Genomic DNA, 51957 nt, shown 5'->3' on the forward strand with positions numbered 1-51957 from the left:
CACTGGTTTCTTATGAGAACTACTGGTTTCACATCTTATCTTTAGTGCGCAGCAGTTGTCAGGCCTGCATTACATATTAAGAAGAGGAAATGTCAGTTATTAACGTACTGTGTGGCCTAGCTGGGAATACAAAATGACCTTTAAACTAAAAACTGTTAAAAAGGGGAGGGGAAATAAAATATAGATTTAATTTATAATTGGCTTTAGTATTTTTATTGAGAGTGTTTGGCATTTGGATTTTACATCTTGTTTATGCTGTTAAACTCAGCTACTAATAAAAACGATGATGATGACAAAACCAATACTTGTCCTTAAAGTTCTACTGCGCTGTGGCTGTATATGGGGGGGTATGTGCGCAGTGTGTTTTCCGTGCGCACCCACATCGCTCAGTCATTACCTCTAAAGCCCTGACTGAAAACCACTGTTTCTAACAAGCCACAGTGTGCTGAAGTGTAAGTCACCCGTTAATTGACAGGTTGTGGGACAGATTCTGAATGTGCAGAAAGTTGTGCATGAAGAACTCTGCAGTACTCACTTGAGTCATGTTATTTATGGCTTTTTTAAGAAAATAAATCTTAGAGCAAATTGTGTGTTTTTAAAATTGGATTGTCTAATTATTGTTGTTACTCAAGAAGGCAACAGGCTGTGGAAATATTTATACCTGTAAATATCCAGGTGTTTTGTTCTTTTGAAGTAAGCAGCAGTCAGAGTTGATAAATGTCTTGGCTGGAATTTAGCAACACAATGAACCTCTGTATAGATATCCCACATGGTACCAATTGAAGCTCCATTTAAGACCTAATTGTTGGCCCATACAAGCAGAGGAAAGCTTGGCTAGACAGATGGAAAGAGCTGCTTTAAGAAGGGATCAGAAAAGGCATTGCTCCTCGGCTGGCCTAAATCCACTAATCTGATGTTATTATTAGCGATAAGGAGCAGCGACTAGGATAAAATCTCATTCTCTGCAAATGTCATTTAAATAGGACTCTGATATTTTCCAGTCAAGTAGACAGGCTTTAGTCAAATAGTGAGCACTTTATTTGTAAATGCGGGAGGAAAAGAAAAGCTTTAGTTCAGCAAGTTCTTAAGATGTCAGCTTACCAGTATTGATTAATCGTTCAGCAGTGGCAGCTGCTTCTTTATTAAAAGCGTAGCTCTCCATACAAAAGATATCAGATGTAGGAAATGTTTGTTGACAATTTACCTTTTCTCACAATGTGGCAAGAGCTCAGTCTGTTACACATTCCCCGGCTTTCTGGCCCTGCAACTCAGATAATACCCGTGAAGGAATGTATTAGTCCATCTGCACGAGGTAGATTGTGGCAGCTGGACTCCGCTGGAAACATCGCTCTGTTTGAAACAGACCTGCAGCACCTGTTCCCAACGTGGGAATTAATTCATGTAGAGCCAGTGTTGCTTAGGAAAAACCTTTGATTTGACTGTGCATGGATGCATTTGGAGTATAGACAAAAACATGGCCTGATAAAGCCAGAGCGAAGAATGAGACGAATGCCTGAATCTCACACAATGAGGGATGTGACCTAAGGTACATAGTTGCCCATTTACGTGTTGAATGTTTTAAAACCTTTGATTCAACCCACTGCTGAATGAAATGGTTGGTCTGGTAATTAGTCACGCCATACAGGCACCTGGAGGTGTGTATGGACATGGGGACTTATGCATCTGTGCACAGAAAGGCGTTCCAAGATGAGTATTTTCTTCTGTCTCTTTGAACACATTTCTCTTTAGACTTAGGGCATGGCTCCTCTTGCTGAATTTTGAATGTCTGACCATGTGGACTCCATCCATGGAAATAGGTGGGCAATTAGATGCATTTCAGGCTGAAACGATTCACCTTTGGAGAGTCCCCCCTTTGCTGTTTAGTACAGGGGAAGCCGATGGGTTTAGTGCAGACTGCTGTCACCTTATTTCTTGAGTGTATTTCTAGAACTAATAAAATTGAATCCCACTGTTAACTGATTGTGGAACAGTGGAAGAAAACATTGCACAGTGTACTAGGAGCACGTGCCAGGCTTATCCTATTGCTTATATCTTCTTTTCTTGCCAAATGCATAGCTGAAGAAAGAGAGAGTTGCTTTTCCAAGGGATTAGAAGGGATCTTAAGTCCCATCAGCATACATAATGTCTTTTCTTATAATGTAAGTACAGTTAATAACCAAATATTATTCTGAAAATTTTAATAGTTTCTTTGCTGTATACCACCACTGAATCTCCTGTCTCCTGTTTCCTCTTTTGGCTTCCTCTTTCAGTCTGAGCTCTCCCACTGTGTTCTTCAGAAATAAAGCAGTTTGACTGATACCCTCTGAATTTGGCCTCAGCTTTCATGGAGGCAAGGGAATTAAAATGAATTGAAACCTACAAAGTCTTGTCTCACCTTCAGGAAGTACATAGCTATAGCAAGAGAAAAGAAAGATGCTTTAAAATCCTTGTAGTTATTGAATGCTGAGCACTACTGTTCTTGGGCTACTATACAGTTTTTTTTATATGTCAAATACATCTTACGCGAGTGCATGCTTGGTGAGAGCGTGTCCAGCAGATCTGGTCATATTAAGTGGAGTTGAAACTATTCAGTGCTTGAGCTATGGCAGAATAAACCAATTAAGGACTTATCCAACTCTTCACTGTCATGTCCAAGTCCTTGGGACACAATGGATTATTTGATACCTTGTCCTTGTCCTTTTCATTTATATGATTTTGCTTTATACAGCAAGCCAGCTTCTAGTAGGTATTAGATGTGTGAGTTTACTCCTTGAAATCTCAATTTGTAGTTTCTAAGAGCTTCTGTTCAGAAGAAAACTCAAATTAATTTTGGAGCTCTCTGAGGTGTTTAGCTGTGACTAATTGTCCTGAACAGTTTTGCAGTAGGTTGTGAAATATTTGTTATTAGTCCCTGATCCAATAACTCAAAATTTTCATAAAGATTCTCTGATAGTATTTATATTTTGAAGCTTTCAAAAATGAAGTGTTTGTGTCAAACCCTCAAGCAGACCAAATTTCACTTGTCGTCTCTTGTTACTGAGACTGTGACATTGTTTGTCTCCAATGCCTGTAGGTATAGTTTGGGTTTTAGGTGTTCTGAATTAGTAATTTATAGAGTCATCCAGCAGTAAATTCACCCATTGACCTTTGTTCGTGCTGCCCGACTATTTATGGTTAAGAACCCAACTGGGGCGATCTGGTGGATAATGGATGTTACTGTGGTGTGTCAGGCATTTCTTTTCATTTAGAAATCAAGATTCATTTGTAAGTGGTGTTTGGAAAATGGCATCTTCTCCACTTACTAACTCCATTTACTTGCTAACCTGTTGTATAGAGATCATATATTTTTGTCCAAGTTTTATATTTTTAAAAGAAAAAGAATATTAATTGTCAATAAAACTGTTCACTGTTGATATTATGTTAAATGGGATAAGCAGTTCCCTAGAATTGACATTTCTTTACTTCTTACAGTAACTCTTTGAAAGCATATGTAGACTTATGGAAGCTAGGGTTTGATATAACTTGCTTACAGATATGGCTCAACATTGGCCATATAAATTTCATATTTGTCTTGCAAATACTGTTGCTGCTCTGCTGTTAGCTGCTTTGTGAAGAAACTGATATTAAACTTCTGTAGTTGATGTACAGTACTGCCAGCGGTAGTGGGGCAGCCTGATCCCAGTGAGTAGAGTGTATTTTCACTTGTGATTTGCCATCTCCAGCCAGGGTAAAGCTCCAGACTCCCCAGCTAAAAACCATATTTCACTTAGCTCTATTATACTGTTTGTACATACTGTTCCCTATTTAACAAACAAAAAGAACCCACAAAACCCCCCAAAAAACCAAACCCAAACAGACAAACCCAAACCTTCCACAAAAAACCCCAACAAAACAAATACCTCCCCCAACAACCCTCCCAAAGCCCCCAACCAAACTAAAACCAAACACCATCACTGTCCCCAAAAAGACAAACCTGCAATGACTTATTTAAAATGCCAAATTTGGAAGAATCAAAGTTGCTGTAAGCTCCTATCTGTAAATCCTGATGATATAGAAGATGTAATTGTGGCTTTATAGGGAAGTCAGTAGGATTTGAGGGCATTTGGTTGTATTTGAATGGCATAATGTAGGAAATGAACTAATCATTTGATCAGGACAGTAGTGTTTAGGCCAAGGTTTTGTTCTCTGATGCAGATGAAAGTCCTCTGTTGTGAGCAATGCCTGCCCATAGCTGAGTGAGGGCAGGACTTGGTCTACTGGTTTGGCAAGAGTTAGGTCTGTCAGCTTGATATCCATCCCGCCCTCCAAATTTCACTCCTAATACAAACTGAGAGTTTTAAACTGTTAAGAACAGCCATTACTGACACCTGTTATCTGTTTTTAAAAATCCAAGTTGTAAGTACTAAGAAATATTGAAACCGAGGTGGAGTTAAATGTGACAACAGAATATTTGTCCATAATTTTTATGTGGCAGCCCCAAATACCATGCGTGAGCTCAGCTTCAGTAACTTTCTGCAGAGTCAAGAATTACTGAAGTTTAGGGAACCTTTTTTTTTTTTTTTTTTTAAATCAAGAAACAGTGTGTAAAATATACGATGTGAGGGCCTGTGTTTTATTGGCTTGGGCAAAATCCGGCAAATACCTTCTGCCAGCAATGCCACTTTCTAATGGGAGGTGCTTCACAGTGTCCAGTAGGAAGTGACTGCGGGCTTGGACTGATGTGAGAACACAGAAGGGCCCTTTGCAACCTGTGCTGATGGTTTTTAAACACAATTGTGTATTATTTTCTAAAACACATATAGAACATCAGATGGTTTTGGTGTTAGCTCCTAGGGACTACAGGAATGCAAATAGAGAGCGCTGTATTTATAAAATAAAAATAGGTGCTAGTCTGAAGCTGTCTGCTAGAGTAAAAATGAATTTTAAATTACATGTGCCTGAGGCTTTACCTTAGTTGCCGTGGGCAAGGCAGATCCTCTAGCCATGGCACTGTGTGCACAACTATGCTACTAACAAAACACTGCTTTGGGAATAACTGAACCTATACATTTTGTAAAGCTTTTCCTTCTGCTGAAAAAAATTACCAGATGATTTTTTTTTTTGCCATCCTTCCTTCATTTTTATTCTGTCATGCTTAAGTTAATGCAGAGTTAAACACAAGGCTGAACTTCCTCTCTGGCTGAAAGCAGTGCTCTGCTAATGCCATCTATGAATCTGAAGCTATGAGCCAGATTAATGGAAATGAGATGTTCCACTTTTCCACCAGCCCTAAAAGTGATTCCCTGCCTGGCGGGGTGAGTGCAGAGGAGACTTGCTTTCTGCTTAGTGTAATTACAAAATCCAACCAGACCAGCAGTGCTTGAAAATATCAGCTTCCAGAATCAGCAGAATCAAAATATCAGCCCAGTCTTGCACATCCTGCTTTTTATTTTTCTTGGAGCTCTTTGGTGATGCTTGTATTTTTGAGACGAGGATTAAAAAGAAATTTTCATATGCTAATTACATAGATTTTTAATCAGTAATTGTATACTGGTTTTCACATCTTATCTTACATAGATTTTTAATCAGTAATTGTATGTGGAAGCATATACGCAGGAAAAAAAATACAGTTCTTTTTTTGCTTACATGCTTTTCAATGCCTGGTAAGAAGTATCTCTACTAAGTTGAAAAGATGCGTCAACTGCCAACTCGAGCTGTTGGCTTGAGTGGGATTTCTCATGGGAGTAAGGGCAAGTGAGTAAGGGCAAGTTCAGGCCTTTTTGGTGTTACTTGTGTCTCTGCTTCCTAGGAATATAAAATGTATTTTGGCAATGGTAATATCAAATAATGAAACTAACATTGGAGAGTTTAGTATTTGCAAAAACTCAGTAAAATAAAGAGCTCTAGAGATTTGATTCCTAAGTCCTGAAAGCAAGTATAAAAAACACCCACATCTATGAATATATGTTGAGCAGAAATGAAACATTTAGATTTTGCTTCTCTTTTTCTATTCGTGCCTTTAGGGGGCTGTAGTAGAAATGGAATACATAATGTATTGACAGGAGATATATATTCCACTTGCGAGTAAGTCTCTGAATCCTCTTGGCTTCACTGTTTCTGAATCATCATGTCTTTCCTCAGTGGAGAGATAAATATGGCATTCACTTCAACTCATTTAGCCCATTATTCATTTATAGAAAGCAGGGCCAATTAAGATATTCTTTTGTGTATTTGCACATTCTACATATGGAGCAAAAGGGAGTTAAAAATATCTGTTGCAGCAAATGTGACAGGATGCTCTCTGAATACTGAACGTGTTACTCCTGCAACTCCTCTGAGCAGGAAACTGATATTCGGGAACTGCCGAAATATCCAAATAGACACTTGTTTTGTGTTTGCTCCGTTTCTGGTGTATAAGGTTCATAGTCACCCGCTCACTTATCTAAAAAAGTGCATTGCTTTCACAGCTGCCTGCTACTGAGTAGACAGCGCATAGGCACAGCTCTTCAGCCATGGACAGAGGCAGAAGTGACCAAATATTTTCTGAGGCAGATGTCTGTATTCCAGGAGGGATCCATATTAGGTAGCACTGGTGTATTGGAATGAATTATTTTATTGGTATTGCTGTTTTCTTTCAGAACATGTGTTTTGACTTTTTGCTCAATCTCTGAGACTTTGAGAAGAGAATGAAGTTAAAAATAAAAGTAACAAAAACCCCATAAGAAATTCCTGCTATTGCAAGCTTGAGGAAATAAGCCAAAATATACATTTTCAGTTCCAACAACATTTCAGAATGGTATAAGTCTCTGTTGGCTTAAGTGTTTCTTGGCACAAAATGCTGATTGTATTTGTCTCAAGGAGACAATCAGCGTGTTCATACAAAAGTCTCAATCCCTAAAACACAATAACATGTGGTTGCCACTAAAGATTTGCTGTCGAAATAGATAAGGAAAGTTCTTCTGGAGTACGATATGGGGCTTTACATTGAAAAGCTTTGTTTTGCGTTAGAAGGTAGTTTGTGGCATTGTGAAGTGATGAAATGGTACGCAGCATAATACACTTTGAATGGAAAGGAAATACAGTAAGATATAAATTGGTTTGATGGTATTTTTCCTAGCAACTCAGTAATATTTAACTATTGCAGTGCTGCCTGAAACAACTAGGTCCAGTCCTTACTGGGGAGGATGTGGTGGAGTGCAAAGCTTTTGCGCAGGGCCTTGTACTGGCACCGTGGCCCAGTTGCAGGTGGGCAGCTGCTGCTTGTGCAGAAGAGGCTGCCTGGGGAGGGCAGTGGAATGGCCCAGCTTCTTTTGGTGGCTGAGAATGTATATGACTAACTCCTATCTTGTGGACCAGTATAACAGTGATGGATTCAGGTGCAGTGCTTTGTACCTTTTGTGTCTGCTAGGCTGAGTTCTATGTTTTTCGCCCAAGATGCTTTCCAAATCTCTCTGTGCATTGTGCCTTAGAACTTTGACATCTTTCGGTGCATGAATGTGTGAATGTCACTGTGAACACATACTGGGAACTGCTGGTTGTGCAGTTTTGTTGTGTTCCTGTGAGTGCTGTGGGGATGGAAGAGGCCGTTTATGAACAGGTCTGACTTTCTCAGCAGCTCAGGCTCCAGAAGTGTGCCCACAGAACATTGAGCAAGGAGCCCACCCCTTGGCCGCAGAGGGCAAAGGCAGAGGAGAGCTGTGCTGCTCAGCTGGAGAAGGCTTCATTTCATCCCTTCTACCAGGGCCTGTGCCAAACCCCCTGTGCTGCAGCGTATCTTTAAGAAAGATTTCGAATGCCTGTTTAAAGGCTGCAAATGGCAGTGAATTCCCTGCTTTTCTAGTTAAGTTGTTAAAACAGTTATTATTTTGTTATTGTTGAAAATTGATGCTGCATAAACTGGTTTGAATTTGACTGGCTTCAGTTTCCAGGCACTGGATCTTGTTTCACCTTTTTCTGCTAGATTAAATACCCATCTGCTCTCAGCAATCTCTTTCCTGTGTAAGTATTCATAGTCTGTGATCAGGTTGCCTCTTAACCTTCTCCTTTATGAACTAAATAGACTGAGCTGTAGTCTCTCCTTGTAAGGCAAGTTTTTCCAGGCACTCTAATTGCTCTTGTAGCTCTTGTCTGAATCCTTTCCAAGTGTTAGAGGAGGTAGGGAATAAACCAGCTGAGCAGGGCAGGCCCACTTTTGTTTGATTGAGCAGTTTGGTACCAGGAAGTGTTTATTCGTATTGAGAAGACGGAGAGGTGCATCACGATGAAGAAGAAAACCAAAGCTGTGTGTTTCATCTGGCAGATGGAGGGAAATTCATGTCTGTGTCAAGCATCACTTTTCTAAAAAGCCCTGTGTTTTCAGTCATAAGCAGAAATTAAAACTGAACCTGCAGTTGCTTTTCCTTCTTGGTCCCTCCATCATATATATTTCCTGACGTGTCCCAGTGTTGATCTGTGTGGATCAGGTCTCATGACCTCTGATCCTACCCAATGTCTGGAGTAAAGTTTCTATATATGCTTTGTATAATGCCAAAGTAAGTGTTAAAATGATCATAAGAGGTTCCCAATAGAAGCACCTTGATAATTGTGTTATTTTCATTATTTTAAGAATTATTTTAAAATAATATATATATTATTTTTTGCTTTAAATATATGTAATGGACCACTGATCTATTTCTGCGAAACAAGGCATTTACATGCACAGCTTAGCTGACCTATTACTATGGCGTTTCTGGCCAGCATTAGGGCACAAGGCAGTCATAGTTTATTTTTTGATAAAACTGTAAAAGAATGAGTTAAGAAGGAATGTCTGTCTCCCTCTTTGTGTTTCTCATTTTCTAAATAGCTACATAACTACCTATAGGCAGATGTGACTATATCCTTATACCGTACAATTAAATAAGTTTTTATTATATTGAGGTTCTATTTAGTATAAATAACAAATGTGAGTAATTGAAGATCTTAGTGAGGTTTTCATATTGATTGTATTGCCAATGGTTTGTTTGTGCTGAGCATTTGGAATTCAACAGAAATACGTTGTAAACATGTTCTGCTTTAATGCTGGTCACATTGAAACATGGTACATTGTTAGGATGAAGCTTGAATTATTGAAGAATCAGAACCAATCCTTGATAAAATCAGAATGCTTTAAAAAGTTTAAGCGAATCTTTTGTCCTTCAGGTTATATGACCTGAAAATAAAAGTATGCAAAAGGATTTAATAAAACATAGGCTACCCTGTGTGAGAGCTCTCTCAAGGCTTTTCAAGGAGTAAATGGTTACCATTACCAGAGGTAATGTACCTCATTTGCTTTCCTAAGAAGCTGCTTTGATATTAAGAGAAACTCCTGAGCTAGGATTGGAATTTAAACTCCTGTAGGGTATTTCATCTTGCACCCTAGTAGACCAGCAGCTTGTTTGATTCTGAGGTCAACTGTATTACTGGGCATCAAATTGGCTTTAATAATTTCAGTGTTACTTCTCAATTTTTATTTTTTTTTTTAAGTTTGTGCAGCTTCAGTAATGATTTTGAGCTGTTATGTGCTGTGCTTACAGAGGAGCTGATGATGGCTCTGTTCAGAGTTTCCCATTAAAAAAATATCCCACATATATTGATAATATTTTTCTCTCTTACCAGTTCTGCATTTTAAGTGCTGCTTTTTAAAATTTTTTTTTGTAAATATGGAACCATACATGGTTTCTTTATTGTAACACAGCTGTAGTTGGCTCCCTAGAGTACTTCTCTGAGCGGAGTTTCTCAAGGGAATAGTAGGACGTGGGTGCTTTGAAGGTGAAGAGATTCCCTCCCCCCTTAATGATTAAGTGGAAATATCTATGTGAAAAAAGTGCTATATATATGTGTGTGCGTATACAGATGTTTAAAAATAATATATGCTTGTGTCTTACATTATGTATTTTGGTGTGATTTTGATAAATACTGTGTATCCGTTTGCAAAGTAAAGCTGTCATTCGAATGCACTAGGGCCTGATTTAATGTTCGCCAAGGTCAGCAGAGAGCTTCCCCTTCGAGGGGATTTGGTTTTGGTGCACAGAGAGGGAAAGTTGATCCACAAGAATGTTGAGCTATGTTTGGGATAGAAAGATTAGATGCTGCACACTGGAACGTGGTACTTGCCTTTAGGCACCTGGAGGAGATGGTGACCCAGTGGAACTAGAAACAAATATCTTCTTGCCATTTTTGTAATTTGAATTTTTGTGTTGTGTGGGAAAATTGTAGCCCATTAAACTTGTTGCTTCATCTGTGAGCGACTTTTCCTGTCACTGCTTTAAAACACTGCAACAGTCTCAACGCAAAAGATACTTATTTGCCTCCTGGGTTTCTCGAGCACCTACGTGTATTACTTATACGTGATATGTTTCCCTTTGATTTCCCTCTCTGGTAGCCCAGGTGGTGGGAAATGTAAGCTGTGAGCATTTAAGAAACTGGTGCAGTGTAAATGCAACAACACATATATACCTGCTCTGAAATCTGTCTCAATTTAACCCAAAAACCCCTCAGTGAAGACATCCTCTTTGGTGTTTAACACCGGAGCCTTGTGTTGACAACTGAAGGTATGAACACTAAATGTAAACATCACCTCTCCTCCCCTTGCTTTTGGCGATAAGGAATGCCATCGTCTTAATGGATAAAACTTGTATGTTTGGCATGGCAGATGAGTTTCCTTTTGAGGCAGGAACATGGCTGCTTTTTGTTATAGGCTTACATTGATTTCGTGTGTCTGTAAGTAGAACAGAGATGGGAATGTCAGCAGGTTCCATACTCCCTTGGCTTTTTTTAATTGGACTTGCTGTATGCAAAGGACTGGCAGGTCCTATTCAACTCCCAGTTTATCATGGTCAAGTAATATATAAGAAAACTTACTTCTAGTTCATGAGTGAGGGATTGTATTCTGACCTGCCTGTTGGTTGATGCTTATCAGTTACTTAGCTGACAATAGGTAAGCTCCAATGTTTGACATTCTGTGCTACTGCACATATAATAACAGTATTTCCAGTTCTCACAAATTATGATTGTTACCCAACCGCTGATGACTGTTCTGTTTTCCTAGTCTTTTCCCTGGAAAGCTCATTTTTGCTGCCAGAGGTCTCTGCACGCTTCCCCTACAATCCTGCTGCTCTCTGGTAGGGTTCTGTCAGAGTTTGCTGGATTAGCAGGATAATTTGCTTTCCTGGCATGTTTTGCTTGTCCATAGGGACAGGCTGCTGAAAAGAAGAGAGACCTAACCTGGTGCATCAAGATGCAGAAACTAGTAACTATCATTAGTTCTGAGTTCAAACCTCCCGGCACTGAACTGCATGGTATTCAAGAGTAGTAAGATTGATGTGTCTGTTGCTAGTTTAACATGCCAGCCTAGCCTGCTTCCAAACTGAGTTGTAGCATTATTATCCTTCAGTGACAGATATGTGCAGTGATGGTGATCTTTGACCTGCATAAAATAAGTCAAAGGAACAAAGCAAAACTTCAAAGAACATGAGTGTGCCCAACACTTTCAAGCTTATGAGAACAATATACTGTTAGCATGAGTATTGCAGAGATTTAATAATTTCATCTGTACTTTAGCACGTTTTTGTAATTAGAAATCAGCCAATCTTTTTAATTTTAAAGCTTGAATTTCTTTCTCTCCTTTTTCTTATACTCAGAAATCAATCCTGCGCTTTGATTTTTCTTTTAACTTTTGCATATCACATAGTGTGATTTATCACAAAAATGTATGTTGCATATGCAACTAGTAAAGAGCACTTATGGTCCTGCTTTGACAGAACAAGTCATTTGAGCCACCTGCAGTAAAATTTTCCCAATTCAGATTAATGATCAGGAGAGTGACTGCAAATTCCAGAATTTTCTGATGTAGAGAGCCAGCAAACAGCTATAAAACCCAGAACAAATGCATCCTATAATGTACTTTGTTCATTTATTTCATACCATAAGGATAGTTTTGTTTTAATTATTTATGATAATAAACTTTTCAGTAAAGGCATTCTGCTATATTTTGTAATGATAATGAAACTTGAGTGATGCAGGGCCTCTCCACAGCATCCTGATCTTAAACGTGTCTTGCAAACGAAATAAGGAGTTGGTTATATGCTCTTTTAGGGGGTTTTTTTTGCTATTTAAGTAGGGATTGAAAGCTTGTTTTCTCCTTCTCTCCTGTCTTTCCCTTCCCCTCAAGATAAAACAGGGGCTTAATGCTGTTTCATGTATCAGAAATTCACACTGTTAAAAAGAAGCTCTTAATTAAGGCTCAGTATCTTGCATTTTTTAATGTATGAGAGCTTGTGGAAAGCATCTTAAAGAACCTTTTCAAACATTTTCTGCAAACTTATAGGGAGCATCACAAATTTTGCCCACTGGCTGCCTTTAATATCATGCTAAGAGTCAGAAGTACAATTGAAAAGGCCTTTGCAAGTCACCTGTAAAGTCTTTATGTGCAGATTATGGCAAATGCAACTCAGAGGCTCTGTAGTAGTTGATTTCTAGTGGCGTGATTTTTTTTTTTCTGTTGCTGGTGATCTATTTAAGCAAAAGCTATTGAAGCAAAAGGCATTTCCTGGGGAATTAATGATCGGATGGGAGGAGCTGATAACCTAAAGTACAAGTGAGGGCCATCTATCCCAGCCCATCATTAGTCTCCAGAAAATGCCATGTACTCAGGTCACTGATGTACTGATTTTTTTTTTCACTGTTTGTTGCTGTCTGCAGTTTTAACGATGCTCAAATATTGTGCTTATATTTAATCTGTTTTAACCTGGTAGACTAATAGGATGACATACTAGGCAGTTCTTAAGAACTTGATAAATAATAATGTATGGAGTATTTATCAGGAATTAATGCCTCTCTGCTAGCCTGTTAGAGTACTTTAAAATTTGTTAGTATTTTATTAATGTTTTAATTATTAGCCCCCGAGTGCTAAAATTGAAATCTTACTTTGCTGGTGGTGGCTGTGGTGCTAGAACAACCAGAAAGAGACAAGCACTATAAATTTGAGTATTAATGGTAATGTTAACTTTAGGTTTTAGCCCTTACAACATGATATGTGAGGGGTATATTTTCTGGTGGGTGTAGCAAATAGAGATGGTGTGATAGCAGCATTATCATTAAACAGAGAGGTTAATGCAGGTATAGGTAACGGGACTAAGACATGGGTGATGGGAAGTGGTTCCACTCCTGCTGCTGCCACAGGTTCATTGTGAGGCCATGAGCAAGTCCTTGAATCTCTCTATGCCTCCGTTTCTCAATTTGGAATGCATGTTGGTACTGGGAAATAGTGGCTCAACTAGTGTTGGCACGTTGCTCTGAATTAGTAGCTGTAGGAGAGCCTTTGTTCCCTGGTGCTGTTACCAAATTTGCAAATACTAACAATGGAAAAAAAAGTGATTTATCTGATGAATCACAGGTTCTCATCATTCAGTGTGGCACGCAGTCCCATCTTGTCCCTTTGCCTGATGATTTCTTGCAGCATGATGAGATGGAGGCCTGTAAAATGTTAAATCTTCTAGATCAGATCTGGCTACAAAATCCTATTTGGACTAATGCTCTGATGTGATTGTGCTGTAATCCAGTGAATTAAGAGGATGATTTTTTAAAGTGGGCAAACTTTATTTTATTCAAGGAAATACTGAGCCAGAACCTGTGCAGAGCTGAGGAATGTGGTTGGGACGGTTCCCTCGGGAGGGTTCATCTTTGACGAGCTGACCTGGCAGAAACCCAGATGACCAGTAAGCATTGGTAGACCTGATCTCCATAAGGGCAAGCTGAGGTATGGAGGGACCAAGACTGCTTCTGTTCAGGTGGTGAAACGCTGGCATAGAGGAGAAAAGAATCCAAGGAGTCATATAAGCAGATGCTTTTATATTTATAGAGTATATTCCTCCTGATATTAATTCGGTACAATCCCAGGGGCGATGACTGGCGGCTGCCGGTGTGCAGGGAGGCGGCCTGGCCAGGACCTCCTTTTGTGAGGGTTTGGGCTGTGCTGGCCATGGAGGTGAGCTACCTTAGAGGAAAGGTTGACCCTACCTGTGGGAACATTTTGCTTGGTGTTTATCTTAATGTTAGGCTTGGTTCATTTTGCTCCTTCCATCAGCTCTTTCAGGGCACGTTGCCCGATGTGGGTGTTGGTGGCTCAGGAGGCCAGAGGCTGGTCTGTCAAGGCCTTTGGTTTGGTCTCTCAGGCTTGTCTTAACTAAAGGTGGGTGTTATGTGGCTATAAAACCCACTATGTAGGGTTGTTTGCTTGAACAGATGTTACATTGGTTTTAGAGCTGTAATTATTCTTTATTTATGTCTGGTTGCTTGAAACTGGTGTTTAAAGAATGACAGGTTCTGGGGTAATACAGAAATGGGGGGGGGGGTGTTGAATTACATACAGTATGTTACGTTAATGTGAGGAGAATAATCCACATTGTAAAATCAGAGAATCCTTCCTAGACCGACAGTAATATACACTTTTTTTTTTTTTCAGGCTTTCAGTGTAGCAATGCAAGACTTTCAAGTGGAAAATTGTTAATTTACTATAATGAATTGAAATGTGAAAAAAACAAATATTTAGTTAATTGCCTCATAAATCTGTCTGTTACTATCAGTGGAATTAAATTGATAAACAGTTCTTTAAAATTAATTTCCACATGGCAATGTGCAGATTTTATTTTATTTTATTCAAACCCCATTAGGTTTTTGTATAAAAGAAAACATAAATTTGTATTTCTGTCACATTAAAGAGTGTGTGTGACAAAGCACACATTTCCTACCGTGGGTACTGAGGTTTTAATACATTTGGCATAATGAGGAGAGCTCAGTGTTAGTTATTTTCAAAGGCAATGCCGGCTGAAAAGTGGAAGTACATCATACTTTCATGATTGTATCATGTCGCTCTGCTGTCACTACAGCTTAACTCGGAGTCAGAGGACCGTGGACATGACGCCTGAAGGTCACAGGCAGTTTTGGGCTGTTGCCAGTGCTGAAAGTGCTTCAAGAGGCCGAGGGGAAGGTGGCGTTTCTTGGGGGGGCTATGAAGCTTATTCTGGTCACTGCCAGGATGGGAGTTCCTGGTGAGAGGAGGAGGTCAGTGTTTCATGTTAGTGGGCCTGCATTGCCTCTGCAGCCACAACGTTTCCTAGTTTCGAGCCTGCTGCAGTAGCGTTTGTGGGCCCTTGGTATGAAAGGAGGTGGGAAGCTGAGTGCTCTTGTACTTCAATCACCTAATGACATTATGCCCTGTGCAGTATCAGTTTGTCAAAGTAAGTGGGGCACTACACAAAATTAAATCATTTGATACACTCCATCCTTCCAGCAAATGTAATAAGAACATCCTTGCCGACCTCTCCCAGTGACATTCATCAGGAGAAAACTTATCTTGCAGCATATGACCCAATGTTCTGGAAACGCACATAAAGATAATTCCTTCTTGCTGTATAGTATTGTTAGATAGTCTTAAATTTCAACTTGATGGTTGTCATCTCAGAGTTTAGTGGTGGATGAATGGTTGCAAGTTACAGCTGGACTTACGGTGAAGTTTAACACCTGAGAGTCAGGACTCCTCAGTTTTCTTCCCACAGCCATCTCTTACTTTTTGAATGACTGCCATCAACCTGCTTAAGCTTTAATTCCCACAGTTGTTTTGCGTGATGGTGGTTGCTGCTTCCCAGAAGTGTAGCTGGGCATGACTTTCTCTGATTCGTAAAAAGCTTTGAGAACCCCCAAATAAGCCAGCTAGAGGGACAAAATATTAGGGATAACAGTGACCTGTAAGACTTCAGAGGAAGGAGGTTGCAAGCACATTTTCATTTAGCTTTAATAATACTTTAATAATCAAAAGAAGAAATGTAATGTTTAATATTTAAACACAATTGCATTCACTTTCTTCTCATGTTAAGTGGGTATTAAAGCAGGATGGAAGCTAGTTTACATATTTTTACACTAGACTATTTTATTATTAAATACTGAAGTGTGCTGGAGTTGGCCAGCCTCCAATGAATATGACTCAACTTACACTGCATTTTAATATTTGTGTGTTACAAATAATGTATTTAATATAATATTTCTATTAGACATGGTTGATGGTAGAGAATTTAAAAAAGGATGCATTTTTATTAAATAACACATTGTGTCCATGTTATGAAAATGAGTGATATTCATTTGCTGATTGACAGCAGAAGGGACAAAAATATAAAGGGTTTGCAGTGTAAATAACTATCATTCAGGAGGCAGTAATCTGTGTGTCTGGTCTTGAAAATGCTTAGTATAGTTAGTGCTGTGGGATGTGCACCTGAGACTGAAGAGCGCAGGAGCTTCCTGTCTGCCTGTAATAAGAGTAGGTACACCCCCAAAAAATGGATATGAATTCTCTTCCCACATGTTCAATAAAATACAAACAATCTTGTTAAATCATTCAGGTTTTCAGACCTATATGAGTGGTAAACCTAACTTGAGATAAAGTGATAAAACTCTTTGCCATAGAGTATTGAGTTTGAGAGCATTCTTTGAAGAAAAGTCTTCTAGAGATGTTAAATACAAAGACACCAGGTCCTTTGTACTTAATACATAGCTTTGTGTGCCAAAGATTTCTCATGGCGATGTCAGTACTTTGGGGAGCACTTTGCTCTGTTCCTAGGGGCTATACTGGGCATTTGCTCTTGGGTTTTGTTGGAGACAGGATGGGTTAAATGGAACTTTGCTCTTACTTTTGGGAATTTGGCCGTAAGTGGCCGTGTTTTCTTCTTTGTGATATTTCTGTCATTCATTAAGTCAGTGATTTCAAACCCATTCAAAACATAATTGGGGAAGCAGATATAGTTTCTGTTTGGCTCTGGAAACTGCAGTACTGGGATGACCATTTGCATCACACCCACCTTAAAAATTCAAATAATTTCAGACATGAGGTTGTAGTTTTGGCCAGTCTAAAAAACTTGTGTTATGATTTTACTCTGTCTAAAGAAGTGAAATTATTTTGCAATTTTTTTTAGTGCTCATTTTTAGCTTTCAGATCCAGGGCACATTTCAAACTTGTGTCAGTAACACCTACATTCCGTATCCCTACCAGCATAGCATTCCCATCTTGAGTTAAATTCAAGGGTGGGTTTTTTTCAGCAAGCATGATAACTTTGCTTTACTTTTTCTCAGTGACAAGGTCTGTGATCTGCTGCCTGGTGTGTGCATGTGTAAGTCAGTACTTACTGTGGGAAAGAGGCAAATTTGTTTATTTCCTGGTCAGTTGGTTGAGATGCCATGTGTACAATCTATAATATCACTAAAAAAAATAAAAAAAAATAAAAATTGAGCTTTAGCTCAAAGTGATAATGGTCTGTGGAGTAGGTTGGGGGGAAGCTTATTTGGTATCTCAATTTTTTTTTAATTTTTTTTTTTAAGAAATTCCTAAGTTTGTTTAATTTGCATTTGTCAACCAGGAAATCTATGGAGTCAATATCTGTTGTAAATAATGACCAGAGAAGCTCTGTAGCTCTGGCGTGTGCTGGTTTGTACTTAAGAATTTTTAAACTGTTGGCAGTGGATAAAAAATTTCTGTTAGCATGAGAAATATAACAGAAAAGCTAGTTTATACCAATAAGTTGTTGCTGCTTAGAGCTGGCTGTGTTATGAGACCTGTCTTTTTTGCCATTATTAAATGGCCAGGTCCCATCCAACTCTCAGTGAATTCACTGGGAAAATTGCCAGTAGCATCAGTTGAAGTTGAACCGTGCCCTTAGAGAGGATGTAAACCTCAGCAGTGCTGATGAACTTTGTGCTGCTTTGGTTAAATTATTTTGTCATACTTTATACTCTGTTTATAAATGAGGAGTAAACATTATATGTTTGCTGAGGACATGAGCGGTATTTGTTATAGATTATCTTCCTTACTAGAAGCCAATGATGATAATCCATTGACTTACTGACTCTGAATCTATTTAGGAAAAATAAGTACAAAATATTATCATTCTTTCCAAAGCTGTGTGTACCAGGCACATTGTGGCTGTGAGGCTCTTTAAGGTCTAATGGGAGAAAGCTTAAAATCTGGAGTTTGAAACATTCTAGGTTCTTTCCAAGCTGATGACAGTTAAGCCTCAGGAAGGTACAAAATCATTGCATCTTCTGCAATTTGCTACTGCCCAAGATAGGAGATATATTTCATGACAGCACTGAAAATGCGTGTTTACTTGAATTTGAAACGAGAGCACCTTGCATTTATTTGGTCATCTCTTTCCTTTCCAGTAGGTATTACTATCACAAATGGATGCAATTATATAGGGTTTCAACTGAGAGAAGAATAATTTATTTAGAAGATAATTTCTCTAGCCAAACAGTGTCCTAAATAACGATCAATTAAATTATATTGGGCTTACAGTACTATTTTTCTGTGCATTGGGGTCTCTGAATCAGTCTGTATGTGTGCGCTGCACAGGGAGACCTGCATGCACTCCTTCAATCTAAAACTGATGAATGAAATAGTCATCCTACTGAATCCTTAATTTTCCTGTTGTGGTATTCTTCAGCACATGTTAAGATTAAGAATGTGCGGTTAAAGAGCTGCACAGCGTGTGAAAATGCTCAAGGGAGTAGAGGTGCCTGTTAGTAAATGAATGCATTTATTAGAGCTGTAGGAGTAGCATGGAAGCACTTCTGTGATAAAATACTCAAGCAGTTGAGTCTGCTGATTCATCTGTCTCCAAAAGGTTGTGTTAATCAATGATTGTTTTGTAACGTTTTTTAAAAGGTTAGATTTATTTCTGCTAACTGTCTATTGCGTATCATTGACAATATTTCAGGAAAATACAAATGTGTGGACTCAGTTTTTAAGGAAGCATCCTTTAGGTGCCCAGGAAAATTTTGAGTAGCAATATTAAAGAAACATTTTAATTCTAAATATGAAAAAAGGTAAAGACAAAAGCAGAGTTACAAAATCATTTCCAGCTCAGATGTAGGAACGCAATGGGTACACGTTAAATGGTAATAAATAAGATTTTGAGTTTCCATATATTAAAATACATTTTAATCTTTGAAAATGGTACATATACAAAAAGAAGATTGGACATTTTCAAGAAATTTTTTGCTATTTGAGATATTGAGGCGAGGGAAAACCAGCCTGTAACAAGAATTGTCAGAAGACCCTTAGTTGCATCAGTGTTATGCCTTGAGATATACACCTTGTAGAAGTACTGCGCCATGTTTACTGTTCATGTGTTTAAAGAATAATGCACAGCATGTAGCTAAACACAACTATACTCATCTGTAACACATTAATACATAGAAAGCTGGTGCTGATGGGCGTGTGAAGTATGACGGCAGCTAGGAAGCCATTAGGAGATATGCTGTGAAATATGTTTGAACTGTCATATATACTTTGGCAGGACTCAATGGCTTCATTGCCATCAGTGAATTTTGAAGAAACTTCAAATCCCAGGAGAGATCAACAAAATTAAAAAAAAAAAAAAAATTAAAAAAGAATAAACTGTCATATCCTGTTAAACTCGTAAGGGCAATGAAATTCAGAATTTAAGTTGAACCTCCTTTCCTATTCAACCCCCTTGTAGTAATCAGAGTCCCCTTACAGTCACAGCACATTACCCGTCTAATAAAGCTTCCTAATCCAGCTCTTGTGTCCTGGATGTAATCCATTCAATGCCAAAAATGCTCATAAATTTCACATTTATGTAAGTTTGTTACAGTTTATCAGTGGTTTAGTGTAGGTCATAAGTAGAGCACTGGATTCCAGGTGTTTCTAGGAAGTTGATATCAATGCCTTAATGTGCATTCATTTACTAAAAGAAAAAAAAATGACAACAAAAATAACCCCATAATGTTATCTTAACTAGCTCTTTTATTTACATGTCAGATGTTTACTCTTAGAAATATCGCATGTTGGAAAGCTATTTTATGTGACTGATGTTCTAATGACTATTTGTCTTTTAGTGTCCTTTTGGAGCTGTGTTTATAACCATTTTTCTCTTCAGATTTCTTTTTTTTTTCTCCTCTTCTTCAGTTTTGCTTTTGTTTCTCATACTGCAAATTTGAACTGACAAGATGACTGTAATAGGACTCCAAAACATACCTTGAACACACATTGTTAACCAAATTACAATCGCTGATGTCATTTACACCTATTGCCTTTCAAAGGATGAGCATGTTCATTTAATTTGCTTTTTAAATATCCATAACAGTGTCCCCAAGCATTTTAATAAAACAGAAACAGTTAATTAATGCTGAATAAGGATATCCAAATATAGTGGTCTGCAGCTTGCATTTAAATATATCTGACAGCATTTCTGTCTTGAAGATAAAATTGTGTAAATTGCCAGTTATATTTTTTAATAAATAAGTCTTATGTTGAGTCTGTTTCTCTCTTTCTTTCCCACCCCTCTGCATTTGTTCAACAACCATACTTGCTGTGGGACCATTTCTATTACAGAGTGATTGAGCTCTGATTTACACATCAATTACCCAACTTCATGGAGATTTTCATGCTCCCCTGGCTGACATCAATGAAGCATAACTGCGTAAGCGCTTTATTTCATCCCAGTTTTTGATAACTCAGACTGATAACTAATCACATTGAAAGACAATGTGCTATGATACAGGAAACAATAAATACTCCCCTTTGAAACCTCATCTATTCTTTATACGCTTACTATTCAGGAGCTTATCTCTGCCATCCATTCCTCCAGAATCGCTCCTTCCAAATTCACGTTAAGGAAAGGTTTGGGACTGCATAATACCAAAAAGAGGAGAAAATTCAGTGAAAATAACATTTTCTGGGTACTTGTTGCGGGGGGGGAATAGCTAAAAAGAATGAAGAATATGACAAATATAAGCCAAACCCTTAGCCTCCTAGCTTGAATTTCCATAAATTGCCTAGGGGTCTCTTGGGTCTTATTTTGTTCAGAGGCTTTAATCTTCTGTATTCTCTATCAAATGTGCTACAGGAATGGCATTGTTTTTAATGCAAATAGTTGTGATTTAGCTCATGTCGATAGATAACCAGTGACCATCTCAAGTGTTTCTCTACAGAACTGTTGAATATCAAAGACAGAATATTCTATGTTTTAAAATAAATCATTTATCTTGAAGTGCAGTGATAAATACGTTCTGTGCTAGATACGTTTGGTAACTATTCATGCTATGAAGAACAACATTAAAATAAATGTTAAGTATGAAAGATAGTGAGAAGTTTGTAAAGCTTTTCTATCATGACATGATTGGTCTCTGCCAAGTAGTAAAATTACCAGGACAAAGATGCAAGTTCCATGGTGGTAAACAGTGGAAGAGTTTTGCTGTTTTAAGTGTAGTACTTCTTATGATGTTTATCATTAAGTGAAACAAAGACTTAAGATGAGCAGGGAAGATATGTTAAGTTGGCCATGTTTCTGCTTAAAGATCAGGTTTTGAAATATCCCTCATTTACTGAATACTTTTTAAGACCTGCAATGAAATATAAGACCTGAGGCTGCCTTTTTTTTTTTTTTTTTTTTTTTTTTGAATAAATGTATTGAAATACCAGAGTGTATACTGGGAGAATCTGAATATACCAAGGAAGCCTGTTCTCCTTCCCTTGTACAGTATTGTGCTACTCTGCTTTTACATGAAATCAATAGAGTTAAAGTGAGATAAATCTGGAGTGATGCAGAGGTGAATTCCCATTGTACTGTATTTGCTAGAAAAAGTCTTTTACCTAGTTTGATTCTCAGGTGAAATGCTTTTTGCCTTACATTTCTACTTGCATAGAAAAATAATTGCCCTGGTGTGGAAGAGCAACCCTGTATTTTAAGCATGGGAATATTCTCATTGACCTGAGCTGAATGTCTCGTGTGAGTCAAATATGTTCATGAGTGGTTTTTGATTTGGGGTGTTTAATACCTTGTGCAGGCGTATGAGTTAGTTTTTGAGGCAGCCCAATTTCTGTGTTTACTTCACCAACTTCCTGAGTGCTTGTGGCAGAGCAACAATTCTGTCCTAAAGTCGGAACTATGAAGAAATAACCTTGGGAAAGGACTTTCGGTTCTCAAATTGATATCATTTTATATTCACTGTGTCTTAGTTTAGAAGCTTCTGTTTATTTTTTGTTTCCACAAATGACAAACATTTCAGTTTGAAAACGTCTTTCATGATTTAGACATATCCGATATTTTAAGGGGGCTGGAACTATGACAGGGGGATATTTATTTTGACCATAGTGTGCATTTTTGCGAATTCAGACATATTATTGAGAACAGCAACTTCCCTAACTTGTGGCTAGATGCTGTTTTTCTTGAATGTTGTTCATTTATCCTCATGGATGTAGTCTGTCACTACTACAAAGCCTCTCTGCTCCAGCTTTTTTATTGATTCTTTCTCTGTTGGGCTTTTGTTGTTTTGACTGAATCAACAGAGCAGTGTTCTGTTCTCATTCATGATTCTTCTGCAACATTAGGTGTTTGATAATTTTTTTTCTCTTCTACTTTTTCTTCATATCACAGTGACTATTCCTCCAAACTTGTCAGATCTGACTTCTTTCTTCTACTCGTTCTCCTGTCTTTCAGGCTTTTGTCTGCCTTGCCTTGTCTTCTGTGCTTTGGGAGACTACTTCTGTGGCTTTAGTTAGCACAGGTTTGAAAAGAAACCCCAAATGTTAGGTCTCAGCCTTTAGCTGTTGGTCTTATTTCTTCAGCTTTCCTTTAACTCCTCCCTCTAACCGCTTGCTCGGTTGCAGTCTGTCCTAAGAGGTTTTTTCTTTTCTCTCCACATCTTTTGCACCACATCCTCTCGCTTTCCCCACAGATGATTGCACTGTCCTTTCCAATGCCCCCATTTTTTTTTCTTCTAGTTCTGCTTCTTTGTAGACAGCACATGGCTGGCTTCCACCTCTTACCACCAGATCTGCGTTTTTAGCTTCCAGTCCAAAACCTGTGTGCATGCCTGTTATCTTTTGCCTTGCTATAACCCCCTCCTGCCCGAACCACCTTCTCTCCTTCTCTGTCTTATGCTTGGTCCGGATTGTCCCCACAGCCATCATGGGACGCAGCGGGTGTGAAGGGTGCAGCTCCACTGGCCTCGCTGACACTCTGCAGCTTCGTGCAGGCTGAGCACCTGGCCTGTCACAGTGCATCAGCTCACTGCTGTCCCTTAGGGTGTCCGTGGCTGAGAAGAATGACAAATGGATGTATGCTGGTCTGATTTTAAAGGATTGAGTATCAAATGCTGTTATTCAAAATGCATTTGCAGCCTGCCTCGTTGTTGAACATACCAAAACATTAATACAGTGATGGTTACTATCCTTCCTGCCATATCCAACACACTGGTAATTTGTAGATCAGTGGTCTCGTGTGCTCTTGTAGCATTCTTACTGCTCACCATTCCTGATCTTCTCAGACTTATGTACAGATTTCCCCATTCAAATTCAATTATTAATCTAATAAGTGGTAACAAAAGAAAGCTCGTGTATTTAAACTACATTGTCATGTAATAGCTGTGTCTAGGGAACTGGCCCTCTCGGATACACTGAGTATCATGGCCTGCAGCTGTTTTCTTCTGAATCTCTTTTTTAAAAAAAATGTTTGCAAAAGTTTGTGTTTGGGATTTCTTACTCTCCTGGCTTTAGAGGAGTCATGAAGTATTTCTCATACTAATGAGACAGACTGAACTCTGGTGTTCCTCATGGTATCGGACTATACTTTTCAGTGACACCTTCACCACTAATTGCATATCTGTGTTTCACAGAACATTAGTTAAGGCAAATATTAAACATAAGTCTCAGAGATTGCATTGTGGCCACACTAAGAGCATCCCATTAGGTTCTCAGTGCACTGCAGCCCTAAGATCTAATCAGCATCCCTCTTTGGATTACAAGGAACCCAAAGAAGTTGTTCTAATCTGTGTATGATCTTACATTTGACTTTCCGTAGCCACAATCTGCATCCTGTCAAGCATTCCCATAGCAAAAGTACATTTACAGAGAAATAAGCCAAGTAATTGACCCAAGAGGATGAGCAACCACTTCCTTTTGAGTGGATACTTTGTACACTCAAGGCTACAACGTGACTGTGTGAATGAGAAGTTCAAAATGAACCTTTAATTTTTTTCTTTCACCCTCACAAGGGAATATACGGGAGAAAGATTTGGATTGATGCAGAGGTAGCCATTCACTTTAGGGCTCTGCTTGTGTTGTAAAATGGATGCTTACGGTTTGGTAGTCTGTGAACATTGTTGGGGTCCAGGGCATGAGACGCACCTTTGTGCTCACCTCTTGGGTGCATGGAATAGATATCCTTCATGAACACACACGCTAGAAGGGAAATACTGCAGTATATTGTGTTGGAAAATACTGGGTTTTCAACCTTTTGCTGTTAACACTGTAAATACTGTCTTAGCTTAAGTTAATGTCTTTTGTACTGATTATGCTATTTTGAATTACTGCTGTTTTCATCATTTTTGAATTTGTGGTTTTTGTAATGTGTCATAAACCATATCTGAATAGTCTTAGAGCCTTTGCTGCTTTTTCTCAGATAGGGTATGGCATAATGCCTCACTTGCTTCCCTAAATACTTTGCATGCTTGAGACCAGAGCCAGCTTTTAGATAACAAAGTGCTGGAACCTCACATGAAGGGTGAGACCTGTTCCATGCTGTAGTTTGTGATTCAGTGAACTGTGTGGTCAGTGGACGGATTCAGTTTGATTTGAATGGTCCCGGGATTTCACCCTGAAACTCCAGGCCAAGGATGCCATTGGGAAGCTGTAAAACACAGCTCTAACTTTCATGAATAATTCTTTCTGAAGCGAATGCTGGCAGTGCCTGGGATAGGAGTGCTCCCATAAGCAAAGATTACTTATGCAGGATAAAAAAACTCCTTCTTACACTAGATCCTCTCTGTTGGTGTCCAGACTGGGCTTGTAAATTCATAATGATCTGATCTTGCTGTAAGAGCCACATAATCTACAGGTCGAACTGCCAAAGAAATCCCTGGAAAGATGTCCCATGAGAGGGGTGAACACAGTGTGTTCCTACTGCTCCTGGGCTAAACCATCCCCATACTCCAGAAGAGTTGTGGGGAGAGGTGGTATCAACCTTGTCCTCATCTTTGTGTACCAGTTTGGGGAACAGATTGTACTCACTTATTCCTATAGTTGTGGATTTTAATCTTGATTTAGGACATGAAAGGAAGGGAGACTCATGCCCTGCCTTCCCCTTTTAGTGAACAGGTCACTTGTGTTTTGCAGTATTGTGTCAGCAATATGATCACGTATAGTATAGTAAAGTGACTGTGGCTTACAATTTCCCTTCCATCTCCCTCATGAAACCAGCAAATAGTACTACAGATTCTCCAAAAATACCAAGAATTATTATAACAATATTCTGGAGTTTCATGTTGGTGCCAGTGATGTCACTAAATCAGGAAGTGTTATAAATAAATAAAATGTGGCATCTTTTCAGCCTTCTGACTTGTAAATGGAAAATGTGGATGGAAATCATTCAGCTCAGCCTATGCAGGTGGCTTTGTATTCTGTTTACGAGCTGTTCTCAAGCCTTATTCAATCCAAGCCTGAGTGATCTTGAATTGCTTAAACCAATTATTAATTCATATTTTTTATTTAGAGATCTCATTGTGGCATTAGTCTTTCTTTTTTTCCTTCCTTCCCTGTGCAAAAACAAGTATACAAGTGTAAGGATACATGGAGTCATCAGGCAACAGACATATGCTTTCCCATGCTCTCTGCAGGGCTTGCAGGTTCAAACACAACCTGCCTGAATCATAAGAACTTTAATTGAGTAGATAAAGAGGTCCTCATAATTATAAACTGCAGTAGGTATAACAAGAGGCTAAATACATAGCTGTGGTTTTAATTAGCTGGTGCTTCAAATTAGTAATTGTGGTTTCACTCAGAAATCAGTGACTTTATACACTGTTAAAGCCTCATCACTGTGCAGTTCATTCCTCATTATATCTCTCGGTGTGAAGCTTTCAATACAACATCACGCTGAGCTAAAAAGGCAAAAGTTGTAGATATTTGGTTATCTTCCAAGTGCAGCGGAGGTCTATAGAGATTTAATTCATTCTCGCTAGAGACAGGAGAATTAGCTGTTCTTTGTTATGTATGTAATGTGTATGTTTGTATGTATGTGTGCATTTGTACATAGAGGATGTGCATGCATGTGTGCATGCATGTCCAGAATCTGTCAGGGAAATGCTGCTTCCAACAGATAACATCAGTGCGTGTACCGAATCTGCTATTCAAATTGTCGTCTGGAATTCAGTAGCTAATTAACTGACACAAAGCAGAGCCAAAAGCCTCACAACAAATCAAATATCGGTTGAAAGCACAGAAGTGTCCTTAATACTTGTCACATGAGAGGTTGTCAGTGCAAGTTGAAGCATGCATCTTTTCCTTTCCGCTTTCCTTTCCCATTTTTCTCCCCCCTTCAGGGTTTTAATTATATCTTTTCCCTCAGAGGAGCAGGAGGTAGTTTGCAAAGCCAAGAGACCAAAGTACTTCAGTGCTATTCAGGAGAGAAGTGAATGTGGTCTCTCAGCTTGTCATCTAGGTCTGGCAAGTGCACAAAGTAAGCTGACACACAGATAAGTGCCACTCGCCATTGCTGCGCTGAGGCGTTAGATCCTTTTCTGTTTGGTTGTTTGGGTGTAGAATTATCTGATACTGGAATCAACTATCCTGAAGTCTCTTCCAGAAGCCTGCTACAAAACCACTTTTTAAAACCCCCTTGACACCCACAATGAAGCTGTACATAAATTTTAACAAGTACGTGGGACAGAATGAGGTGGTCTAAATCACACGAGGCTGAACTGGAGCCCTGGGATGGATGGAGACAAGTGTTACACAGTTAAAAGGATTTGAAGACGTTGCTGTGCTTCCTTGACTTCACATTTTTTTTTCTCTGCACAGACACATTCTTTGCGGACACACGTGTGTGCATTTGTGTGTGTGCACATGTGTATTTTACAGACTGTTCATACAAATGCGTCAATGTATTTTATTCTTCTGCATAATGTTCTGTTATTTTAAAAAGAACATTTTTGTGTATTTCAATTTTAGAAGTGTATTGACTGTCCTACTGCCCAATTTCATATAGTATTATAACTACAAATTTACATTTGGGAAAATTATTCAGTGGCTGCTTCTTTCTTTCTTTCTGAATTGTCCTCAGGAGTTGCATTGTTTCTGATGTTTTGCTGCTCTTACTGATAGTAATGAATGTGTAATTAAATTATAGAGAAAATAATGTGTTGTCTTTTTTGTTTTTCTCGTCTTTAGTCACTATGAGCAAGACCGGAGTGCACTTAAGCGGAAAGAATGGGAGAGAAGAAACCAGGAAGTCCAGCAAGATGAGGATCTCTTTGCTTCAGGTTTTAACCTCTTTGGGGAACCCTACAAGGTAAATTGCAATGTTATGCTTTGCATTTTTAGAATGTCTTTTACATGCGTGCATTTTACAAATACAAATAAAACTTCTCATCACCTGTAAGAAATGAAAGTGTCCTATCTGCCTTGGTACTTACTCTTGAATACACTGATTATCTAAATCAGCACATGACAGCAGAGCAAGCTGAATGCTCTGCCCAACACTGCATGCTAGCATTGACAGAATCAGGAATTTTGGTTACACTCCAGTTCAGGATTTCTTCCCCTAAACACAGAGCAAAGTCCTACAACAGAAGTATGTGCAGCTGATATCTCTACAAGTGTGTTCATACCTACAAAGCCAGCACTTAGTCCTTTTATTTTTAAGAAGAAAATATACCTGAGTTGTTAAAACCAATGTCCTCTCTATAGATAATGAGGCCATAAGCTTTCTTGTGCAATCGTAACCATCCAAAGAAGTCTTTTGGGAGAGTGTCTGAATCCTTGGGGAGCATAACAAGAGTATGAAAGGGATTTATGACAAGTCTTAGTCTCTCTAAGGAGCTTTGCTGCCTGAGATTGTCATCACCAAGGGATGTCCCCCTTTATGGTTTCTGCTGCTTTGATTTTTCAGAAAGACATTCCCTGAAGAATTCATCAGAATGTAAATTTCCATATCTCTTTCTCCTCCCAATCACTGATATCCATTGAAAGGCCACCACTTCATCTTTCCATTTTACATTGTTAGCAGCTGTAAAGAGGATGAGGGCTCTTTTGAAAATTGCCAAAAGGGAGGAGGAAAGACTGGCATTATTATCAAATGGTGTCTAATAATTATAGTCCGTGAGAGCGTGACAGATACACTTGACTCCTAGCTGTATGTTGGTTCAGGCTGACGAAGGAGCAGCAGGCCTCACATCCTTGGGGTGAACTTGTGAGCTGGAAAGCCCCTGGCTTACGCAGAAGGGAGTGAAAGTATCTTAAAAAATTTTACAAAAGGTCATTTAAAAACCCAGAAGTGCAAAGTAACCAAACTAACAGAACAAGATATCAGAGCTTAGACAAAGACGTCTGTCTTGTCTGTACTATTGACTACAGCCAACTACTACACCCTGTAAGATGGGCACAATTTAAGTTCCCCTTGAATTGCAGCTGGACTGCTCACCTTCTTTACCCAAGGCAGAGAGATTCCTTACCCATGACAGGTCCTCAGTAAGTGGCTGATAGCATGCTGAATTAATACTATAAACATTACAAATCCATATAGCCACTCAATATTATTATAAATATTGTATGGATAATTCCATTAGACATAAACTGTTAACTAAGTCTAAGACTAAGATTGGCTCCAATAGGGGGGTCCATTCTGAACCTCATGGATCAATGGGAGGGTCATCCTTATTCCTTGTGTCTCTGGTCTCTTTGAATCATGGAATCACAGAATGATTTGGGTTGGAAGGGACCTTAATGATCATCTAGTTCCAGCCTGCCGGAGATACCTTCAACTAGACCATTCAAAGCCTCATCCAACCTGGCCTTGAACACCTCCAGGGATGGGGCATCTGCAGCTTATCTTGGCAACCTGTGCCAGTGTCTCACCGCCCTGACAGTAAAAATTTCTTCCTTTTATCTAATATAAATCTACCTTCTTTCAGCTTAAAACTGCTTGTCCTGTCTCTACACTCCCTGATCAAGAGTCCCTCCCCATCTCTCTTGTAGCCCCTTCAGGTACTGGAAGGCTGCTCTAAGGTCTCCCTGGAGCCTTCTCTTCTCCAGGCTGAACAACCCCAACTCTCTCAATGTGTCCTCGTATGGGAGGTGCTCCAGCCCTCTGACCATCTTCATGGCCCTCCTCTTGACCTGCTCCAACAGGTCCATGTCTTTCCTGTACTGAGGACTCCAGAGCTGAACACAGCACTCCAGGTGGGGTCTCACGAGAGCAGAGTAGAGGGGGAGAATCCCTCGACCTGCTGGTCACACTTCTTTTGATACAGCCTGTGACATGACTGGCTTTCTGTGCTGCAAGTGCACACTGCCGACTCATGATCAGCTTCTCATCAACCAACACCCCCAAGTCCTTCTCCTCAGAACTATTCTCAATCCATTCTCCTCAGGGCTGTTCTCAATCCATTCTCCTCCCATCCTCTATGTATGCTTGGAATTGCCCTGACCCATGTGCAAGACCTTGCACTTGGCCTTGTTGAATTTCATGAGGTTCACATGGGCCCCCCTCTTCAGCCTGTCAAGGTCCCTCTGGATGGCATCCCTTCCCTCCAGCGTGTCCATCACACCACACAACTTGGTGTTGTCAGCATACTTGCTGAGGGTGCACTCAATCCCACTGTCCATGTGTCTGACAAAGATGTTAAACATTGATTTAAAATTTATTTTATTAAAGTTTATTTCTATTGGTGTATAAAATACATTTGTACATATTTATTAAAAAATAAAAATGTTATTTTGAAGCTTTACTGTCTCAGGTGGGGCAAAGCCACCTTTGACAATGTTATGACATCCAGCATTATTTCGGGAAGACTGGGCCATGAGGACTGTTTTGCCCTTTAATGCAAGTGGGTTGCAGGTCTTGCCTTTGAACTCTGGTGCAAGCTGCTTACAGTTGATTTTGCAGAAGTGATCAGAGAAAAACCTGCAGCGTTATGACACCAGACATTTGAAAAAGCAATGTCAGAGTTTACCTGAGAAGCTGCAATTTTACTACTGAATTGTTGATACCTTTTAATGTTTTGAATTAATAAAAAGTTTCAGAGATGAGTATTTTAGAGAAAACAGTAGGAGTATTCTTGTTACTTTTCAAAGGAGTTGCCTCAGAAGAGTTCAGCTTGAAAAGGGGAACCCAATGGGCAGCATTGCCATTGGGGAGCCTTTGGTGAATGATAAATCATTTATCTTTTTCAGGTAAAGACCCTCCATGCTTAGCATAAAAAAGGTCTCAGCTTCTAATCCACGGAGGTTAGCTTAACTATAAGGCATGAGAAAGTGAATGAATTATGAAACTTCAAGTTTCATACAAATTTTCACAAAATCCTTGTAAATTGGGCCTATAAGTTTGAGTGCATTAGTTCTTTTCTTTGGAAAACGATAATGCAATAGCTAGCTAGAAAATTAGTCTTCCAATAGGATTCTAGTACAGATCTTTTTTTGAAAGCAATAGAAGCAAATGTAGGAAGGTGTCATTTCCTAAATTAACAAGAGCCTAGAATGAGGGGGAAGGCTAGTAGCCATGAGTCACAAACCAGATGTATAATTTATAGCTTGGAATACTTGGGAAATGCTGCATTTCCTTCATAGCGGCAAAATTATGATTCAACATGCTGTTCAGAAAAGAATAGGTACAGAGGTTTCCTTTAAGAAATCAGCCAGTTATAAAGGCAGAAATTGTCCCCCATCTGGAAGTAACGAGCAACCAGAAACTATGACTGGATTTTGTGTTTGTCTTGCTGGTAGCTAGGCTTGTCAAGAATATTCTGCTCCTCACAAGAGCCCTGAATTTGTTGAAGAAATAAACTAAAAACATTAATGTTATGCTTTATATCTTACATACAGGTAGTACACTGCACTACACACCTGAGCTTGTTCAGGTTGTGATGCACAAGTCTGGTCTTAGTTGTGTGTGCTCTAGTTTTATTTAAGCATAAACCAAATTACCGCTCACATTCACTATGTGTTTTGCTTTGCGATATGGTCTAAAGGCCATTGAAGAGTGTAATAATCCTTCCATTGACTTCAATAACTATTGGATATGAGCTTTAGTGCACTTAAAATATGCTAAGAATGGTTAAATTAATTTAATCTCCATGCTTTTCAGGAAATATATTTTTTTTTATTAATGCTCCCAGTAAATGCCTCCAAATAATAATACCTAACATTTGTGCAGTTGTTTTATCCCCAGGATGTGAACATTCTGCATAAAATAGAGTTGATATGAAGCAAAATTATATTTATCATTATGTGACATGTGAAAGAAAATAAGTTGAGAGGATCAGATCCCTCCAACACAGAAATGATTGAAAAGCTCTACATTCAAATTAAAATATTGATTTCCTCTGTGAGGATCTAGACAAGAGCCGTTTAATGTGCTGTGATGTTGAAGTGTTACAGTGGTGATAAGTTGTCAGTAGTTTCTTTTTTTTTTTTTTTTTTAAATGTCTGCTTTCGGGAACATAAGCTAAATGGAAGTGTAGCTGAATCAGAGGTGAAGGTTGGTGGTCAGGTTTTTTTGACACTTGGTTGTTTCCCACGTGCTATCCCATAAGGAGTTAAAGTGTTTGGGGAAGGAGGAAACAGAACAAGTATGTAAGTGTTTAGACTTCGCATCATAATTCCTTCTGGGCCCTTAAGCACAATGGAATCTCCTTGTTTTAAATTTGGGGGTTAACAGAGAGAGCCTGGTTTTGGCTGCTGCCCAAACAGCTCATTGTGCAACTCGGCTGAAGGAGATCGCTCATATACAAAGAGCTTATTCTTGGCTGAGCTAGAATATAATTTTTGCCACTAAAATGACCAACCTAGGGACTTAGTGAATAAAAGTGATTCGTGGTTCTCCACAACTGGGATTATTAACTGTGTCAGTTAGGAGCACTGGCAAAATGTATATAGATGAGAACAACATTGAACAGTTAATTTTTAAATCACTGCCTCAGTGCAGTGGTAATAGATGTTACAATCCCCGAGAACGAGCAAAAGGAAATTTGCATTTATTATCTTCTTTTTCAACATTTTTTATGGCATGTGCAGTACTAAGGGAAAAAAAAAACTTTCTGCAATATTCTTCTCATCTCCTGACTAGTTCAGCAGTGGGTAGTATAAGCAGATATTTCAGGAGAAATCCATGCATGGATTTTTTTCATCACTCATACTTCTGCTTAATGCTTGAGGAAAATGCGATCAGTGGCATGGTAGGATCCCTTGTCGAGGAATGAAGTGTGACTCTCTCCAACCAAGCACAAGATCGTAGTGCTGCCTTTCCCAATCTTTATGGCCTAGTGTTGAGGCATCTTTGGACTGTGGCACTACTTACTGTATTAAGTGAAAAAAAACCTCCAAACATAAGTACAAGTAGAGTTGGCTGTATCCTGAAGTATTTTACATACACTGCAACTTCGTCATTTGATTCCAGACTATAGAAGTTACCCATCTGCTTGAACAGGACCTATAGTTTTGCTTTTTGTCCTTTGAGACTTGTAAAGCAATAAGCATGGGGAATAAGATGTTCTAGTTCTTTGCTGGTCATTTCAATGGCACATAAAGGTCTGTAGCAGGGCTGGTACTTTGGGTGTCTGTGGGGTGAGTTAGAACAGGAAGAGAGAGGAAATTAGCTGTGTATGAGTTATAGCTTCCAGCTTTTTACAAGTGAAAGGGAAAAGCAAAAAGAACCAAAATCCTACTTCATGCTTCAAAAGAAAAAGTATAATAGTGGTGAAACACAGATGAGTCAGTATTTATTTAATAATTACTGGAATTCAAGGAAAAGCAGAATTCACAAATACAGCCAGCCCACAAACAACGGAAGAATCCTGATACTTAAGAATGTCACAATCATGTCTATTTATGTTCTGTAAGAAAATATTTGTGAAAGATCTTTTATTTGAAGCTACTGTAGCATCTGAGTGGGTAGAAGCTTTTTCTTTTCTGGACTCAGATACCTCAGGTCAAACTAAACACTCTATAGAAAAGTAATTGGAGTTACACTGGAGTGAAGAGTTTGGTGCTATTTGTTTATTACAGATTACACAGCTTCTATTTGTGGCAGGACTGTGGGTCAAGGGGCTGACAGAGCAATAACATACTTAAATAAACTCCGTGATTGCAATTCAAATGCTCAGTAGCTAGTAATTGCACGTTCAAGTTTTGCACGATATGAAATGTACAAGTCCAACATCTCTGATATAAAACCAGCTTATTTTGCTCCTAACATCCATAACTGATACAATTTAGACACTTCTCTGAGAGCATATTTAAGAAAATGGGAAACAGTATACAAGTGTTACTCTTGCAAGCCTGTTTCAAGACATTCTTTGAACACAGTTATTGATAGGTTTTTCTTACATAACATATGCAAAACGTAATTGAAATTAAATTAAATGTCAGCATGACACTATTAAACAGCTAACATTTGCCATCTTCTAAGACAACTATTCTGAGCAATAACTTTGTAATCAGGAATTTTCTCACTCTTTTGCTTCATTTATTTTTTTGATATTTTAGACAAATAAAGGTGATGCCCTTGCAAACCGTGTCCAGAATACATTGGGAAATTATGATGAGATGAAGGACCTGTTAACCAACCATTCCAACCAGAGCCACCTTGTAGGAATCCCAAAGAATTCTGTCCCACAGACACCCATTGACAAAAATGAACAGAACTTTTTCCCAGAACCAAGAAACAGGATGATCCCATCTCATCAGATCAGTGGCCACTCGTCGGCATCAATGCCTCCTCCTTCTTCATTGTCATCTAATTCTGCTTTGCTACACAGTCACCAGAGCAGCAGGAAGTCGAGGACAGACTGGTCACGTGGTGGTCACAACTCTAGTGGGGCCCAAGCAAGCCAATCCAGTGGTCAGCAGAGTCGGACAAAGCATAGCTCTTCTCATGACCAGCCACAGGGCAGGTATGAAGACCTCTATAATTGTCAGAGTGAGCAGCATAAAAGTGGTGGAACTGAGGAAGCAAATTCTATGGCAGCATCTTCACATTCGAGGAGGCATACTCATTCAAAGTCAGCGGCTGGAGAACATAATTACAAAGAAAACAGTCATTCGAAGTCACCCACAGAGCTTGAGTTTGTAGGTCACGGTCCTGGATCTCCACTTCCTTCCACATCTTTGTTATCTGTGAACAATGGTCTTTCGACCCAGAATTTCCCACCAGGACTTCACTGTAAAAACAGCATGGTCCAGCAAAAGCCTACAGCCTACGTCAGGCCTATGGATGGTCAGGACCAGGTACCCAATGACTCACCTGAACTGAAACCTCCGATAGAAATTGAGAGTGGATATGGAAATCAGTCCTTTGGAACACTGCTGGAAGGAAAAGTGAACACACCTAGTTCGAAGAACAAAGTACCAAAGCTCAACATTCCTCCTGTTACTGAAGTAAGTCGTTTACAATATCTTCTCTCTCATACTGCTTGAGTATTTCCTGCACTGAATACTTTCCTCTGCAAATATGCAGTTCCATTTCCTGGAATTATGCTCTAAAACATTCCTTTTTTTCTAGAATGTGCATGACTACTTTTGGCAAAATTTGTTGTGATAGTCCCAGAAGCAATATTTAATGAAGTTTTAAAAGCAGCTTGGAATACTAATATTGCTTGTTTCCAATTAATATTAAGAGGCTCGATCTCTGTTGAATGTAAAACATTTGTACCAGCTAGAATACTGGGCAGAGAACTCTGATATCTCAATTAATCTGCAGTTTTCATTCTTCCTGCATTTTCAGTTAGGAGCTAGTTTGATAGAAAGATTGCTGTTTTAAACTCCAAGGAAAAATGGCAGTGTTCAAATTTCCATGGTACTAAATAGTTCTACCAGTAAGGAGTTTATTTGCAGAGTTTGCTAAATTCCCATTGCTTTTAATGGAATTAATGTGGCTTAAGTTCTGAGTAATGCTTATGAAAATGGGTCCCATTAAAGCTTTTATGCATCTTGAAGAGTTTAATATTGGGATTCAGTCCCAATCTCTGCTACTAACAGTTTAAGCTGTTGAATTTTGTATTGCTGATCAGTACAGTAGTCCTGTGAGGAACATTTTAGTTGCTTCATATTCATGTCCACTCCAAGCACAGATGTGTAATAAGGGTACCAATTGAACCATTTATGCTCTGTATACTTTTCCTCTTATTCTGAGTTTCTCTAAAGCAGTAACCTTTGCAAGGTAAGTTTATAGTGTACGTATGAGCAGAATTGCAATATGGGTTTTTCATAGCTTTCTGTTTTCCCCAAAATATTTCCCTGCTTGGTAATATTTTTGTACTGGGAATGAAGAGCGATGCATTTTTAAACCACTTTATTGCAAAAGGTCAGCTTTTTCTATTGGAATAATTGTTTCAAGCCAATAATTTGTTTGACTATTTAAAAACTTGATGTTATTTATTAACATTCCAGGCAGCAACAAAGACTGATGTGTTTTGCAGTAGAGCTTGGAATAATTTTCTGGGAACTGCATCTGAAAACAGTAAAAGGCCTATTTATATCAAGTGGAAGCTGAGGGTTGCTTGCAGATGGTGTTTTATTAGAAAATGTATTTGTTAATAAACGTAGCTTTGTACAAGATTACTTTACAGATGTTTCTGTTTATTTTTACCTTAGGTTAAAAATCTGCTGATGTAGATGGCTTCATAGTCTGTTGTGATTTGTTGCTAGCATTGTTTGGCAAGTAAATAATTGCATGCAAAGGAAATAATGATGTTGCAAAAGCAAATACATTTTTTCACTTTTTCCATCTATTAACACTATGAGTCAACAGAGGCACTTTAAAGTGCAGCATTAATATGAAGTATTTTTGGAAATATAATGTACCTTTTGCAACTTGTATCAACTATTAAGAGTGCATTTTTTCTTTCTTTAATTTTTGAGTGAAGTCCTGGCACTTCTTAAATCAATGGAGTTGTTAGCAATATTTTTTGGGTGCAGGACTTCACCCAGTCATTTTGCATAGCTCTAAGAATCTCTGATGTGGATTGTTGTTTTTGGAAAGATTCCTAGTCACTGAGATGAAAAATTATGTTGTGAATTTGTTGCTATAGCTGCTTTAGTTTATATCCTGTGTAGTGAAAAGTAAAGGTGTATAATTAATTTAATTTATGATCAGATAAATGTTAAACTCTAGGCATTTTTGAAATGAATGCAGATAATAATCTTAAAACGGTCTGCGTTACAAGAGTAAACAATAATTTGAAGAGGGAAAGAAAAGCCAAAGCCATGTTAAGGTGACGAATAATTTTCCTTTCCGATACAGAACATATGACAATAGCCAGACTGATGGATCTTTTACAGGCAAATCTCCTCCTGAGTTTGGAGGGTTGGATATTTTTTTTTCTGCCTGTGTCAGGGCTGTGAACTTTGGCCCTCTGTGTTTTTCCACAGATGTGTATCCTGAATTTGATTTACTCGGTATTCAGCATTAAAACTCCTTCCAATCCAATGTTATAGATAGCTGGTTTAGTTTAAGCTTAATCAGAACTGACAGTGCACACCTGTGAAACCCATAACCTTTTCAGAATGACTGCAGCGAGTGGCTCTGTTGTAATCTTTATACAATTGATGTGGAAGCTTATGATCCTTCGGTGGTGCTTATCAATTTATGAACCTTCCCTAGCCACCTCGAGCCGTAGTGATCTGCTTGAAACAATTTTGCTCTTGCTCCACGGGTTTCCATCCTAACGCTGTTCCAGGTGGTGGTGGTGGTGATCTTCTTCAAACCACCAGTAGGAGAGTTAGTTTTTTGGGGTGTTTCTCCATCATTTGTTCTGTGGCTCTCCTGTATCTTCCAGACCATTTTTTCAAGTTGCTGAGTGTACGCGCAGGGGTTGCACACCAAACATTTTTCAGTGATTTCTCTCAAAATTTTGTATGCTCTTAAGCTGAGGATTTCTGTGAAGAAATAAAATTCCTAGGTGGTGGTCCTGCAATAATGGCATCTTTAAGACGTGCAAAGTAGGAAAAGAAAAAGACAGTTTTTGCTATATTAAGGAGGGAGTGGGGAATAAGTAACCAAATATTTGAACAAGCAGATTTAAAAGATGAGTTGTGACTGATGTGGAAATATGATCTCATTTATCATGGCTTAATGGAATAGGATGTTTAGTGCCCTGGAAACATTCTGCCATATGTAAGGAAGTGATCAATTTTATAACATAATTTGTGTCACTTGAGGTGTTGCTCGAAGAATCTTTGCTCGTTCACTGGGCCCAGTTCTGCCCTCAGAGATGCCCATCCATCTTTCAGCTCCTCTGGAGTGGACAACATTGTTAATGCCTTGCTGCTGGCATGTCTCCACTGTACAACGGATTGTGGTTTAGTGATTTCTGAGCTTGTAGAGTTTCATGGTAAGTTCACACTGACTTACCAGTCTGGGGAGGATGTAGTGTTAGCATCACTTATGCACCTGTGGACTAATCCCTTCCTCTGAGTGGATGCTGTTGTCTGATGTGCAGACCTTGCCTCACCTGCACAGAGCTGGTTCAGACCTGTCTGCACCATGCGTGGCTGTTTCTGGTAGAGCAACAGGAACAGCAGAGCCTCTGTAGAGTTTCAGTTATGTCCTGTAAGGATTTCTGTATGATTTCATAATAGTTTTCTTTTGTTTTACTTATCAGTATTGTTTTCTAAGGGTGAAGGTAAAAACTTTTGGTGCCTTGAGCAAAACCCAGTGGAATCACTAGCACCCAGGTTTGCCAGCCTCTGAGATTCAGAAATGGTGAAGCAGACCTTTCAGAACTGGGAGGCTGTAAGGCCTCGTGTGACTTCAGGGGGACATGTAGAAATGTGCCGGACATCGTGACATAGAATTGATAACAATGTCCCTGGAGCTAAAACTGATAGAAAAATTGATAGAAAGCCTCAAACTGTAATAATTTCCTGCTCCTTTCTTAACTCTCATCTCTTTAGTCTGTATTTACATACTCACATACCTATATATATTAATTTTGAGCTTGTATTTAACATTTGGTAAATCATGGCAAGCATGGGACATCACAAAGAGCTTTTGTATTATGTAGAATTCCACCTACTTAAATGGTGTGATGGCAGATGATTGTTACTTACTGCTCAAAGAGAACTGCATAGTTAAATCCTAAGCATTTCTGCAAAACAATAGAGGTTAGAGACCACAATAACAGCTGATCCTCTCTCTGCTGCATTAAAATCCCGACTCTTGATACATGTATGTATATTTAAACCTTAGGAATCAGATGCTTACAAATTATTTCAAATTGACTAACTCAGCAGGAGATAGCTGGAAGAAAGCCTGTACTTTGCAGATTGGGCTTGAACACAAATTACTGAGAGTACTGAGTAAAGCAAAAGGTTTTAATGTCTGTGGGAAAATCAGAAGATGTGTTCCCTGAAAATCTTCTGCACAGTTCTCCAGAACAATGCATGGATTTCCAATAAATGTTTAGGGATAGGAAATCAAGGGCAATTGAGATAATGTTTGATTCTCAAGGCGGAGGTTTTAAATCTCACTGCAAAATTGGCCTCACATTCTTACAAAGTAGCAAATGCTCATGTACCAATTTTTTCCCCAAAATACAAAGCTAGGAACAAATCCAAAAGGCCTACAACATCTATGTATTACCCACTTAAGTAATAAAAAATTGAGAACTTCTATTTTCACTTTACTTCTAGGAAAATATTTTGACGGGTTCGGTATACTGCAAAATGATAAGCTTCTGTTACGTGTTTCAAATCATTCTGTTATCACTATATGTATTGATTAGCTTAGTACTTTCTGAGCTAGCTATAAAAAATGCTGCTCTCTTTCTGCATTAAAGAGCAAGAAAAATTGACAGGTAGATAACCATATTGATTGAACCTAAACAGTAAATGCAAGAGGCTTATATATGACTTATAAAACTCTTTATAGGAACCAAAGCCAGTTTAATATCTTTTTTTTTTTTAATTAAATGGAAAGTAGATGTCTTTTATTAACCACCCCCACACCCTTTTGATATACATGCTCCTCTAGTTGTCAAATATAGTACACGACCATAGCTGTGGGCAAATCACTTTTTTCAGAGGCAATCTTTAGCTGTCACCCAGACTTTGAGCTTTGAAGAAGAATGGCCTGAATCACACATTAAGCTGAAATCCCTTTGCTTGGTTCATATTTCAAAAGTCTGAGGCCAAAACCAAACCCAAAGTGCAGTATTTCTTGCAGTATTACAGGTTACAGCCATATGTTTTTCATTTGTAAATACTGTGAGAAGTAATGTTCTTGTGATACTTCTAAATGAAGACCATATGACACCACTCGACTCAAGACCTCTTATTGTGGCCTTTCTAAGGCTACTGTCCGATTGCTTGGACAATTGCTATCAAAGCTATTTTGCAGGGATAGCAAGAGGACAGCTTGCCTATTTTAAATCAAACATAAGGAAGCATATTTAGAGCCTGATTTTGAACCACTGTGACCAACGAGCACTTTGCATTTCACATCAGACTGCAGAACAGGGCACTTTAAGTCAGCTGAATAGGTACGGTTAAAAGAACTGACCATGTATATTTGGTTTGGGAAAGGAGGGATTAGATAGCTTCTTTCCCATTGTGCATTTGTTAGTGGTTTTTTGGTTTTGTTCTTTTTAAAGCTACTCCTAATCTGCTTCTTGCTGTGAGGAAGAAAAAAATCTCAGTGAAATTTGAGTACCTCTATTTGTGAAGAGCCAGTCTCATGGTGTCTTGAAAAGTGATTTTTTTCAACCTTTTTGAAATTTCCAATGTCAAAGTAACTGCTTGTAAGTGGCTTGTTATTGGTCCAACTTAAGCATAAGAAATACTGTCATTCAAATGGTGTCATATGCAATGTCACAAAGTAAAATGACTCCCAAGGCTTTAGGGAGAGCAGTAGTAGAATTTGTTTTGCTTGAGCAAAGATGTGGATGCATCATTTAATGGCTGCAGGGGGACTGTATGGTGTATTCGTAGCTCTGCCAAGAGATTTGGTGTGTGACTACAGGACAGTCACTTTGGTACTTCTCAAACCCATTATGACCAGTTTAATTTGTAGAGGTTTTCAGTCAAACAGAAGGCAGAAATTTTTATCAATCCTGTTTCTCAGTTTGATGAGTGGTCCTCAGTGTTTTGGTGCATCTGACTAGGAAAAGGGGTTATAATATTTACTTCTTACCTTTAGAGGAATAGTGTTCAGATATCTGATGGAAAAGCATTATTATGGATGCTTTTCCGTAACTAAAACTTCACCTTTTCAGTGTCCTCCCATTAATTTAAGGAAAACACCACAAGCCACATAAAAACAATATTAAGTGTTGTGATATCTTCACATTGACTGGTAATGTACTTTATGAATAATGACCAGGAGTTGGTAGAGCTAATTTTTCAGCATCTTGTTTCCTTCCATCTGACATGCAAATGCATAAGGAAGGATGCTTTTGGATCTTGGTAGTCTGCTTGCTTGTCAGCTAACAAGGACCGCCTTCTATAGACCAGTCCAGCAGGTGTAACCTTGGAGCCTTTGCACTATTTGTTAATACTTTTCTGGAACATGACCTGCTAGTTGGAACTAGATGATCTTTAAGGCTCTTTTCAACCCAAACCATTCTGTGATTCTGTGACATGAAGGAGATGTGTGATCTGAACATACAGAGAACCTTTGCTCCAGCTTTCAGTAGGAACATGCTGACCATGAAGCAGAGGATGGACAGTGGAAGTGAGGACAGGGAAACTGGACTCTCCATGGGGGAAAGGGGAACTGCAGTACTCAGGTGGGGTCAGCTTTCTGGTGGGAACTGGAAGAGAAGTACTTAACTGTTCTTAAGCTCATCAAATTCCATGTTGTGAAAAGCCATATGCAATATGCAAGCAATTAACCCATGATCCAGAAGGCAGCCTCCTCCTGCTCGGTGTTCTTGCATTTTCACACGCATAAGATGCTTACTCGCATGCATACTGCTGGGTATTTTGTATGTTTAGTTTGTTGACATGCAGAAATATACTCAGAGTTTAAACCATTAGAGCAATACCATATGAATCATATTTATAACATACCTTCAAAGTGTGAAAAATCAGAGGGGGGTCTTATATGAGCATTTCTGGCTTTAAGGCCAGAGCCACCCCACTATAAGCTAGTAGTCTCTACTTCAAGTATGGAAAAGTATTTAGGAGCTGCAGGTGAAAACATCATATGGGAATAATTTAATAAAAAAAACAGAGTGAGAGAAAGTTGAACATATAACTTGGCAACTCTCCATGAACTGCAGATATAGGTTAAAGTTATTTAGTTGGCAGGCGATTGCTAGTGTATTAGCAATGTTGGGAAAAAAAAAAAGTAATTTCTGTATTTTGGCTTGTGCAGTAAAGAAATTCCTCCCACATAAATATGTTCATTTCACCTTCTGGGAAGTAAAGAAAGGAAACTGTAGCTTCAGTCTGTTATTTAATCTTCCTGAAATTAGCATTTGGTGCTCAGGAAGATTGAAAGATTTAATGCCAATGCCTTCCTCAAAAGAAAGAAGTGACACACCACATATGTTTTAGCAGTGGTTAGACTGTTAAATGGAATTAATCAAAATCCATGTTAAAATATTTCCATGTGTTAATTAGCAATGGTTTGGAACATTAAAATACATATTGGCTTGGGAATAAATTAGTGAAGAAATATCAGATTGAGTTTGTGGGCTTTTAATTGCAACATAATATACTGTGTGTTTTAGAAAGGTAAATGTAAATACACTTCTCTGAAATGCTATGGCAATGTGCATTTAAAAATTGTGTAATGAAACAGTCTAAAACAAGCTTTCGTTATGGCAGAGAGAGTGATACCATTTCCTATTTTAAAAGAAATATTAAATCATTCCCTCATATAATAAAGGAAGATAAAAACCGTGTAAAATGCTGAGAGTTTCATCCCAGGCCAAAGGAAGTTTTAAATTTTGCCTTTGAAAATCATGATGATGTAGTGAGTACCAACACCAGGTCTCCTGTTGCGAGTAGAATTCACTTTTGCCTTTCTATGCCTGCTGGGTCACTGCAAAGTTTGTTTCCCACTCCCTCATGCTGACTCTTGAGAACAGCAGAATAGCATAAATTCAGTCAAGTATGTAAATGAGACTGAACAAAGGGGTATATTCATACTTTTAAATTAATATACAGAAGGCAGGTGAAGATATCTCTGGTAGCGTTATAGAGACCAAATTCCTAACTGAGAATGGAGGCCATGGTTGGCCCACAGAGTAGGAAGGACCTATTTCTCTTCCCAGGGAGGGAATGAGCATTCTTTTCCATGACAAAAGAATATGTAGAAACCACCTCCAGGAGGCTTCTTGAATTTGTACCCCAGGGTTGATCTCCCATGATCATATTGGTGGGGATGATTTTGTGTACATCCAGTGTGGTAAACTTAAGAAGAAGGTAGGTGTTGATTTTAATTTTTTCTGTGGTTGCTATTCAAGTAGCCATTTGTAAAATAACATTGAGTGTAAAGAAAAGATTTGGGAAGCAGAGGGAGGAAGAGGCAAGGTAAGCACAGATTCAGTCACTCTTCACGCTAATGAGCCTATTTTTGCATGGATTTGCAAAGATCTCTGAGAGGAGTCAGTGATCATAGGTGTAAGCCTCAATCCCCATTAATACTGCCAATTAATACTGCCAGTCTAAACATATTGCAGTTAATACGTGCTGCTTTCCCTTGCATGCTTCCTCAGAATAATTTCCCATTGTTATATCCCCCAGATGTGTAAACTCATTGCGTTATATTTCAAGCTGTGACACTTAAATCCACAAGACAAGCTGGCAATTACTTCTGCTGTTTGTAAATATCCAGGCACCCATTTACATTTGCCAGTAAATTAAATATAAACATTGAGATAATTCTTTCTTAAATATGTTAAAACACTGACATGTGCCTTTTGTAAACTTAGAAAACCGTAAAGATCCTCAGGTCACTAGGAGGGGTCAGGATTTGGATTTTTTTATCCTGAATGAAGGCTCCACGTCCTGTCAGTAACCTACATCTGTGGGGTGTAATCCTTTTTGATGCCAAGAAACCCTAATGTCCATGTCATCAGAAACTAAAAACATCTCGAAAAATACATAATTTCTATTAGGACATCCTAGTGGCACTTGAATGTGCTTAATTTTGAACCTCTCTTTACATCCAGGAGTAGCCAGGAGCTGCTTAAGAAGCAGCTTCCTTGTGAAGTAAATCTTCACAGTATATTTTGCACTGAGAAGAAAGAGAGATCGTAACATCTTCCCTTCCCACCAACACATGCAGTTACACATTGACATGAAATATGGCACAAATTTAGTTAGGGAAATATTAAAAAGTAATTTTTATTCAAAGCAATTATCCTAGCAACCACATCATTTGCTGCACAATACCATGATCACAAAGGTCACCATTTAACATGGTTTCGTGTCAAGGACCACGCACTGTGGTGTCATGGACCACAAATGGTTTGCAGATCCAAGTTTGGAAATCAGGGATTTAGGGCTTTGCCAATATTTCTGAAAGCAAAACTTTACCATTAAAGTTTCCTAAGGTCTGTGGAGTCACAAAAAGACAATGTGGGGGTATGCACTGTCTTTGCCAACAGCTGACATTTTTTCATTGTCATAAATTACTTCTTCCACCACCAGTTAGAAAATGACTGTGCGGAGCAGAATGGAGGTGGGGCTGCATTCAAAAGATTTCTGCTTGTGAATACAAAGAAATACTTTTAAATCTCACTTAATTTGTACTTACAACTGCTATTGCTTTTTCACCTCCATGTAGTGATAAACAAGATTTTGCCAGCTCCTTAAAACAGAAAATATTCAATTTGCTGTACTCCAGATAAACAAAATAAACCAGACTGAGAAGCAGACCCTTCTCTAAGGGGTGTAGAAGTGATTGTAAAATTCAGACAGGTTAGACCTGTCTTACCCTTTGATGTTGGCACTGCTGTGCAGGTAATCCCACTAATTCCACCTGAGGTCTGAGGCTTTCTGATTTTGAACAGAAGTTGCAAAATTGGGCCATAAATGATCAGTCTGAATAAGACTTATTTAGGACTAGCAGCAAGAGTAGGATGTAGCAGGGATATAGAGAATTATTGCTCTTCAGAGGAGAAGAAAAATTAAAATTTGCAAATGCTGTTTTCGTAAACACATTTTATTAAGATGTAACTGCACCTGCATTTCATCAAGAAAATTGTTTGCTACAGTTTTTAATATACTTTGATATATTGAATTTATTTGATTTATTTTGATAATAATGTTTTCCTCCTTTTATTAGTATTCTATGTACTTTAAGTCCCTAGTCCCAAGTATCAGATGTTGTGAGAGATGGCCTGTTTACTTATAATTCTCATCCCACTTTTTCAGTGTTTTAGCTATAATGAAGACTTCAGACAAGTGAAAGAATTTCAGATGTTTAGCTAAATCAGGAATATCATATTGTTGACTTTGCTTGGTTGTAAGAACCAGGTGCAAGAAAGGAAAAGGGTGCATTTCTGTTAGCATTTTAGTTTCTCTTAGGAGCACACCTTGGAAACAAATCTGATTGTCCCCAGTTGCTGCTCTTTGGTTCATTGGGGAGTGGTCTCAGGATACATGAACTGAATGTCTTTAGGTTAAAAGGAAACCAAGAGAAGCTCTGCAGAGATGCCTGCAAGGTACACACTGTGTTCCCTGGCTTCCACAGATTGACTCCTGTTGTGTTGTGCTTCTTACTAAGGGAGATACAAGTTAATTCGCTGGCACAGGACACGTAGTGGCCTGGGATAAAATTAACTGTCATAGGGTTATAGAAAGGGAGACTGACTTCTATAGCTTGCCGATAAGAACGGTAAACACCTATATGCGCAGGTGGCAAGAATGGAGAAGACTTTGCCTTCTCCTCACCACGTGCTGCACCTCTACAGGGCCAGCCTGTCCAGCTCTTTGGGAAGGGACAACTTCTGTAAGTGATGCAGGCAACTTCCATAACTAAGCATGTTAAGAGGGAGCTGATTTTTACAGCCTGGCGTGGGAGATTTTCCATAACAAAACTTGCATGTGGTTTCGGAAGTGGGAGCCCAGAACAATTCTCCATGTGCTTGGCTGCACCAGTCATTTTGGTTTCTAGGGTGAGGCACATGTCAGGTCACGGAAGGACAGAAGGGAATAGAGGCATGAACAGAAAGAGGGATTTCCCCTTTCATTAGCCACAATAAATATGTTTGTTCAAGAACAAATAGCTGGAATAAGAAGACGTGCAGCTCTGATGCTGAAGAAAAGGCTTTTTGTGTCAAATACATAGGAAATACTGTTCACAGATAAACCATTGTAAGGATTGTCGTTTAACAAGGCCACGTTCACTTGGGATCCTGACTATGTAAAGGCCCTGTATTTCATTTTTTTCCCCAGCAGCTGACATGGGGCACTGCATGGTGAGTAAAGATGTGATTGCAGTGAGCTGGGCTTTAAACTATTTCAGTAGAGTATAGTGCTTTACTGCAAGCTGCCTCGGACTTTGGCGCTGTCAGAAATCCTTATTGAGTGGGATTTCCAGGTTTAAAGTCAACAGCCAGAGGCAGAAAGAAGAGATGCTATCTCTGTGGCATGCCCTTAATAAAAAGTTTGCTTGAACATAACTCCCTTATGATAGCAAACCTGTGTATAATGGTGAGAGTATTTACTTGGCACTCTCCAGGATTACCCACGATATTTTGTTGTAATGATGGGGGGAGAGAGAGAGAAGTCCAGAGAGAGACCGAGCCTGTGGCAGTGGAGCACAGCAGGGGCACTTTTGTGGCTGTCCCAGGCAGAGCAGTGGCATGGGGGCAGCTGGGCATAGGTGTAGAAATGGGTTTGCTTTCACCAGTGGGTTTGGAGTCCAAGCCAAAGGCAACTCTGCAAGTGAAAATGTGGCAGTTTGTGTTGGCAAAACAGGAGACTCGGTCAACAGCAGCCAGAATGGAAGGCGTGAGTTCTGGTAGGAGGCTGTGGCAGAGGACATGGGGGAATGCCAAAAACGTGCTGAGGGTGTGTTACACGACTTTCCCAACTCCTACAGCCTCTGTCTGGGCTTCTCCAGAACCAAACGATCTTTTCTTTGTGGGGTTCTTGCAAATCTCATCTTACTTCCCTTTCTGTGGATACCTGGTTCTTTGGTACTGGAAGTAAAGTTGACTTCTAGCCTGTGTTTGTGAACTTGAGGTTTTGCGGACTTCATGGATAATTATTTTTCTGGCAGTGATATCATCCATTTGTTTTCTCTGTTTGCATATGTACAAATCCAGATGTTAAATTATAGATAAGCACTACATAGACAGTTATATGACCACTTAGATCTACATCCACATTTGCAATCCAGAGGCTGAAAAGGCTTTCCCTGGCACAGTGCTGTGGTTTCACAATAGATCACACATGACGAAAGTGGAAAGGAATTAAATATTTTGTTGCCTCCTCTCCTGTGACATGAAGCCACGTGGAGATCTTCACCACATCTGGTTTCTGATTTTGGCCCTGAATACAGACAAATATCACAGGCCCCAACAATTGCTGGTTCTGGTCCTCCCTCCAAAAGTGAGACCCAAGGGAATTAGTTTTCAGCTGTATGCTCTCTGTTCTGTTCAGTGCTTAAATTTACTGGTATTGCTTGTTCGTCTCTTGCTGAGTGGGATCATACAATTACTTCTTCAATTCCTTTTTGTTCCCACAGCTACTTTCACATATTCCCTTTCAAAACGAAGCAAGATCAGCTTTGCCCATGGTGCTGGTGTCCCGTGGCTCCCAGCACTGACTGCTTCCCCTGCCGTGAGGAAGGGTGCGGGTCTGCAGCGGGGGAGCTGGAGCAGTGAAGGAGGAGATAAGTTTGGTTTGTTGCCCACAGTGTAGGGACCAGAGCTGAGTGCCACAGGAGGAGAGGAGAGGAAGATACTGCAATCCCTAGGTAGAAGAGCAGAAAAGTGAAGGTGTCAGTGGATGTTTTAGTGGACATGACAGAAAGATAAGGGCCTGAGAAGGGGAAAAGTGCAAGGGAAGAGCAAAGCAGGTACTCACCCAGGTGCAGGGTGCTGGACTCTGGCTGCCTGGAGGAGGCAGCAGCAGGAGTGCCCACCCAGACACATGGAAAACCTGGAGGATATTCTCTTGGGTGACTTCTCAACTGCCTTACCCTCTTCCTTTGACTTGTCTGCACCATTTGCAGGGAGTAGCAGTGACCACAATGATTTGTTTGTAGATCACTAATACATCCACTCTAAGGAGAGGTAAGCTGTGCATGAGACTTCTGCCCAGCTGCAGTTTCCTCTCATACACCATCAGACGCACTTTGCAAATACCCGTGGCTGTGATAGCAGCACAACCTGTACTCTGTTGTCATAGAAAACCTGAACATTTTAAGTGGGTGCTTGGTACCTGAGACACAGTCTCATATCTTCTGTTAGGAAGCTTTGAGTTAGCAAGCTGCTCTTAAACCTTGAGGTGATCATAGTACACGTGTATAAGGTGTAGAACCAAAGCTTCTGTATTTGTGTATGTGTATAAGAGAAGGTATTCAAATGTGTTCTCCCACCGTTTTTCATGTATTTTTTATGGTGGTGATGGCTGGACTTTGCATATGGATTATTGTAATCCTACATCCTTGTAGCAAAGTCTCACCTTGGATTGAGTGTCACATTGGGCAAAGAGCATAGCAGATATTTTGGAATAGAGTTTTCCTTTGTGAATGATTTCTTTCTTTCCGCTCTGAGGAAGGAAAAAAAACCAAAAAAAACAGACCACAGGACTGCATTTACCACAGCTCTGTGTCTGAGCTAATAAACTGTGCTGAGAGCTTCAGCTCAAGCTTGTGTTTTTTTTTTTTTTTTTTTTTTTTAGGGACTAAAAGTTTTTTTTTTTTTTTTTTTTTTTTTTCTTTCCAGCCTGAAACACAGACTGAGATAACTCAGGTCTGCCCACAGTAGACAGCACAAATATTCCTTGAAAGGGTTCCAAAGGTGTTGAACTCTGGATAGCTACAGCAAGAGCTTGTATGTGTGTATCAAAATATATACCATATAGGATGTGCATAAAGCCATTTAAAAAATCAAACAAAATGTGCACACAGCTCTACTGAAATTGCTCTTGGGAAAAAAAAAAAAATCTGGAAAATTACAGCGTTCCTTTTTTTCAAAACAAAACAGCAACAAAAAGCCAACACTGGCATTTTTGTGTGTTGCTGTTACGCAAGTCTCCTTAGGGATTACCTTTGACACTGGGCTCTTAAAGTTGCAGCATCTTCCATAACATGCTTTCACAACAAGCACTGTGCTTCGTAGGCAGCAGGTTTACACCCAAGGCAGTAAGCAGCGACCACTGCCGCTGGCTTTGTCTGCAGTGTTTTGTAAGAATCTTCTGAACCATTCCAAAACTGAAGGTTAGAAAATGGAGTAAAGGAGACTGGTGGGAAAAGGAAAAAAAAATTCCCACCCATCAGTCTTGCACATTTGGCTTTAAGTAAAAGAAATATAAGTAATTATTTCAACATCTGGTGTCTAAGCTTTTGAGTTTATTTACTAAAAAGGAAAAATCAATGCATTTTCTCCAGGAGGATCAATTTGTGCTCCTGCTAAAGTCAGTGTGATTTTTTTAAAGTTTTTTTTTAGCTTCAGCGGAAACAATTTTTGGCCCTTTATAGTTAAGGTTAATAGATGAAAAGTGTTCTCTGTTCCCTCCCCTATGCATCTGTACCTACTCTATAATATGCCAAACAGTGAGACCCAGATATGAACCTACTTTTCTGCAGAGATTTTTTTTTTAAGGGCTGAATTCCCAACCCAGTGTTGCTTATAGAAAACTTGTCATTGAGTTCAGTAGTGTTTGGGTCAAGACCAGTAAAAATAAATTCAGAAAGAACCACTCTGAAATTAGCATGTACAAATGATGACTGCATTCTAGATTGGACTGGACTGAGTATTTGTGCTATCCTCTTATGTAGCACTTCAAAACACCACAGCTTTCACTGAAACAAGCTCTTGGGAAAATAAATGGAGAAGTTTCCAAATACTATAGCTGCTTCAGTATTCATACATAATAAACCCAGCTTCTGTAAATAACTCATTTTGTCTGTCAAACATTGTAGGCACATATGCCACATTAACTGTCACTGGGGTCGTAAATAAACAATGTATCTGTCTACATATTACTTATGTCTGGGGGGAAATGAAAAAGTACACAAGAAAAACAGTAAGGAACATATTTTAATTGTAAAATAAAATGCTGGTGTTGCTATTGCTAATTATTTAAAATACATCTGAACTTCAAAATACAGTTCATAATTCAAAGCAAGATGCAAAAGGGTAATTTTCAAACAAAATCAAGTTAATTATGCATCTAGTATGTATCTGTTTCACGCATTTCCACTCCCAGTCACTCAAGTACAACTCTGCGCACATTTTGACTCTTCATGCAGCAACAGAAAGCAACTTCCCCTCCAACTGCACAAGCAGAGACTGGAGCCACAGCAGTGTCTGTAACTGGTGCTCTAATGATGCTTGACTTCGTTGCTGAATCTTCTCAAAATGGCATTTGCAGATTTGACTTAATTCCATCAGAATCAATATAACCATATAGAATTTACATTTGGGTTTAGAGTGTAGGTCCTGACTCATAAGCCGAACTTACATCTCTTTAACATTGTCACAATGGACTCTCCTTTCTACTAGTCTGTTTGCATGATTTCTGCTTAGCAAGCTGTGCTGTACCGCTCATTTGTGATTGCATTTAGGCACCAGAGATAGTAGGAGACTTCTAATGAGATGCCAAAATATCAGGAGTCTGCCTTTGACCACTGGAGTACCTTGGTTGTTGAGATGTGTTCTGTACACTTTTCATTTTGTTTTCTGTAGGCAGCATTGTCACTTAAAAGACCAATTTCTGAGCCTTTCTTAGAATAATTTTTTTCTTGATGTATGCTTGAAAACAAATCCAAAACCAACAAATGCCCAGGTTTCCTTCAGCTTCTTCTAAATTTGTTGTACTTTGGGTGGGGAAAAAAAGTTCATTAACCAAGTAGGCATGGATAGGGATAACAGGCTTGATTTACGATAGAGTAAAAGTGAGTTAAGCTCTGTCTGAGCCAAAGTGATGGTAGAATCTTATATTTATATTGTTAGTTGATGTTATCATTATTAATTATAGAATTATTATGATTTAGTGTCTCTACTAACCACTAACACTGTGAGAGAGATGTTTTAAAACAAAAGCCTTTATAAACTGTTGATTAGCTAAAATGCACCTTTTATATTAATAGTCTTTTACCTAAGCTAATGAGCCAGAATATTCAGTTTTAAGACATTAATGCTGTTAATGTAATAGCTAATGACGATGAAATTAATCCTTTAGATATTACCATGGATCTCTTGGTAACTTATGAATGGGCAGAAAATGACCCTACATGCTTTGCTAAAACACCAAAATACCACAGTAAAGGACTAAGGTACGTTTAATCCTGGAATCATTAAGTCACAAAGTAGCTACGCCTTTGAAAAGAAAGATATTTACTTCTGCTTGGCATACATATAGCAAGAATCCATTGTGTGCATCCATGTTATTTTCCTTTGACATTGTTAAATATCTGATAAGTTGTTTTCTGCCATGCATAACATTGCAAGTGGCATGCTAGAAAGCATATACGATGTATAAGGAGCTCTCGTTGCTGGATTTAAACAGCATAGCTCTGAGAAGAATTCTAGTGCAGACACCTCTTGTTAACAGCCCTTCCATAGGTACTTAAGTTCAAATTAACTGTTCTGAAACCCAAATTAGAGTCAAATCTGATGTGAGCCAATTTTCTCTGCACAACAATCATGGGGAATGAAAAGAGTTCTGCTAGATTGCTGTTTAAATCGGATCACTATAGCTCCCTTGGTGGGAAAGTAGTGCAGAATAACAATGGCCAGTGGCTAAATGTAATTTAATTATTGGGTTTACATATTGGTTAGTTCTTGTATTGTTTAAAACGAAACATTTTCCAGCCAGGTGTACAATGTCTGGCCAGTGTTAGAAATCATTATAAAAAGCTGCAGGAATAATAGACTGATGATCTAACACATTTAAATTAAGCAAGGCCTGCTGGTTGAATGTTGAAGGCTGGTGAGTTCATTTCCATCGAGGGCTGACATTTTGTCCTTTCTGTATATTGCATTGTTAGTGGTATAATGCATACAGAAATATGATGATGAAAAGCCTGAAGACTCAGAGTTTGAAAATAAAGCTTCCTTAGGGTTGAAATATCTGTTGTTTCACACAGCAGCTATTCTGATTGAAATCACATGGTAAATTTGAGACCCTCCATTTAATATTTACAAACCAAAGGAAAAAATAGCTAATAAGATGTCAGTCAATCTTTATCTTTCATCTGTCTGTTTGACTTTCTCATAATTGAAAGATACTCCACATTCCTGAATGTAAGGTGGTGTAGAGCATCATTGTTGTAGTAACTACACTTTCTTCTCCAAGTTCCTTCTTTTGTATCTTAACAGCAAAATTCCATATCACATCGTTGTTTGATATAAAATTGCTTGATAGGGTGTGATGACACATTCATATGATGTTAGCAGCATAATTTAACTGCTCCATTTTTTTAAACCATTTGCAAAAGTGCCTGAAATGTGTGCATTATAAAATAGGGTCATTACAGCTATGGTTGAATTGGCATTTCAGTAATAAACTCTTGTAGAGGGCTAGATGTTAATGCAAATCTTTTATAATTATAAATAGGAATCAGTCAGCAACAATATGGAGTGACTTCAATAAATGGACGCTGGAAAACCTGATTTGCTGAATGCTGGGGCTGCAGCTCTCAAAACCCTGACATCGTGTCACCAAAATATTTACCAGGGTTGATACAAGTCCGGAATGTAATTTGTTGGTTGTTTAGGGGAGGAACGCTCCTCATGGATCAGCCTGCGCCGTAGGTCAGGAGTGGCTCGAAT

At 38.9% G+C, this 51957-nt stretch overlaps 1 protein-coding gene across 1 annotated transcript; it reads left to right on the forward strand.

The window, feature by feature from the left end:
- Nucleotides 1–14910: 14910 nt before the first annotated feature.
- LOC104471190 (AF4/FMR2 family member 2-like) lies at nt 14911–34432 on the forward strand (the record flags this gene model as incomplete). The annotated part of the gene is made up of 3 exons (XM_010086439.1): nt 14911–15044; nt 27230–27350; nt 33542–34432. Coding segments are annotated over exons 1-3 (1146 nt in total), but the record flags the coding sequence as incomplete, so codon positions are not given.
- Nucleotides 34433–51957: the final 17525 nt, after the last annotated feature.

Source organism: Pterocles gutturalis, unplaced genomic scaffold (assembly GCF_000699245.1).
Source record: "Pterocles gutturalis isolate BGI_N339 unplaced genomic scaffold, ASM69924v1 scaffold5031, whole genome shotgun sequence".
NCBI classification, from domain to species: domain Eukaryota; kingdom Metazoa; phylum Chordata; class Aves; order Pterocliformes; family Pteroclidae; genus Pterocles; species Pterocles gutturalis.